Raw genomic sequence first — 63,559 nt, forward strand, 5'->3', positions numbered from 1 at the left:
GCCTGTAGGTGCTACTGTCATTCGGGAAGGCCAAATCCTGAGAGGCGCTGCGCTCCTTCCACACGTGTCGAAGCCAGGGAGAGCCCCGCTCTGTTGACAGTGGGGCCAGACTACAAATGGGTGCAACTCCACTGAAGTCAGCGGAAGCGATACAGACTTACACCAGCTGAGGATTCGGCCCCAAGTGCTTTAATGCTCCAGTGGTGAGCGCAGCAGGAGAACCTCGATAGATCTGAGATCTTCAGATGAAAGGAGCTATTCTTAATTAGCGATAAGGAGACTCCTTTGGGAGCCTCGCTAAGGAGCTGTCCTTCATGCTGAGGCAGACCTATTCCTCCAGGTCTCCAAGGAAGAGACCCCTGCGCCTTGTAGCGTGGTTGCCTCTCTCCATCTTCCCAGTTGCTTCCTATCAGCACGAACTAATTAAGTTCATAAGGCATCAGACAATCAGCCAGCAGCCCATAAGACGTTGTGTTTAATCATGTACTAATGGCATGTTCTTAGCAATAATTACAAGATAACAGTGTTTGCAGGCTGTAATCAGAACAATTCCAGTAATTAAATCAGCCTTTTGTCAGCACTATTCTTCCCCCTTTATCGTGTGACAGAGGAGCACATCAGGACCCCTTCAAAGGAGGAGTGTGCACACTCGAAAGAGCACTCACTATGTCCATGGCCCTGCGCCACCTCGCTGCAGTTGGTACTGCTAATTGAAATCCGAGAGAGACGCTGCTTGCAAAGAGCTGCTTCCTAGCTGCGTGGTGCGTTTCCTGGCTGCATGTGGCTTAGCGCTATCTCGCGCAATTAAAAAGCACCCAAGTCATACGACACGGCTTCACTTCGCAAGCATTGCATGCAGCACAGAGGCCTGGACCACGCCCGCTCCACTGCTGCACCCATGCAAAGTTGGATGGGCGACACCTGCCCCACACATGCAGAGTGCAAAGGTCAGCATGCAAGTCCGATGCTGCATGCAGAGGGGACTGCTGCATGTGCTAGACACATTCTCATTTTCTTTTAACATCACAAGCGTCGTGAGCGGGTCTAGCACCTACCTCTTTGTTTGGTGCAGAAGAGCTGTCATGCAGCTTTTGCATGCATTTTGGTGCTCCTCAATGCCTGTGATTTATTCCTGCAAAAAGCCAGACCTAAAGGTCTAATGGCTATCAAACTGGCCACTTCCACCCAGTCAGAAGGAACACGCTGCATCATATCACTCAGCAGAACTGCCATTCTTGTAATAGAGTGTGATTGTGGCTCCCCTTAGTGGCGGACACTAGATTAACAGCCGACTGCATTCTCACAGATAAAGAGGTTTTCCTTTAGTTCAAGGAGTGTTCAGCACTTGGGAGTCCTGCATTCAGTCCCTTTCATGGATCTGTCCATCTGCAAGCAGCTGTTTGTTACACACCCATGCTCTGTCTGGGAAGTTTATTCATATTCCAGTACTGCCTGCAGACCTCAACAGTGATCAGGGTCCTTTGGGTTGGTGCTGTAGGTAGAGCAATGGAGTGTCCCTGCCCCAAAGGGCAACACAGACCACCTCCAAGCAGAGGGTGGTGCCGAGAGATGAAGTGACTTGCCCAAGGTCACACGGCAAGTCATTGGCAAAGCCAGGAATTGAATCCCCTTTCCCCTGACTCCTCACCCAGTGCCTCACGCTTCCTTTGTTTAGAGTCAGGTTTTATAACAAGCTAGAAATGGTGCACGTCTCTTCTTTTTGCAACAGACGCCGAAAGCTCATATTCATCCCCCCCACACACATCCCTTCAATTCTGCCTCCAATAAGATTTCCCAGCATTATTATATCAGCCATATATGCTATTAGCAAAGGTGATTCTCTGAAGCCTCACATCATATCACCTGCCTTCTTCCATTTGGGAGGGTCTTTTCACTTTTTGGTCCGTTTCCATAACTAGATCCAAAACCTAGTCTTTTACATTTGAAAGTACATTCAAACTCTCACACCCATGCCAAGGGTGCTGTCTGTCCACCAGCCAGATGGGTGTGGGCTGCCCAACCAGATGAGCATGGTTTATAGCAGTTTTTATTGTTTAAAATGGGCAGGAGCCTGGAATCAATTGAGGGCACAGAACTGGGAATTGTCTGGGTAGGGTCAGTCAGTGTTCTGGGTGCTTTGCAGGAGAACAGCTTAGCAGACACAATTAACCAACTATCCCAGTTCTGAGTGCTCCAAATTAATGCTCAGAATGAAGTGATCAACTGCACACTCAAGGTGATGATATTTAGCTCCCAGTGTAGATAGGAATCTCCAGACTGGAATGCCGATTGCAGAAGGAGAACATAACAACCATACTGGGTCAGACCAAAGGTCCATCTAGCCCAGTATCCTGTCTTCCAACAGTGCCCAATGCCAGGTGCTTTAGAGGGAATGAACAGAACAGGTAATCAAGTGATCCATCCCCTGTTGCCCATTCCCAGCCTCTGGCAAACAGAGGCTAGGGACACCATCCCTGCCCATCCTGGCTAATAGCCAGCATGTGGTGATCATTAATATTAAGAGGGCACTTTATTGATCTGTCTAGCCCAGCTGCCTCCAACCCCCAAGACTACAGCAAAAGGTAAGCTCTCTTCACAATCCCCACCAACTCGACAATCACTTAGGGCCAGATTTTCAGAAATGCTGACCACCCTTCACTCCAATGACAGTCAGTCAATGGGGGATGGAAACAGCACCTTGGAAAACAGCTCCCCCTAGTCTATTGTGGAATGTCAGACATATAAAGGAAATTTTCCTTCCTGATCGTTATTAGCGCCAGGCCCTGAAGCATGAGCTTTAATTGCCTCCATTGCAGCCGGCACAGCTATGAATGTTGTTCATAGTCACAACCTGCAGGGAAAAAAAGCCATTTTTAAAATAAACCCTTTTTTAAAAAATTGTGAACAATAATCTGAGGATAAAAATAAGCCAGTTTTATGGCTTCTCGGGTAATTAACTTAGTTCTCAGTCATTAATTTACATACCCAGAGTCCTCTGTTTAATATTCTAATTTGTGGTTAATCATCTATCAAGAGAGAACAAATGGTGATTAGCTCATTTTTACCTCCTTGAGGGCTAGGGAGGCAATTTGGTCCAATCAATGCATTAGCTTGCACAAGGAAACTTTATCTGAGCCCCTTGAATTATTCATGTCGTGATGGTGCCCATCTCACCACCCAGACACATCCTCCATCCTTCTGCACCCTCATTTCCGGCTAGGTTTCCCCACCCAGAGCCAGAAACACTCATCTTTCTGTTCACTGCAACACGAGCTGGATCAGCCCCTCCCAGCGCCCTCTGCCCACACCCACCCGTATGCCCCTGGTCTGACAGGTTCTCACAGCCGGCCTTGTGCTGCTGTCAAAAGGGATCCGGAAGATCCTTGCGAGAAAGGAAATGTTCCCTGGGAGGAAAGGACGCCTTGTTGGGGGAGCTCAGCAGCTAGGCTTTGGCTAGGGTCTTGTGTAGCCTGAGCCTGGAAAATCTGGCCCTAAAGTCGTCCTAGAAACAGCAGCAGCATTGTGTCAAATCATAAACTCAAGAACAGTGCCTCAACGTATCAACTTCTCTAGTGCTTATCAGCGTATCAGCTCTCTGCCCTAGTGCTTATGCAGTTGTCTTCTTCCCTCTGAGGCAAAAGGCCCAGAAAATGCTCTCTGCCACACAAAGTAGGGTGACCAGATGTTTTGATTTTATAGGGACAGTCCCGATTTTGGGTTTTTTTTCTTATATAGGCTCCTTTTACCATCCCCCCCCCCCAACTCCTGTCCCAATTTTTCACACTTGCTATCTGGTCACCGTAACACAAAGTGATGCCAGACTCTCAGTACTGCCTCAGTCCCCTCTGTTGCTGTGCCTGGTGCCTTTGAGATGAGGTGTCAAGCCAAGATCCTGATTCACAATGAACTTTGTCTACTAAAGGCAATCATCATAAAAGCAAGGAGTGAACCCAGGTGTCCTGGTAAAATGTATTTATTCTGATTCAGTTCCCAGCGCAGGTTCAATCTGATATGATATTCTCTCTCCTCCCCCCCACCCCGCCTTCACGTCCCGTCCTAGCTGTTGGGTAGCATTGCTTTGTACTGTTTATAATAGGTGCCACACTCCACTCCAGAGGTGGCTGCATATTACTGGTTATTGGAGTACATATACATCTATACCTATTCTTTACCTATTGTACCTAATATGGGGACTTGGAAGGGTGAATTAACATTTGTACACCAGTTGGGGCTTGCCGTTCTAGGTCCAACAATTGTAATGTCCTGTCTCTGGCCAATAGTTGATGTTTCAAGGAAGGGAAAGACCCATAATGCACCTGGCTAGTTTAGTTCTTGCACGCTCGGATGCTATGGTGATGGTTCCGCTAGAAGACCAGACTGAAGTTAAGTTGGGAGCAAACGACTGTTCTACAGGGAAGGCAACAAAGCACGAGCCCCCTTCGACCTTTCCCCACATCTGCACTGAGCTGAGCAAAGTCTGGCCCTGTATATTTACAACATTGATCAGAAAGGCCAAAGTCCTGGGGTGGTTTGTTTTTTTAAAAGTTGTTCTAAAGCTCCCACTAAAACTTCAGTGACTGTTAGACCTTTAAACAACAACCCCCTCCCCCTCCAGGAAAGGCAGCAAAGGATGATTAGGGAAGGGAACCCACATGCAAAGTGCCAAAAGTTGCTCTTCAAACATGGAGCGGTCCCTCCTCCACCCGCGGTGATATCCGGAACATTGGGAGACGCTCCTGACCACAGACTGATGACGCCCGCAGATTTCTTGGCACCTTGAGAGCTCCGTTGATATCAGCATCTCGTCCCCACCGCCATGGCATTTGCAAACTAAACGATCCCAGTTTCTAAATCCTCACTTGGAATTGCAAATACCATGATTGGAGCTCGATTCTCCCCCACCCTAGACATCCCCAGCTGACTGACAAGGCGGTTCTGTAAACCCTCAACATGCCTTGTCTTTTAATGAGCGCGTCTTTGACTACAGTGGGAGATGCTGGTGGAGATTTAAAGGCCAAGATTGCTCAAGATCCCATGGTCCTTCCAGCAATATCACAGAACCCTTCCTTACTGCACAGGGCGAGAGATTCACAAAGAACGGCACACATCTCCTTAGTGTTACCGCTACAGCTGGTCCCATGTGTTCATCAAAGCTGTTCAACATGTAACACAGCTTTTACAAACAGCTTTGGGGGGTGGGGAGAGATTTCTGTACATAAAAAAAAAATTCAATTTTGGCAAAACCCAAAAAGCTTTAAGAAAAAAAAAATGTGTTTCCTACCCAGCCCTATTTGAGAGCCCACTTCTCCCACCCCAGCTTGTTCATTGTCTCTACCAGCAGAGCTGTCTTGGCTTTTAGATTGGGAGCTCTTTGGGGCAGGGGCTGTCCTGTACTGTCTATTTGTATAGTGCTGAATTCACTGGGAGGCAGTGTTGGCTAGAGCACTGCTCTGGGACTCAGGAAACCTGGGTTCTATTCCCAGCTCTGCCACTGGCCTGCTGGGTGACCTTGGGGAAGTCACTTCTCCTCTCTGTGCCTCAGGTTCCCCAAGTGTGAAACAGGGATAAGGACACTCTCCTTCTTTGTAAAGTGCTTTGAAATGTGCTATGGAATAGCTAGATCTTATTATTACTGCAATAACACGTTAAATAGGGCCAAAACAACTTAGGCTTCTGTTCTTGACCCGCAACGCCTTACTGAAGCCCCAGAGGTTTTCCCCACTGAAATAACCCTTTCCCCTCTTCCCTTTATGCTCGTTTGCTCTTATTATGCAGCCCTGTGCAGGAGGGAGCATGGTATTAATATGGATCCTGATGCCTCTCCTACGCAAGGGGCACCTTGCTGACAGCTAGTCATGTTACCAGGAAGGATGACACCTCACAGAGCGAACCCTCCAGCCCAGGAATCAGCCCTCGCATAGTTATTGAGCTGACAATTTAAGTCACTTCTGACGTGGCTCAGAATCGGAGAAGGGTTGATATTATTTTAAGAATTGCAGGGTTCACGTTTCTCAAAGTGAAGGCGGAAAACAGTTCTCCAGAGCGTGTGGAAAAAAAACCCCCAACAAGCGGAAAGAACGTTTCCCAGTTTAACTTTGGGGATGTCTGTCTCCACGCACCGCAGCATCCAGAGAATTGTCCAAGAAAAGCTTCCTCGCCACCCTACATCCCGACCTTTATTGTAACAAATCTGTGGCCAGAGGCTACAGCTGTTTGTCTCTACATAGCCCCTTGGGCCACGTGAGCTAATGGAGAAACTCCGTTAGCGGTTAAGAGACCCTGGGTCACATGCAAATCATGGCACACAGCCCAGTGGTTTTGATTTGTATCCAGTACAAGGCAGTGACATACTGTATCAGAGCCCCCTTGGCTCCTGCCTCTGCTAAGTCCACAGTTTATTCACAGGCTTGTTCCCACCAGTGTTTCATCATATACAGTTGGCCCTTCACCATCTGCAGGCAGGAGGGAGGGAAGAGCTACCTCCCTGCTTCCACTCCCTGCCTTTTCCCTTTCTTTCTGCTCCCCACTGGCTTCCTTCCCCTGAGCCCCACGCTAATTAGGGGGCAGCTCTCGCTGCCTCCCCAATTAGGGACAGGTTATCTCCAGCCAGCTCTAATCTATCCCCCTAAATGGGAGCTGGCGTGACAGAGGGCTGAATCAGCAACGCTTTGCCCAGCACCCTGTCCCACGTACACACACAAAAGCACTTACATGCCCTGCTTTCCCCCCAAAAAATCAAACCAACCAGCACCCTAGGCCTGAGGCTGTTGCCTGGTACCTTGTGGAGTCATTTACATTAGAGCAAAGAACGCAAGATGGACCAGTCTGATTTGGTAGCATTTTGGCACACCCAAAGTTGATGGGTGAATCCAGTCAAGTGGGTCTAGACACACCCAAAATCTAGGTCCCAACCTTGAGCCGTAACTCTCTAAACTTGGGCAACTCATCCATTGTCTCTCACCCATCATCCCCGCTGGGACACAAAGATTAATATTCCTAACAGTTTATTCTAACTGTCCATTTTTATTAAGGAGCAGGCTGAAAACATTAGGATAGATCTCTTTTGATTTGTCCAAAAGCCAAGACAACAAGCATTTGACAGGCCCATTTCTTAACCTCCTCATAACAATGATTTATTATTATTTGGGGCAAAGCTTGGACGCCATCCAACCCTTTCAACTCCACAGAAATATTCCGATTTCAATCTCTCTCCTCTCTTTAATGGCATCCAATCTTCTATTTGTTTGATGAATATTTATGAGGGCTCTGATGAAGAAGACAGATTTGATCTGATTTGCGACTCGGTGGAGGCTCACCGAGTCCAGACCCTAATTAGTATTCAGGCTGCTTAATTTCTTGATTAAATTTTGTCTTACAAATAAAATATTTAAAATTAACTTCCACCTTTCATATAAAAAGGGAGAGTCCTATTAAAGTTGGATGATTGGAAATAATACGGGCTGGGGAGGCAGTTTGTGAAAGGCTCTTGGAAGCGGGTCAGTGATTTGAAATGGAAACGTAATTAATTTAGTTGAGGAGAAGCCTTCGCAGAGCCTGGGGAAGATGGATCCAGGGTAAACTGAGATGAAGGAACTTGTGGGGGAGACACGCTGCTCTGATGCGCACATTGGGCAGGGGGCGGGAACCCCACTCTGTACTCCTCTGGGCATGGTATGCAATTGCAACAGGAGCGAGAGCTTTTGGGATGGCGTGTGCTGATGAGACGTGTTTTGATTATTCACTCCCACACCCTCTTCCTTCCTGTTCTGATCCATCAGCTGAGCTTATTAGTAACTCTTAGCATTCTCTCCAGCGACCTGCATCTGAGGATCTCAGAGCGCTTTGTGAGCCTTCATTCATCCCCTCACCACCTATGAACAGGAGGTGGGAGGAGTGTGAGCATTTAGTCACTATATAGAGGCCAAACACACCCCTTCTATACTCAACCCCACACACCTGGGTCTCTTTGCAAGCCTCCTATGCGCATTCTGACATGCGGAGTGGGAAGTAGCAGTTCTGAGTTTATGCCCCAGCCCATAATTAAACATGCAATTTGTCCTTCCCCTCCAAAACAGTCTGACACCCCTGCTCTGCGTGACTCACACGTTACATAATGACTTCCGGGGGGGGCACCAGATTCGGAAAGGAGAATTTCGTTGGACATGCTCATAGACTCATAGACTCATAGACTTTAAGGTCAGAAGGGACCAATATGGTCATCTAGTCTGACCTCCCGCATGATGCAGGCCACAAAAGCTGACCCACCCACAACAGAATCTTCCAGCCTGCGACCCCTGCCCTATGCTGCGGAGGAAGGCGAAAAACCTCCAGGGCCTCTGCCAATCTACCCTGGAGGAAAATTCCTTCCCGACCCCAAATATGGCGATCAGCAGTACCCCGAGCATACAGGCAAGATTCTACAGCCGGACCCTCATTTTACCCGCGATTGCACGTTAATGCCTAATTGACTGTAATCACGTTATCCCTTCAAACCATTCCCTCCATAAACTTATCAAGCCTAATCTTGAAGCCAGAAAGGTCTTTCGCCCCCACCGTTTCCCTCGGAAGGCTGTTCCAAAATTTCACCCCTCTGACGGTTAGAAACCTTCTTCTAATTTCAAGCCTAAACTTCCCCACGGCCAGTTTATATCCATTCGTTCTCGTGTCCACATTACTACTGAGCTGAAATAATTCCTCTCCCTCCTTGGTATTAATCCCTTTGATATATTTAAAGATAGCAATCATATCCCCCCTCAGCCTTCTTTTGGTTAGGCTAAACAAACCGAGCTCCTCGAGTCTCCTTTCATAGGAAAGGTTTTCCATTCCTCGGATCATCCTAGTGGCCCTTCTCTGTACCCGTTCCAGTTTGAGTTCATCCTTTTTAAACATAGGAGACCAGAACTGCACACAGTATTCCAAATGAGGTCTCACCAGCGCCTTGTATAACGGAAGGAGCACCTCCCTGTCCCTACTAGAAATACCTCGCCTAACGCATCCCAAAATCGCATTAGCTTTTTTCACAGCCACGTCACATTGCCGACTCATAGTCATCCTGCGATCAACCAGGACTCCTAGGTCCTTCTCCTCCTCCGTCACTTCCAACCTATGCGTCCCTAACTTATAACTAAAATTCTTATTAGTCATCCCTAAATGCATCACCTTACACTTCTCACTATTAAATCTCATCCTATTATTTTTACTCCAATTTACAAGGTCATCCAAGTCTCTCTGCAGAATATCCCGATCCTTCTCCGAATTGGCAATACCTCCCAACTTTGTGTCATCCGCAAACTTTATCAGCCCACTCCTACATTCGGTTCCGAGGTCAGTAACGAATAGATTAAATAAAATCGGACCCAAAACCGAACCTTGAGGAACCCCACTGGTGACCTCCGTCCAACCCGACAGTTCACCTTTCAGTACTACCCGCTGCAGTCTCCCCTTTAACCAGTTTTTTATCCACCTCTGGAATTTCATATCGATCCCCATCTTTTCCAATTTAACCAATAATTCCTCGTGCGGCACAGTATCAAACGCTTTACTAAAATCGAGGTAAATTAGATCCACCGCATTTCCTTTATCTAGAAGGTCTGTTACTTTCTCAAAGAAGGAGATCAAGTTGGTTTGGCACGATCTGCCTTTCGTAAACCCATGTTGTAATTTGTCCCAATTGCCATTCACCTCAAGGTCCTTAACTATTTTTTCCTTCAAAATTTTTTCCAAGACCTTGCATACTACAGAAGTTAAACTAACAGGTCTGTAGTTACCCGGGTCACTTTTTTTCCCCTTCTTAAAAATAGGAACCACATTAGCTATTTTCCAGTCCATCGGTACCACCCCCGAGTTTACAGATTTATTAAAAATTATCGCCAAGGGGCTTGCAATTTCTCGCGCCAGCTCCTTCAATATTCTAGGATGGAGATCATCCGGTCCGCCCGATTTAGTCCCATTTAGCTGGTCAAGTTTGGCTCTGTGGGGGGAGGGTCTAAGCTCCTGGGCAGCTCATGGATCAGAACGGTTTTAGCTGCCTTTCAAAGGGGACCGTGCATCTTTAAGCGTGACCTCTACAGCTTCTCTGGATTTGTAACCTTGACAAGTTTAACCACACTTTACGAATAAAAAAAAAATATTGATTTTTAGTTTCCTTGCAGCCCCAAACCTTCCATTGCAGAGTTTTCATTGGACCATGTCAATAGCGAGAGACAGCGGCAGGTCTGCTTAGAGTCATGGGTCCCTTTTTTAACTATTAAAAGATCAGCAGCTTTCTCCAGCATTGCCAAGAGTTTTCCAGCTCTCCTCACTGAAAGAGGGCTCAGCTGAACAGTACCCAGCGGCTTTCCCACAGCAATTCTACCCTGTTCAATCCAGCTGCTCCTTAGGGAGAGAAGCAGGGGCCTGCTGTTAAAAGGTCCACCAGACTCTGTTGCAAACCCCACTATCAGCCACTTGCAGGATTTGAACCCAGGCACTCCCCTCGCAGAAAACAGCCACACAAGCTACAGGAATAATTCTGTTGGATAGCAACACCAGAAGGTCTTTATCTTATAAGTGAGTGCACATACCTGCAAGCACTTACTCAAGATCATACAGTAGCTCAGTGGCCAAGTGTAAACTAGAACTCAGGTCTCTTAATACCCAATCTAGTGCCTCATCAACTAAGTCACCCAGTCGCTCTCAAGAGAGCTTTCAGCTTTAAAGCTCACCCTCGAAGGCTTCATTCCCTGAGGGGTGTCACGCCCCAACCAAGGCCCAGGCAACACTTACGTCCCACAGGGCTTGAATGGAACAGGGCCTCAGTTTGGCCCCTTTGCAGGGCCGAGGAAGCTATGTGGTGCTACAACAACAGAAGGGGAGTGTGTCTGGGGTGGGCTGGGGGCAGAGCCATAACTCCACCCTGCCCCTAAGGCTTCAGCTGTTGGGGAGCCCTGAGCACCCCTATAGAACAGGCATCTGCTAGGGGGCATGCACCTTCTCCCGCCCCAGAGATATTATGCCTGTTCCTGTCTTTCTCCCTGTCTCCCAGTGCAGTTCCCTAAGCAGGAGCCTAGATCTACATCTACTCAATGATCATCGCCAGGTTTGCCTTGGGTAACTGGCTGTCACCCTGGCTATCTGTAGTGTCCCCTCTATTCCTGCTAGGTAATAGCTCTGCCTGTGTGTGTAGCTAATCACTTAGCTGGAGACAGAGACTGTAGATATACGTGCAATGAAATTATAGCCTTTGCTGTCTCCTGACACTAGCACTGGCCTCCCACACACAGCCCCAGAGGCAAATTCTTCTCGCTCATATTTTTTTAACCAAAGACTGGTGCAGGGTGAGTCTCTGTAGAGTTCGGTCTACTGCCTTGCGACAGTTCACTGTCCCATCAGCATACCTCCTCCCTGCCCACCTCCTGCGTGGGGCGAGAGGGGAGTTCAGGGTCTCAGCTCACTCAGTCCCTGGCCTCTGCTCAGATTGCTGCAGCGTGGATGGGGGAAGGGGAAAGGAAAGCAGGTCTAGTGGGTGTTTTGTGCGACATGGGCACCCGTCCACAGGGGACTGGACTGAGACCTGACAACCTCCTCTCACTGAGCAGCTGTCACATAGCAAGAGACTTTCCATCACCATCAGCCTGTGCTGGATTTGGACCAGGGAACCTACAAAGGAAGAGCTCCATGTCACCACAGCAGCTTGCTGATCTCCCCTCTCTACACCCTGTTCTCCTTGCTTTACGCTTCCCCTCCAGGCTGAGCAATGAAGCAATTCAAGCCCCCCCTTCTCCCCTGCATTGGGCCAAGGCAGAGACAGCTACAAAAGGCCAGCACTGCCCCCTGGTGGCTGTGAGCTAGGCTAGCCAGGCCAAAGAAGTGCTGATGTCCCTCCCAGGAGCTCATTCAGGCCCTGAAGCTGAGGTCATTTTAACACCAGGATGCCCCGAGTGCGAGGAGGCAGATTGCAGGATGTGATGAGCTATGTTGTTCTGCGGCGGGTGTACTGCCAGCATCGGCTCTCCCATTGCCACCTGTCACCTACAATATTCCCCTGACAGGCTCACTTGCCCGCATCTGCCTGTCAGTCATTGGCAGCCTGATCCTTGAAGGGGCCTGGTTGATGGTTCTACCATAGACAGAACAGCTGATGGGAACCAGGGACACATGCAGCTACCCCCAAACTTCGGGAAAAGTCTGGATTCACGCTCTGTGCTTCAGGTTCGTGACTAATGAAAGTGGGGAGCCAGATGGACGTGCATACAAACGGTGTGTATAAAACACTCCCGGACTGTGCTGAGTGTAGCATCGCATGTACCAGCCACATCCCCCAGGGCTCTAGAGGGTTAAATAATGGAAGACACAGGCTTTGAGAGGGAGAATGTATGGCTGCTCCATGTGCCGGACATAACTTGTTTTTCTTTTAGTTTAGAGCCGTCATTGTCAAGTGCTGAAGGGATGGCTGGTCTGGTGCCTGCAGCACTGGCATGGGCTCTGAGAGACAGGGGGTTGAGCTTTCGCTCTGCTACAGGATCTTTGTGTGACCTTGGGCAAATCACTTAGTCTCTCAGTGCCCTGGTCCCCTATCTGTCCATTTAAGCTAACAATGCTTCCTGACCTCCCAGCGGGGTTGTGGGATTAAATCCATTGATGCTGAAGAGCTGCGAATGGGGGCCAGATAAACTCTTAGACAGGGTAAGAAGGAAGTGACCATTGATTTCAATGGGAGTTAGGTGCTTAAATACCTTGGCAGATCTGGGCCCTGCACCTTAATTATTTTTTTAAGGGAGCAAGACCAGTGATTGAATGGGTCATGGAGATTGCACGACCCTTTCTCTCCTAGAGATGATCCCTGCAGCTGAGGGACAGTGGTGGGGCAGTGTGAACGGAGCATGCCTGGCTGATGCCAAGACTCTGAAGTTGCTCTGGATGAAGGGAGGACTTTAGTCTCCAGGGGTCTGTCACCAGCCCAAGAATCAACTTGATAACGGGGAAAATTAGGACTAGAAACAAAAAAAAAATTAAAACTTCTGCCCATCTAAATCCAACAAAAAATAATTCCACCAGTTACCTTTATTTTGTGGACAGCTGTGCAAGTTTATTACAGTCTAACACACAGGGTATCAAATGTAAACAGTATTGCCACTTGGAATTTGAGACTCTTTTGGGTCAGCACCTTGGACAGCTCCTGAAACTCAACTCTCTCTCTCTCTCTCTCTCTCTCTCTCTCACACACACACACACACACACACACACACACACACACTTACTTTCCTTTGGCGAGATGCTGACAGGGCCACTCCAACCCCAAGAAGAGCCACACTTTCTCCCCCACACAAAATAAATAACTCTTGTTAATGAAGTTAATCAAGAGGCTGGAATAATTTCAACAGGGAGGGTATTTAACCCTGCAGGCACCCACCAAAAATAATAATAAAATAACAGCAATAACAATACAATTGCGTTTTGTTTTGTTTAAAAACCAAACCAACAAACCCCTATTTTGTTCAAAGAAATCAATGCATTGATTAAGTTCATTAACGTTCCATCTTGATTTTATTGTCCATTTGTTTTGGAAAAGTTGGTCTTTTTTATTCATTCTTATTTATAAAACAATCCTATTTTACAAAGATTTACAGCTCGGGGCGCGCCTGACACTGATCTGGTGATTCAGTTAAATATTAAACCACAATTATTTTGTCTCTTAAAAATAGCACCAAAAAAGGGCACACACAACAATAAACCCTCCTCCCCTCCAAATAGAACATCAAAGAATAAGAAAATATTAATAAAAGGCAATTTATTTACTTTAGAAGGGTGTGGAAAGTGGGGAAAATCAGAATGAGGTAATTAATCGACCCTAACACTAAGTACAAAATATTGGAGTAAACCACCCCTTCGCCCCCACTCCTTTGTTCCTCTGGATCTTTCCCCTGCCACAATCCAAGGTATCTGAGCATTTATATTATATATATATAATTAAATCCCCATTGGTGCCTTTTAGTCCCCTTGTTTGGGTTTTCTCAGGTTGGCCAAGTGCGGTCTTCATACCAGAAGAGCGTGGATGGTTTTGATACCCAAGCATATAGGCGTATCATCTATCTTGTTTTCATGTGTTTGGAGTTCCCCATTTCTTTGGTTCCTAGCCCCGGCCTGGCCATGTCTTGATGGTGCGTTGCCAGCTTGGTCTATAAAAGTTCCCGTTTTAATTTTCCCCAAGGATGCTGGCACATGTCACTCAGTACGAAGGTCCCTTGATGGTGCCTGGTTCGGTCAGGCGCCCTGAGGTGAATGCAGAGGCTCCTAAGCAGGCGGCCAGCTCACAGAATCCAGGAAGACCAGCAGGCCCAGGTAAACCAGGTCGGCCTGCTTCTCCAGGGACTCCAGGGGACCCTCGCTCTCCGTCTTTGCCATTGATGGCATGTCCAGGAATGCCAGGGAGACCTAGAATGAGAGGAAACACTCAGTGTCCAGTGGTGTATATTCCAGGACAGGTCCCTCTCATCTGACTTAAGAGCTCACTGAAGTCAATGGAAAGATTCTCACTGGGCTTTGGATTGGGCTGCACTTGTGGAAATTGCCCAGTTCTTCCCAGGCAGGGTACAATTAACTCCCACGGAAATCAATGAATTTCCTGCAGGGGGGAAAGTCAGGCCCTGGGACTCTCTCACTTGTCAGGGGATCGTTAGCCATAAACATCAAGTGACATTTTAAGCAACCAAGTATCTTGGCATCTTCCCATTGGAGGCCTCCCGGTTTCCTATATCTGAGCCCTGCCCTGAGCAAGAAGACAATGTCTGCTGAGCTGGGAGGACGGGCAGTTACTGGCTGGTGTCACTGGGCTGGTCAGGACCGGGGTTCATCCATAGAGTTGTGTGAGGGGGGCCTGAGGATGGGAATAGTAGAGGGGACTGTGGTACATTGGCAGAGTGTTGGGGGCCCAGGACTGGGATAACAGGAGGTCAGGATGGAGGGGCATTGGCAGAGAGGCATGAGGGGAGTCCAGGACCGGAACAGCTGGGGATGTCACCAATCAGGACTGAGAATGTGTTTATGCCACAGGGAGTAGCCTCTGTACTCTTAACCTTCCGCTCCCAAACATCAGAATAGGGGTGTCAGATTTCGGCAATGAGCCTACCTGGGATACCTGGTGGTCCCGGCATACCCTGATGTCCGCGCCCGATCTCGCCACGCTCTCCTTTCTCCCCTCGTTTCCCTGCGTGAAAAAAGGGGGAGATTTGTCGTGACTGCAGCATAAAAGTGATGCTTAATGCGTCCAAGGAGAGGACCTGGGGGGTGCCCTGGCAGGCAGCTTTGTGCAGGGCCAGAAGAGAACTCAGTGACGATGGGTTGCCAAGAAGGAAGAGGAGAAGGAGGAGAAATCAGCCCAGGAGTGTGTGTGTTTGTCCCAAGGGAGCCTGAGTCTACACAGAGACAGCAAAATAAGATCCAGGGTCCCGCTAGTAGAATATACAGGGGTCGTCTGGGGGAAAACATGGTTTTGAAAATCCCATTGTGTGACTAAGCTGACCAATCAAAAATGCCCATTGGGGATTATATAAACAAAATACAACCTGGGGGGGGGGGGGGGAGAATGAAAAGTGTTTTAGCAAAAAAAAAAAATCAGTTTTGGGGGGAAAATGGCCAAATGTTGTCAATGTTTTATTTGCAATGGCAGTTTCTAATCAGGAGAGGAGGGGGCATGAAGAGGGCAGCCCCTTCCCTCTGATCCCCCATGATTCCCCATCTCAAGGCAGCAGTGCCAGTGTCTCACTCACCTTTGGGTCCGGTATTGCCGATCTGCCCCGGGGCTCCTAAAATGCCCGGGATGCCGCGCGGTCCAGCGTGCCCATGCGGGCCTTGTTCACCAGGTGATCCAGGGAGCCCTGGGGGGCCGGGCGGCCCCATCACGCCTGCTCCTCCCAGGGCTGCTCTCTTGGCGCTCACTGCCAGCTCTGCCAGCTGCTCTGTAAGGCAGATGCAGGGAGCATTGTGGTGGGGGGCTCAGCTGGGGTTCCCCACATCAGGGTGAGAGGGGGTGGGGCCCATGCGTCTACTCACCTTGCAGCATCTTCAAGACCACGTCAACAATATGCTGGTCCCCAGCATCCCGGCCCTGAAAGCAGGAGAGAGGAGAGACGCTCAGAGATTCGGCTGCCTGCTAAACAGAGACTAACGCTCTTTCCAGCTGCTCGCTGCAGGGCCAACCCCACCCTCCCTGGTGATACGAGTTCAGTTGCACTGCCTGGGGCGCCCCATTGGCTAGGCTGCCCCCACGAACGCAGTCAAGAGGGGCCGCTGGAATCCAGCAGCCACTGGACGGATCATCTCACCTAGCAGGGCTATAGTATTCTAACGCAGGGCTTCTCCAACTGGGGCCTACAGGGACTTCCCAGGCCATCCCTGACCCCCATAGGTTCAGCTGTAGGGAACTTGTGTGTGTTCAGGGTCTGGGTGGGGTGCTGTAATGGCATGCCCAGAGATGCAGTAGCTGGCAAACCAGCCAAGTGTCCTACACACTAACATGCCATGTGCTGGCTACGGATAGAACCGAACACACCTATTGGTGGGGAATATTGCGCTGTGGAAACCTGGCCCCAGGCCACTATCACTGCCCCTTGAATGACCTGCTGCTAGCTAGGGAGGGGGAGGTCTCTACCTGGGGGTCACAAGCAGGTGTCGGGGACCATGACCACCCCGTCCATCTCATACTGCTGAATGGGAGGGAGATCCGATGGTGGAAATGCGGGACGTGATATGGAAAAGCCGGAGAAGCCCTAAGCTGAGGGGCAAGACTCGGATCCGCCAGCTCTGTCCGACCTGCAGGCTGAGGATTTGTTGTTGCTGATTTTTTTTTTTCTAAATCTGTGAATTTAGGCCAAAATTCACCCCTGTGCAGAGGATCCAGCACAAGGCTAAGGCATCGCTTAAGACGCACTTCAGCCCTATATTGAGGACTTAGGGAGTGCACAGATGTTGGGGTGAAACACCCAGAGCAACAATAAACAGCCATTTCGAAGGTGCTCTGAACATGTGCACGTGGCAGGGAGGGGGAAACGCATCCCTTGTTTAACCCTATTGACTAGGCCTGTGCACCAGAAAGCACCTTCCATCCTCTGTCCAAAGGGACCTATACTATCCATAACGGCTGCAAGTATACCAGCAGCAAGTTTTAACACGCTGCCGATGGAAAGAGGGCGCCTCAAGTCAAACAGCAGCTAAACCTTTGGCACAAGCTCACATTTTCAGATGGAAACACAACTCCCCAGCCCTCCCGCAGTCACTCCTTCCACATAAAACCCGCATTTGAAGCATTGGCTCAAGTGACATGATCGCTCTGCAGTAATCCAATGATTCAGCCAGCTGGGCCTATCTCTGCAGTGCTCAGTATTGGCCATAAGAGGGCACTGTTGCCCAAATCCTATTAAAGATACCTACCTGCCTGGCTCCTACTGATTAGGACTCTCCAGCCTGTACCTGGGGCCAAAGAGAAGCTGCTCCTGCTCCACTGATGTCCGTGAAGCTCTGGCTATTAATGTCAGTGGAGCGGGGTCAGGCCCAGATCCCCCCCACCCTGACATTTGTAGAGCTAAATGATGAGACAAAGCTCTGGCTGGTTTCATTTCATCTCCCCACCCACCACCACCAACCTCTTCAACCCCATCCCCACCAGGAGATCAGAGGGTTAATCTCAGTGATGTCCCTATGGATTTAAGGCACCTTTCACCCTGGGACAGGCAGGGGGCCCAGCCAGGGTATGGGAGAGGGAGTTACTCACCAACACGCCCTGTTGCCCGGGCATTCCTGGCACACCGCGCTCTCCGTTGAGCCCTCGAGGGCCTGGGGGTCCTGGGTAACCTCTCACGCCAGGTGACCCTGCGTCCCCAGTGGGGCCAGTAAAGCCAGGCTCACCGTGGACACCTTGCTGCGATGCACACAGAGAGAGAGGGTCAGCAACAGGATAATCTGAGGCCAATTGGTCTGGACTCTAACGATGGAGCCGATCCTAAATGTTAGCACTTTGGGGGAATCCAAATTTGATAGCTGGATGTACAACGGGCTGGCCCAAAAGCCTGGATCTGACCGTTGGGGGCATTTGGATCCTGTTCTGAATGTGGTGGCTGAGGTCTCTCTCTCGCTAGAGGAAACATATTCACGCTCCCACCAGAGAGCAAAACACACAGGACTTGGGTCCAGTCCTCAGCTGGTGTCAATCCCTGAAGCTTCATTGAGTTCCACAGAGTTATGCCCATTCACATCAGCTAAGGATTGGGCCTTATATTCTTTAAAACAGCTGGTTTCATGAAATCAGGTGTCTAGGCTTATTCTTCTCCTGTCCCTGTGAATCTACAGCTCCCACGAAGTGCTGGGATCCCTGGAGCATGTCTTCTGTGTGTCCACATGAGAGACACAGCGATAGACACGCTTCTCCCAAGCCAACCTCTGCTAACATGTTTCTCAACCCTGACCCAAAGGGACCCAACCTGGAGCTCAGACTCCATCGCCCCATTCAGCCCTTGGCCTCTCTGCAAGGAGGTTTATTGGTGGCAATGGTGCTTTATGCAACGCAGGCATCTCTCCAGTGGGATCTGGACATCAACTGCCCATGGCTCTTTCAGCTGCATAGGCTGGTGATGTGGGATGGCCCTGCACTGGGATCATCCACAGACCACTTAGAAGCTTGACCCATGGAACCGAAACAGGATCATGACATGCTGAGTCCATCCTGGTTCCTCGTAATTGTCCAGTTTTCTGAATCTCTTAGAACAATTACAGAGAGAGAAGAGTTCCTGCCTGACCCCCACCAACCCCCACAGACTCCATCCAGTGATCGAATGAGTCATGAAGGGCTATCCGGAGGGAAAGCTGAGAGCAGAGGGGCAGCAAGTTGTTAACTCCTAAATTCACAGTTACTCACCTGACCCTTTGGTCCTGGCTCGCCTGACTCCCCCTAGGAATAGAGGAGAAAGGGAATGTGATTGGTAGATACAGCCACGAGCCCTTGTGTTACCGCTCAGCACCCTCCCCTGGGAGATCACAGCATGAGAGTGTCGGGCTGAAAGGAACCTCGAGAAGTCATCAAGTCCAGACCCTGCATTGAGGCAGGACGAGGTAAACCTGGACCTTCCCGAACAGGTGTTTGCCTAAGCTGTTCTCAAAAACCTCCAATGACGGGGATTCCACAACCTCCCTTAGAAGCCTGTCCCAGAGCTTAGCTACCCTGAGAGTTGGAAAGTTTTTTCTCATATCTAACAAATTTCCTTTGCTGCAGATTCAGCCCATTACTTCTTGTCCTATCTCCAGTGGACAGGGAGAACAGTTGATCACCATCCTCTCTAGAGCGCTTAGCAGCTCCCCCCTCAGTCTTTTTTCCCCAAGACTCAACATGCCCAGTTTTTTAAACCTTTCCTCATAGGTCAGGTTTCCTAAACATTTTAGCACCTTTGTTGCCCTCCTCCGGACTCTCTCCAATTTGTCCACATCTTTCCTAAAGCCGGGCACCCAAAACTGGACACAGGACTCCAGCGGAGGCCTCACCAGTGCCAAGTGCAGTGGGACAATTGCTTCCTGTGACACTCCTGTTAATACACCCCAGAATGATATTCGCCTTTTTCGCAACAGCATCACACTCTTGGGTCATGTTCAGTTTGTGATATTCTATAGCCCCCAGATCATTTTCCGCAGTACTATCACCTAGCCAGCTAGCCTCCATTTTGTAGATGTGAATTTGATATTTCCTTCCTAAGTGAAGTACTTTGCACTTGTCTTCATTGAATTTCATCTTGTTGATTTCAGACCAATTCTCCACTTTGTCAAGGTCCTTTCAAATTCTAATCCTGTCCTCCAAAGTGCTAGCAACCCCTCCCAGCTTGCTGCCGTCTGCAGAGTTTATAAGCATACTTCCCCACTCCATTATCCCAGTTGTTAAGGAGAATATTGACTAGTACCAGGGCAGCAACAGGGTCAGCATCTGCCCTGATTGTTGATGGATCCTCTGGATTTCAAGAGGAAGCCTCCAGAAATGCTGTCATGCAGCCAATGGGGCCAATGTAACATCAGGAGGCTGCACTCTGGTGTAGCAATGTGTGCTGTGCCATGGCTCAGTAATGTTGGAGCAGCATGATGACATGACACACACACACACACATCCACAGGCCAGGAGGAAGCCTTGTCCAGAGGTTACCTTACCTTCTCACCCTTCTCCCCGGGAAGGCCTTCCACGCCAGGGTCTCCCTAGAGGGAAAGAAAACCGAGTCAGTCAATGCGATTCGTCCCCCTCTACCTCCCACCCTGGGGAGAACAATTTCAGTCATGCATCCAGGGCCATCTTTTCAGCTTAACCTAGTCTCCGGCGTGAGGCCTGCAATTTTGCCTTTCCAATCATTTGCAGATGCTCTAGGTTATTGAATTGGGCAAGTGCCTGATTTGTGGATACAATCAAGTCCCTGGAGATCTAAAATACCTACATTATATTTAATAATTTGCTGGGCCCATAAAATGAGCAACAAACCAGAGGCCAGTGTTTAAAAGCCCGGCCCTGCATGAAGATGATAAAGAAACGGGAACTATTCCATGGGTCTATCTCAAGGATTAGCCATGTCGTGATAGGTAACACCTCAGACAGTAGGGAGAAAGTCAAGCATCACAGTGGTCAGGAAGGAAAATGTCCACCCCCAGGTGCAGCACTGAATAATTGGCCAGATGCATCTTCTGAAGCATCTGGTACCAGGAGGAGAACCCCAGAAGTTGATGACCCAGTGTCAGTGTGGCCAGTCCTAAACCCCTGTGACCCTTCCTTTTCCTGACCAAGACTTTGAAATAACTCAGAGAGAGGATTTTACATGCGACTCAGTGCATGCTGGGATACAATCGGTGGGAATGGAGTGGCTTTCTGCTCGGTGCCCAGCAATGCCAAGTGCAGCCTACAAACTGGCGAGGCTCTGGGCTTTGCTGCTGAGTTTGCGTGTGCTGTATTAACGGCTCCAGGAAGCCCAGCACGATACACAGCTAAGAGCCACACTTCCAGGGTTTTAACAACCGCTTAGGATTTAACACACAATGATGGTGACACGGGACCCAAGCCACTGAGCCGTGGATTGCTCAGGTTGTTCTAGAAGGTCATTAGAAATGAGCTCCCCACCCGGGAAACACTGTGGCCAGTATCTCTCCAGCTCACAGTCCCCAACCCCAACTGGGTCAGCTTCCCAGAGCAGTGAGAAGGTCATTTACTTACGATGTCACCTTTGGCTCCAATTTTTCCTGGGGAGCCCTAGACAAGAGAGCAGAGAACAGTCAGGACCTGTCTGTGTGATGCCACGTCTGTTTCTTGGCCCGAGAAGACAAGGTGTGTTGCACCATCGGTGTTTTACATCAGAGGCAGAATGGGGGTGGGGGTAACACACTGAGCAGGGGGCAGAAAGATCCCTCAACATCTTTCTAACCAGGACTTTGGACAACCAAAATAGCCTCCCTAAAACCTCCCTCCCGGGTTACACCGGACCAAGTGCTTTGGCTGGCTCCCCCTAGCTATCCAGCCTGGCTGGATGCTGTGAATAAAGCCACTTACTCCTTCCATTAAAACTGGGCTTTGGGGCCAACTTTTCAGCCAGGCTTTCACTGGGTCTCCATGTTTGTGGGTTCAAAGAACTGCAGGCTCGGTGCTACCTCAGCATTCATTTGCGCTCCCATTTTAAGCCACTTGGGTGTGGATGGGCCTGAACCATCCCATGCCCATTGAAGCCAATGGGAAACTTTCCCGTGACTCCAACTGGGTTAGGATCAAGCTTCCATGTTCCTGACTGGGCTTGTAAATCAGGGATGGACGGAGATAAAATGTGACTGTAAAGAACTGCCTGGGCAAGTTCATTGCCACTCCATTGCATGAGGCAGGACAGCCGACCCAGCCCGTCAAACCACAGGAGGCAAAGCAAGGAAGATCTGCTGGTGCTGGGAGCTGGGCCCAGCCTTCACCTGCGCCGGGAAATCATATCCTCGAGCCACGCAGACATTCCCATTGCCACAGTATCCAGCCATTCATCCATCCACTGTCCCCATCCACAGATCTATCCGCTGCATCCACCCACTCACCACATCCACTGTCTCTATCTACAGTCCCCATCACTGTAATCTAAACTTTTGCAGACAGATTAAATCTTCATGGGGAGGTCCCTAGTGGACTTCATGGATCTCACCTCCCTTCTAATCATTGCTTTTAGCCTCACCCCGCATCACTGTCTTGCCCCCCGTCAGGAATTTCATGATGTTACCTTGTCTCCTTTGACACCTGGCAGGCCCTGTGGCCCCGGGATCCCTGGAGGACCTTGCTCGCCTTTTGATCCCTGGAAATCAAGGAAAGAAAGAAAGAAAGAAAGAAAGAATGTGCGGATGAAACCAGCAGTAGGAAAGACACAGACCTTCAGGGGCGGGGCGGGTGGCAGCTCTGGTGAGGAGAGCGGGGCCAAGAGTAATTTGCGGCTATTCATTTGAATCGAATGCAGCTATGTTCAAGGCTACAGCGAGGTAGATAGCGAACGAGTGAGTGCATACTAGACGAAGAACATAAGAATGGCTAGATTGGGTCAGACCAAAGGTCCATCCAGCCCAGTATCCTGTCTGCCGACAGTGGCCAATGCCAGGTGCCCCAGAGGGAGTGAACCTAACAGGTAATGATCAAGTGATCTCTCTCCTGCCATCTAGACTGCCGAGCCACTGGACCCATAACCTCAGCTTTCCCTCTTGCGCCAGTGGGAACAGTAAAGCGGGGCCTCCTGCGCCCGGTGCAGCGTGTCCCAGAGGGAGCCCAACGGTCTGTACCACGATGTGTTTGTGGAAACCTCAGGCACTTCAAGGGGACATGTAACTCCCATGAACACAGCACCACGCGCTGCAGTATCCAGGGGAGACTAATCCAGCCCTCCATGCGTGTGTTCACCCTCTAGTGACCACGGAGAGGAGGAGAGACCCCTCTGAGTGGCATGGGCTGTGTTTCCTTTGCATCCTGCATGCCAAGATCCTTCTGCCTCCCTCTTAGAGTCACCCAAGCTCCGGCCAGCTGGGCATTTACAGCACCATCCTGGGTCTTCCCGGATCAAGCAAGGTGATGAGGCCCAGACCCTCCCAGGCTTTTAGCACCTAACTCCCATTTCCAGGCCGTAGAGCTTAGCAGCTGCAGGACAGTGTGGTTTCCTGTCAATCATTTAACAGCCGTCGCTCCATTTAAACAGAGTTTCCTATTCAACTTGTTAAAGAAAGCAAAGGGGGGGTGTTTTTCTCTCAACCTCTTGTGTCTTTGAGATGAGCCCAGGAAATGGGAAGGTCTCTCCCAAACTAGCCTTTCTTTACAGTCTCCGTTAAACCCTGCAGGGAGAAGAGCAGGGATGGAGTTTGTCCTCCAGGAGGGGACGCTCTAGCTCCCAGATGATTTATCTCCAAAAAGGCGGGCGGGGGGGGGGGGGGGGGTGCTTCAGAGCCCGCCCTGCAGTCAGAAACTGCCCAAGAGCAGAAAAACACACTCCCTGCTGTGTGTCCTTCTCTCTCTGGGCTGGGGAGGAGACCCACTCCCCGCTTTGGTCAAAAACACCCAGCCGGCCATTAATCCCTGAGTGATTCTCTCCTGCTGCCTAATCCCCTCACCGTCTGGCCACTCGCAGCAGGGGCTGGGCTGGGCTGGCTCAGTCGCCCCTTCATGTTAAAGTTATGCCTCCGTCCCAATTAGTGCACGTGCTGGTTCTTTCAAACTGCACCCTGGTGTGCAAAGGCCAAACCTTCCCGGACGTGGGGCCTCTGTGTCACGTGCAAAACACGTGTGCGGCCGAGAGCCCAGTCTGTGTGCTGCCCTCCAGCACAACTACGAGCGCTACTTGGAGCCTACATGTACGCACAAGGGTGGATAACTGCAACGCGCAGCCCTCTGCACTGAGCCGTAGGAAGTTTCGAGTCCATTGCATGCCTGGCTTCCTTGCTCTCCAGTGCTGGGGGCATAAAATACTAGTCACGATCCCTAGCTCTTATACAGCACTTTTCATCAGAAGATCTCAAAAGACGTTATGTAGATCAGCAGCAGCATCCCCGTTTTACAGATGGGGAAACTGAGGCACGGAGAGGGGATGTGACTTGCTGAGGGTCATCCAGAAGGCCATGAATGGAACCCAGAGCTCCTGAGTCCCAGTCCAGTGCACTATCCCCTAGACCACACCACCTAGGGGTGTGGGTGCCTAGGGGCAAGGTGTGGGTAGATTATGAGAGGAGACACAGGATTAACCCCTTCCTGCTAATGCATTTCTCCCTTCCATAAGTAGCTTAACTGCCAGGCTGCAGCATCTGGGTCCCCATCCACCCTGTGCTCCTGCGTGCAGCACAGCGCACCTGTGCTGGGCAGGGTCAGCAGGATGTGTGTGGCACTGAGGGCGCAATCCTTGTAATGCACTTGGTAAACAGCCTCAGAAGGTAATTGCAGTGCAGGCCACCATCAGAGATGTGCCAGGGTCACACTACGGATTTCTTCTCCCTCCGAGCAATGCAAGTAAAACCTCTGCCGCTTCCAAACGACAGGGAGATACCGGAGTGCCCGGCCCAGCCTGGCAGCCGCAAACCGAGCAGGACTCTTCCTGCTCCGTTGATCCCCCTGGCACATGCTGATTCTGGACCCCAAATCCAGAGAGCGGCTTTGCTGGCCATTCACTTTGCAGGCCCGTCTGCTGCTACATTGGCCTTGCAGTGAGTGGTAACAAACCTCCGTTCCACTGGTGATCTCAGCAGACCTGACGGGGGATGCCCACTGTGTCCTCAGTTCTCTGCCCTACAGTGACCCTTCTCTGGCTACAAACCCGATCCAAGCAGTGCGATCCCCTGCACTGAGCTCTCCTGGGGGTTCAGAAAAGCGGCTCCCTGAGCTCGAGCCCTGGACACTAGGTTTTTGCTGGGGTCGGGGAGGAGGAAAGGGTAGAGGGCCGTTTCCTTCCCCAGGGACTGGCTCTGGATCGTCGCGCGCACACACATATGCCATCAAAGCCACACTCACCACTTTCCCCTGGAGGCCTTGGGGACCCACCGGGCCCCGCTCTCCCCGATCGCCCTGCAGAGAGGAAAGAAAACAGGACCGATTGGAATAGCCAGGGCTGTCGCTGCCCTTCTAGCACTAATCTCTCCACATCATTGCATCCCCGCCTTCCACGCTTTGCACACAACCCTCCTTTGCCTGCACCCCTGCTGCCTACACCCCCACCCCCACCACACCCTCCTTAATACCTGGCATCCCACGAACACGGGGTTCACTCCAGCTTGCCTTCCCCTTTCCCCAGGCCTGGGCACTCTGGGGAAAGGCTGGAGGAGGGGGAGATGGGGCGAGCTTGCATGAGCAGGCTGGGTTCCACACCTGTGCTTGCAATGCCCTCAGCTCTCGCCCTTTCCCCATTCCGGTCCCACTCTTCCCACAGGCAGATCCCAGATGCAGGGACTCCCCCGGGGGGCATGGCTGCCTTATGCTGTAATAACATTTGCCCTTCTAGAGTCCCTTTCACCCGCAGCTCTCAAAGCAAGTTACAAACATTAATGGATTAAGCCTCATTACCCCCAGGTGAAGGGGTATGGGTTAGACCCAGTTTACAGATGGGGAAACTGAGGCATGGATAGGGGCAGGGACTTGCCAAGGATCGAACCCAGGAGTCCCAACTTCCATTGTCTAAACACTCAAACACATTCCCACCCGGATCAAGGAATAGAACCCCGGAATCCTCGTTCCTGGTCTAATTACTGTTACGCAACACGACACTCCCTACCAAAGCCAGCGGAGAACCCAGGAACTCTGCCTCACATTCCCTTGCAACTTGCTAGACTTACCTTCAACCCGGGGACACCTTGTGGCCCTGGCTCACCTGGCGGTCCAAGTTCACCCTAAGAAAAGAATCCAGAGCAGGGCCTGACTATTGGGATGTGATGGAACAGCACTGCCTCCGGCCACTCAGCTAGAGATCTGCTGGAGTTACACAGGGGCAGCAGCTGCCTGTCACCTCTCTTGGTACTCAGATGCAATCATTCACCCTTGGTGCTTTCCACAGGCAAATCACACGGGGGCGGGGGGGTGGCATTCTGTGACTTCCCTGTGCCCCTCCTTGCCAGCCGCACCTGCCGTTTGCAGCAAAGCCAGATCTTTAATTCACACTATTTAATTCAGGGCATCAGGGAATGCTAAACTGGACCTATGACCAGGCCACAGGGGCTTCTGAGTCACAGAATATGGCACTGGGGCTGGGCAGGGCCCAGGGAGCTCTGGGTAACAGAGAACGTGGCACTGGACCCGGATCTGACATTCTTTTTATAAGTTGGTGTAGGATTTTCAAAAGCCACTGTACACCCTGCCTCCTCCATGGCTTTATTTCAGCCCTTGGGACCGACACACAGGGCTTGGAGATGCAGCCAAAGCCACACCCACAGCTCCAGATCTTTTGCAAATAGTGAAGAGGGGGCAGAAGGAGGGGTGGAAGCATCTGATTTTGTTGTCAACTTAATAGAGAGACAAAGAAAACCAAACACGAGAAAAGACGGACGAGTACGCCCTCGTGCGCTGATGGGATGGAAGCCAGAGAGTCACAGGGATAAACAGACGGAGTCTCTTTACTTACAATTTTCCCAGGGGTTCCGGTGATTCCTGGAAGGCCACGGGCACCTGGTTCACCCTGTCAATGAGCCAGAGACAAGATTCACTGCATGTATTATTATTTGTCTCTTGTTACTGGCTAGAAGCCCCAGTCATGGAGCAGGGCCCCATCGTGCTAGGAGCTGCACAGACATGGAACAGAAGGGTTTTCAGTCTAAGCAGAAGACAAGTGACAGACTGACAAAGAGGAGAACCGAAGGAAACAATGAGACAACCATGACAGGCTGTGGTCTCAGCACACCCGTGGCTTAATCATTGCAAAGATTTGGTAGGCATTAAGGCAAAGGAGAGTTTTAAGGAGGGATCCAAAGGAAGATAATGAGGTCATTTTGCAGATGTTCACGGGGGAGCTCTTCCCCGGTGGGAGGGGCAGCATGGGGGAAAGCACAAAGGGGCTTGGTTGGAAATGTAACAAGTGGCAGATGGAGGCTGGCAGCATGGGCCGGATTGGAGGTAGAAATTGACAGCTCAGTTGTATACGAGAGATGATAGGTAGGTAGGGATAGGCTGTGAGGCCAAATACAAGTAATGTTTGAGGCGATGGAGAAGGGGGAACCAATGGAGGGGTGACATGGTCCAAGTGATGAGCTAGGACAAGGATATTTGCCGCGTGGTTGTATTTATATTTACTGGTCCATTTGTTCCCGTGTGCATAAAGGATGCCATCACAACCTCTAGAGATGTACGGACGTAACTTCCAGAGACCATACAGATGGACATAATCATTTGAAGAGAGAGGCTGACAGTACCAGCACGCTGCATGGAGGCTCTTTTCACCCACCTTAACTCCTGGGCCGCCTTTGGCCCCAGGTTGGCCTGGCAAACCCTGGGGAAACAAAAATCAGGTTAGTGACTGCTTGTATGTTGTCAAGGTTCCTTCCCCACTCTGAACTTTAGGGTACAGATGTAGGGACCTGCATGAAAACCTCTAAGCTTCTCTACCAGCTTAGATCTGCTTTTGCTGCCACCACTCCCAATGTGCTAATTCCCTTCCCTGGGTAGCCTTGAGAGACTTCTTCACCAATTTCCTGGTGAACACTGATCCAAACCCTTGGATCTTAAAACAAGGAGAATTTAACCATCCCCCCTCCTTTCCCCCACCAGTTCCTGGTGAGTCCAGATCCAACCCCTTGGATCTTAAAACAAGGAAAAATCAATCAGGTTCTTAAAAAGAAGGCTTTTAATTAAAGAAAAGGTAAAAATCATCTCTGTAAAATCAGGATGGAAAATAACTTTACAGGGTAAGCAAATTCAAAGAGCCCAGAGGAACCCCCTGTAGCCTTAGGTTCAAAGTTACAGCAAACAGAGGTAAACACTCTAGCAAAAGGAACATTTACAAGTTGAGAAAACAAAGATAAAACTAACACGCCTTGCCTGGCTGTTACTTACAAGTTTGAAATATGAGAGACTTGTTCAGAAAGATTTGGAGAGCCTGGATTGATGTCTGGTCCCTCTTAGTCCCAAGAGCGAACAACCCCCAAAACAAAGAGCACAAACAAAAGCCTTCCCCCCACCAAGATTTGAAAGTATCTTGTCCCCTTATTGGTCCTTTGGGTCAGGTGTCAGCCAGGTTACCTGAGCTTCTTAACCCTTTACAGGTAAAAGGATTTTGGTGTCTCTGGCCAGGAGGGATTATAGTATTGTACACAGGAGGGCTGTTACCCTTCCCTTTTAGATATGACATATGTGACCGGACGTAATGTGCATTTTGGATTGGCAATTCCTGAGACACAGTCCTGGCAACTCTGAGGTCCCTGTTGAAGGAAGAGAAGTATCTGTTTTACAGGACCTCAGTGCTGGTCAATGGAATTTAGCCTGCAGGGCAGCAGGGTTATTACAGCCTCCAGGAATCACAGACTCACAGAAATGAGGGCTCAAGAGGTCACCTAGTCCAGCCCCCTGCAGGATTAAGGATTGGATTAATGTATAGAGTACACAGGGTGTAGAAGCCAAAAGCCGGCAAAAGATGTGAGAAGCCAAACTCAGGGACGGGCAAATCTCAGAAGGCTTGGGTTGAATAAGATCAAAAGTTCAGAGTCTTCTCTAAACCCCTTGAGCTGAAATCTCCTGAGACCAGCCTTCCTGTACAACGAATTCTGTCTTGGACAACCAGGGACCCAACAAAACCCAGGTGGCCTTTTGATAAAGGTGAAACAGAATGGGCTGCAGATGCCACGAGAAAGCTTTTCTCTCACAGCATCTTACCACTTCTGCTTCCAGTCTCCAACGCCATCCAGAAGTACCAAAGCAGTTGCAAAAATGGAGGATGAAAAAGTTAAATTGAACTTTTTTGGACTTCTAGAAACGTTTGGTTCGAGTTCTGGACAAAGATTTCAACCAGTTTACCCCTGATCAAAATTCAAGGCCAAATTTTGAGCTAGTCTCAACCTAGGGCTTGATTCTCCTTTCACAGGCATGTAAATCAGAAGTGACTCCACTGAGACCTGATTCTGCTCTCACTTGCACTGTGTGTGAATGAGGAGGGACTCCACTGAGGGCAGTGCCTTCTGATCTGACTTACACTAGTTTTGCACTGACTTTGGCCGAGTTAGTCTTCGTTTACACTGAGTGTAAGTGAGAGCGGACTCAGGATCAAAGTGCACAGACGTCTGAGGAAGGTGAAGCAGGAAGAATGATGGGGCTGAAATCTCAGGGCAGTGAAACAAGTGGAAATCCAACTATCGACTATGCCAACATCTGCACCAGAAGAGACGGAGGAACCATTCGGGTGGGAGTTCACTCTAGACGTGGGCTGTATTTGAGCACCGCTGGATTAGGGAGAGATCAGATCTGGGTCCAAAATTGGCAGCTTAGGCTGATTTGTAGTTAAAGGAGATTCCAGATTAACCATTTCACTGCCGATCCTCCAGTGCTGCTGCATCCAGTACAACACTAATGCCCAGGGCAGCACTGGAGATATGCATAACCTGGCGTACCAAGCGCATTCAGCCGCAGGGAAGCAGTTACGGGATGTCAGCCGCAGGTGAAATGAGATAACCCTGTCTGGTTAGGGGTGGCTCTTGTGCTCCGATACTTACGGCTAATCCTCGGTGGCCTGGTGACCCGGGGCGGCCGGGCTGCCCTGCGCTCCCCTGCAAGGGACATGACAAGTCGTTACTGGGAGGCAGCAAAGAACAAAGCAATTGGAGGCGATTGGGGGCTGGCAGAGCACAGCGCACAGGGGCTGATTTGGGAATAAGGCCCGAGAGCTTCTGCTGCTCCAAGCAGGATGAGGGGAGAGCGCCCCAAGGTGGGAGAGTTTGCAATGCAAAGGGGCAGGAGCATGCAGTGGCAGTTATAGGCGAGTGTCCCAGGCAGCCCCTCACTTCAAATGGCCCCACAGAGGAGGTGGTAGGGGCACTCCCAGCCCCCCAGAAAACTCCGGGTCCCTATAAACACCCAACCCCACCCGCAGTGACCCCAATCTGAGGTCACCAATGGGGGGGGACTGGGGGTGCTCTCCTGGGAACCATCCATGTGCAGCCTCAGCATCCATCCAGTGATGGCAAACCCCATGGCACCTGCCAAGGTCAAAGATGCAGAGATCCTGGCCCAGGGTGCTGGCCCCCTCTCTGCACCCAGGAGTAGCAGTGCCCTGTTGTGCTGGCCAAGCGCCCCTGGTTTCCAGCAAGCACTCGACTGACACAGGGTGCACGTTCATTCCCCACTGCCATGGCAAGAGACTCGGGGGGGCTGGGGCTGCCTGATCCCAGCCACAGGGAATCTAACAAGGAGCAGGGGAATTGACTGTCCGATCTGTACAGAGGCAAAGAGAGACACTGGGAAGTATGGAGGAGCGACTGGAGACATCCTGGTCCTACCCAATCTCTCCCCCCACCCCCCAACCCCTCCTGGCCTCTCACCTTCACGCCAGGGATGCCGGGGGTGCCGTCTTTACCGTCGATGCCAGGGAGTCCCTGCAAAGGAGGAGGAACGGTCGCTGTGAGAAAGTTGCCGGGGGGCGGGGACGGGTTAGGACCAATCTGCTCGGAAGCCCAGACGTGCCGACCTTCCAGTGGAGAAGCCCACGAAGAGGGGATCTGGGGACAGCTGCCTTTGCTGCAGGCGTGACCACACCACCTTATAGCAACGCCCTCTCTGCCCCCCTCGCTGGCAGCTCGCAGGGAGCGGGACAGGACAGAGGGCAGCCCCAAACAGAGAGATGCAAGTGGCTGCAGGTTGTGATGAAGGGGAGCAGAGGGGCAGGCGGGGAGAGGGGGAACCCCAAGCCCCTTGGGAGAGAAGCAAATCGGGTCCGACTGAGGAGCTTCACCCCTGAATCCAGAGCGGCTGGTGCAGCCATATGGGCAGGAGCATCTCTGCGAGGCCCTTGCCCAGCACGAAGCAGAGGACAAATGCAGGGGCTTCTGGGAGCGAGCCCTGTAAGTGGGTAGGAGCCGTGCAGAATGGGGCTCAGAGCAGCACCCAGTGAGTCTCTGCCGAGCAGCCAGAGGAGAGGGCTCTGATGGATGGATGGGTCCAGAGGAGAGGATAATAAAACGCTCCTTCCTCTGGATTCATTCCATCCCAGAGTCCCTGGCCCAGCTCCTTCTCTCCCCTCTGCTTCAGCGAGATGTTCGTGCTCAGGCTCTCCACCTGAGTCCAGAGACATGCTGTACTTACATTATCCCCTTTGGGGCCCATTGATCCCTGGGGACCCCGGAAGCCACGGGCACCCTAAAAAAGGAGAACAAGGATTATTTTACCATCCCTCTTGGCTCTGGAGTCCTGGGGACATCAGCAAAATCCTAGTGGATCAGGTGGTGGGTTCTGCACCCCGTCTTTAGGGGGAGTGTTAACTCATGCAGAATCAAGGGGAGGTATCACAGCACAGCTGGGTCGCAGGGGGTGAGAAAGGAGGGAAGACTGGACCTGATCTGGGGTTAGGTGGGTAATGATTCTCCCAGCCCTCCGCCACCCACCCACTCACTTTGGAGGCCTGGAGCCTCCATGACTGCAAGAATAGGAAACGGAACATCTGGGAGCTGCAGTTCATGGCGTTCCCAAGCTTCCCGCGCAGGCAGGGCTTAGGGTGGTAGTGAAGGAAGTCAGGTGACTTGGAGCAATTTCAAATGCACAAATCTTTATTTTGATTCTTCCGTTGTCTGGACTTTACCTCCGGGGGTCCTCTAATCCCCTAATCCTGTTTGCATGGGATCTGAGTTGATGGCATTTCTGATCATGCTGTGGCTGTGGCGAAGACCTTGAATCAGGTTGAGGGAATGGGCGGGTGGGGGCAGGGCAGGGGCACTGCAATCTGCAGGACCTCTCAGGTCCATTTCTGCCCCAGGGGTTGTAGGGGTATTAGGAAGGGCCAGAGGGGTTTGGAGCTGCTAGAGCCTCTCCATTCAGGGAAAGCACTCAGCAGCTTTTGGAAAGCTATGTGAAGCCACCAACTTCCTGACAGAGACAGTTTCCTTTCTTGTCCTGGAGCCAAGTCTGGCCACAGAGTTACATGTCGCCTGTATCCATGAGAGCAGGGCTGTGTTAGGTACATTAACTGACCCTCCACCCAGCAGAGCTGGAATCAGGACTCTATCCCCTGGCTTGTGAAATGAGCTGGGCTTAGGAACGGCAGAGGAGTCCCTACTGGATATTCGTCCATATCCTAAAACGATCCGCCACTCTGCTCGGGAGAGGCGCTTGATGGGAATAGCAGCTCGGGGTTGGGAGTGCATTGGTAGAGCTGTTTGGGGGAGCCCAGACTGTGATAGCAAGGGGGACCGGGGGTTAGGACAGAGGGGCATTTGGCAGAGCCATGTGTGAGGAGCAGGTCTGGAACACCAGGGCTGGGGGCACATGTGACCACAGGTGAAGCATGAAGCGCATTAAACTGCTTCCCTCTAGGACCTACCTTTCCACACATCAATGAAACAGTTTACTTACGATGTCTCCCTTCTCGCCGGCTCCACCAGGGGGCCCCTTAGGGCCTTCCTCGCCCTACGGGAGAAGGGAAATACACAAAGGCTTAACAGAACTGTTCCAGGCCACAGGCCTGCCCTGCCTCACAATCCATCGCAGAGTGTAGACAATGCCAGGTGATCAGCTAGAACAAGGGCTAATATTTAACAACAAGACCGAGGCGTTTTTCATCAGCCGATCTCCAAGGAAGTCAATATCATTGCCTCCATTTGATAGATGGGGAAACTGAGGCAGGGAGCAGTGAAGCAATTTGTCCAAGCTCACCCAACAGGCCAGAGGCAGAGCCAGGAAGAGAACCCCGGTGTCCTGAGTCCCCGGGCCGGTGCTCCATCCGCTAGGCCACACTGCATCCTGTTTATTTAAACCCATCCCCCTTGTAACAATGTACACAGACGGGGATGAATGTTGCTCCAATTTTGGCCAGTGGATTCAAAGGGTTTGCACAGGTGCAGCTGAGCGAAGGATTTGACTCACAGACGCTTCACTGGGACAGGGGCTGCGGCTACGCTGGATACTCTGGAAGGAATTGGCACTTCGGGGGCAGCCGATGGTGTCAGGAAATGCACCCGGCCTGGCTTTTCCAGGCTGGGGATCTTGGTTTTATTCTGCACGGGTGTCCCTGAGCTTTCACTCACCATGGTAGGACCTACCCTTTGGGAGGATAACAACGGGGCTCTCTGCGAGTCAGACAGGGCTGCACAGACGCTCCCCATGGATGCTGGGGGGGACGTGATCTGACACATCCATACAAGCATTGCAGCAGCCCAGGGAGAGAAGGGAAAGGACTTACCGGCCTGCCAGCAGCTCCGATAGCCCCAACCATTCCCTTATAGCCATGGGGACCCTGCAAAGCAGAGCACAAGTTTAGATTACTGACATGTTATGAACTGTCCTTCCCAGCACATAGGAGCCGGGTCGGCGTGTGAATTCCCTTCCCCCCGATGCTCTCAGACATGGATGTCAGTGACGCTCACAAGGGTATTGAAGGCTGGGAGTTCAGCAACAAGCAATGATGATGATGATAACACTCTGTGCCACACCCCCTGCTATGGGTCAGGGTCATTACCCCCATTTTACAGATGGGGAAACCGAGGCACAGAGCAGGGAAGGGACTCGACCAAGGCCACACAGCAGATCAGTGGCAGAGCCGGGAACAGACCCCCAACAGTCCTGACTCCACGTCCCCTCTTCTGACCACTAGATCACACGCCCCTCCCAGAGCTAGCAGAGTCCTGACTCCCAGACCCCATCACCCTGCTCTAATCACCAGACCCCATTCCATCCCTAGGGATCCATTCCTTACAGCAAAGCATGGGAGCTGTGTAACACCTCCCTGGAGTGCTTACCGTCTGGCCCTTTGGTCCTGCCATGCCAGGGTAACCTCTCAGGCCCTGGGGACCCTGTGAAAGCAAGAAAAGAAGCAAGATTAGTCAGGATTGGTCAGATCTTGCACCCAAAACAGGGTGTCTCTCTGCAGAACCCCCTCCGCCCAGGAATAAAGTGATTCTTTTTAGAAGTGTTATTGGAAAATACTATTTTTGTGCTAATTATGAAACACTGGCTGAGCCCTCCACGCCCCGCAAGTGTTGCCAATTTCCACCCATGCCCCTTCCTGGCTGTCAGTTTATTATTATTAATGGATCAGAGCTTGCAGTCCTTACTCCGGCAAAGCTCCCATTTGATTTCAGAGGGATTTTGCCTGCCTCAGGACTGAAGGATTTGGCCTATTAATTAATTTTCCTCTTCGAAGTGCTAATTAATCATGAATTAATTAATCCTCCCAACCCCGCTGAGAGTAGGTGTTATTATCCCCATTTTTAGCGGGGGGAAACTGAGGCACAGAGAGGATTTGCAACTTCCCCCAGCTCACAGAGGGAATCAGTGCCAGGATCAGAGGCAGAACGCAAGAGTTCCTGGCTCTCAGGTCTGTGCTCAGACCCAACCTCTATGGTGAATCACTGTTTCCAATCAATTTCATGGGAGATTAAAAGAACTTCCTACACTATAGCTGGAAAATTAAGCCTATTGATTTTCCATTTACTGGTCATATAAAATACAAGCTGTTAGTGCACATTTCTTCCCTGGTTGTAAACAACATAACCAGGATGATACATTCCTGTCTTCTCTACACAGGTAGTGAGAGGAACTTGCTTGCTAAAAAAAACCCCACAAGATTTAGGAAAGGAAGGGTCATATAAAGGATTTGCAAATTCTATTTTGTAAACTGAGTTGCTATGCTGCATTCTTTATAGAGCGAAGCATCAGAGATGACTGGATACAGGGAAACATTGCAATGCACTGGCTGCTGGCCATATGCACCACTGCCCTCTACTGGATGGAATTAGAACATCTCAGCTATGTGTCAGGGGGCCTACACTGCAGACAGAGATTCTCCTTGAGTGAAAGTGACAGGACCCTGTACATTTGGAGCAGGAGAATATGCTGTGGCGGTGGTGTGCGGCACAGTGACAAATGCAAATGCCGCGAATGTGTTACATTGGGAGCAATACGTTATCAGCTGGCTCTGAGACGCATTTCACTTCCATCCGCCTCACTGGTTAGAGGGGGAAGGCAGAGTCCTCTCAAGGCCAGATTCTGATCTCTGTTCCGCTGGCATAAATCCAGAGCACCTCCATTAACGTCAATGGACTTACAGCGGTGTATCTGAGATCAGAACTGGGCCCACCGTATTTCAGAGGAGTACAGATCACTCTATTTTTAATCAAGGAAAAGCAAACTAGATGGCTCCGGGGGGATGAATAGTTGGCTACAAAGCCTGTCACTGCCAAGACACTGGCTCAGATCTGTCCTGGACTGGCAGCGAACAGACGGCATTACTATTCAGCAGCCTGGATGAAACGAGTGGGAGATGAACTAATAAGAAAGGAATCTGGCTCCTTGTTGGACAGCGAAGCACTAATAGCACACAGCGTCTCTGCAGCACCGTTTAGCCACAGAGCTCAATGCATTTTACGCAGCAGAGTCAGTGCCATTTATCCCCATGTTAGAGTGGGGGACAATGAGCCCCAGAGGGAGGAAGAGACTTGCCCAGGGTAACCACTGCCTGTGAGTGGCAGAGCCAGGAATAAAACCCAGACGTCCTGACTCCCAGCCCAGTGCCTATCCCTTTGCCCCTTGGTCGTAGGCTCAGCAGAGAGACCAAGGACTGCAGGGACCTCAGAGCCCGACGTCCTTCCTCTCCCCAGGGCGGGGCTGGAGGTGTTTCGGTGACACACACTGTGTGCGGGAACCTCCCCTGTTCTCACTGTGCTGGGTGTAAATAGAAACTTCGGACTCCAGGGCTGCTCGAGACGTCTTCAGCCCCTCCTGGCCCTGGCCGGCATGGCCGCACGCCCATCCTGGAGGAGGAAGCTGGACGGGGGAGCTCTCTGTGGCTATGGGCTTTTTTCCAGTCCCTGGTTTGTAGAGTTCCTCTGGGCCCTACCCTGACTCCTTCAATTCCGTCTCATGGCAGTGGGCGCTGTGGTTACTGTCCTCTTGGGATCCCTTGCTCTGACCCCGTGACCTACATCCTCATTTTGTCATCCTTTGTCTCCTGTAATCAGCGAAGTTCTGGGTTCGGTGGCCCCGCCCTCTCCAGGGGGTGGAGCTTTTGTTGGCTCCACCCTGTGTCCCAGGACTTGAATGGGCTGCGGAATCCCTAAACACCGCCCCAGAGGGCCAAGGGAGACTGAGGCAGACTAACCCCCTAACAGCGAGATGGGTCAGACTGTGGGGAGCAGCAGGGCCGTGGGCAGCTGGGCCGGACTCAGAGGAGGGACTGGGGGGGGGGGGTGCTCCCTAAACACCTAGTGTGACAAATACATGAATCCCCCAGGCCGTGAGTCTAGGTCCAAAGCACCAAGCGATAAGAACGGTAAATAGAAGTAAATACGTTACTGGAGGGCCGGGGATGCCTTGTTCTCCGGAAATGCCCATGTCGCCCAGGGGGCCCTGTGGGGAGCAGGAGAGAGGAGAGACGTCAGTGCAGGGAAGGCTCTGTGAGCTGGCTCCAGACCCTGGCCGCTGAGGTATAAACCACCCAGAGCCCCTCTCTCCCCCCCAGCGGGACCCTGGGAGGGACGGTGGTGGGGGATGGGATTCGAATACCCTGGGGAGGATGGAGAGCCCTTCCCCAAGCAGCCACTCAGCGCTGGGAAGAGCAGGCAGCCTGGGAAACACTATGGGAAGCTCCAGCTCCATTTACTGGCCCTCCTGATGCAAGCCTGGGGGCAGGGACCCCTCTCTTTCCCCTATCCCTCGCTCTTATTCCTCCTAACTCCCAGTATCCCCTTCCCTCTCTCTCCTGGTGCTTTTCTCTCCTCACTGCCTCCTCTCTTCCCTCCCCACCCATCCTTACTTTCTCCATCCTTTGGTCTCTCTTTCCCTCCAGACCCCCATCTCATCTCCACACAGGGGAGAGCAGAGATTCCTCCTCCCCCCAACCCTTCTCCATCTGACTGGGACGCCCGGTAAGGGGAGCTCTACTCACCGGCCTGCCCTGTCTGCCAGATTCCCCGAGGGCACCGGGGCGGCCTTTGTGTCCCTAAAGGAGAAAAGAGACCACGATTAAGGCTCCCCCGAGTCCCACACTCAAAGCAGTTCCCCTGGCGGCGCGCTCAGCGTCTGCCCTGTAAATCCCCTGGGTGTGGGGTATCACGCACGCACGGGCAGGTACCGCAGGGCATTTGCACACAGGCAGACGCTGGGGGTGGGGGGCATTTTCCTGCTGCAGCCCACCGTGTCCTTCCATCCACAAGGACGACAGAGGGCAGCCAAGGACCACAGAGGGCAGCAGTAGACAGCTCACCCCCGGCAGACTCTTTTACCTAGCAACAATTTATATAGTGGGGGCACTGAAGGCGGAAACCATGTAATTTGGGTTGTTGTTACTACTTCGAGCCGGGGGGCACAGCAGCACCCCTAGCTCCAGCACCTATGCCAGGAGGGGGCTGTGCACAGCCAGCCGGGCTTGGGGAGCTGGGCAGAAGCACTGGACCCTTTGGAAGCCGCTCTTCGATTTGGAGGTGGGGGCTGGCAGGAGTGCGGAGGGGAGGGCCCCGAGCCTGTGTCCTCCGTGTAACACGCTAGCCGGTAGGGGCCGGATCCCGGATAGCAGGTCATGCATCCGCTACGGACTCCAAGCGGAGAGAGAAGCAGACCCGTTAGACCCTTTGTGTCCGTACAGCGCCCTAGCTCAGTGGGGTCCCGGTCCACAATGCGGGCACCTAGGTGCTGCAGTAATACAAATAACAGCTCAAGAACTAGAGGCTCCTGCGTTGAGGTCCCCAGTTCAACGCCTGGGGCAGGGGTGTTGTCACCTTACCTTCAGTCCCTGAAGTCCCTGGGGGCCTTTGGGCCCTGGCGGGCAGTTGGTTGGACACTAGTGGGTGGGAGAAAGAAAAGTGGCTCGTTTTAATCAGAAAACAATATTAGGCCGTAGAGAAGCGGCAGTTTGGGTGCAGCCAGGATTGAGTGGAGCTGGGCTGCGGAGCCGGCACTGAGCCCCCACGCTGGCCTGGCCCGATGAAGCCCTTGAGGGAAATTGTAGAGTCACTTGCCTCTTGGAGGCATTTAATTCCAGGCCTTCCTAGCTCCGTATTATTAGCACAGCACAGAGCAAATGCCCCGCACGACCTTCTGAGCCCGCCTGCAGCTCTGGAGAGAAGCTCCCTGCCTGTCTCCTTCCGGGGGGGGGGGCCTGTGCCGCTCCGTGAAATCACAAGCAGAATGCAGCGTAGGACGGGACCAGGGAGGTGGGGGCGATCCCAGGCAGGGGGGTAGGGGAAGGCTGAGCCCCAGATCCGCAGCCCTCACCCTCAGACTGGCAGACCTGCCATCGCCTCCCACTGAAATCAGCAAGTCCTGGCACTGACTTCACTGGCCATCGGACTGGGACCCTTGGAGAGATCTCGCCACAATTCAGTAACAGGGCTGGGGGAGTGCAGAGAGCCAGGCAGTCATCACGAGAAATACCCCCCAGGAAGTAAATATTTCCCCCCTGTGCATGGCATGGGTCTGCCTGTGGGTCGGAGGAGACCCACCCTAGTGAGGACAAGAAGGAAGGCAGGGAGACACTGCCTGGTTACAGCGGGCACACCCGAGCTGTATAACCAGCCACCTGCCAGCGACTAAGGGACTGGGGGCAGCCCATGCGGCTGGGGCAACTCAGAGCTGGCTCCGTAGGGACAGACGTGGCTTTCTGAGGGACTCAGCCCTGGCTCTGTAAACCCAGCCCAGGGGACCAGTCGCACTGTCAGCCCCCACAGCAGGGCCTGACCCGGTTCTATGAGCAGCCCAAAGGGGACCTGGCATCTCTAGGGTGCTGCCCTATGGGGACATGCCAGCCCCAAAGGGGAAGCTCGGCTCTGTACACCAGTCCAAAGGGCAAGCATCCGCATGCAGCACATGAAGGGAAAGGCAGGAGCAGGCAGATACAATTTGCTCCCAGAGGTCAGAGCAGGCTGCAAGCGCTGATGGCCCAGTGAGTGTCACCTTGGCTCCCAGCGGCACAGGCGTTTCAAAGAGTGGGGCAGCCAGTGCAGGGAACACTGCAGCTCTGAAGGGGTCTGAGCACTAGACGTTGCTGCAAAGCATCTCTTCCCTGCTACCAAATGACACTTGTTAAGGCATTTCCCAGCTGCTGTTACGCTGGGAGGGGCTGTTAAAAGCTTAATGTAACTGCAGTTCTTACCGAGAAATCAGCACTGCCTTCCCCCACTTGGATGTGTCCTGCGGGGCCCTGGAATGAAATAAAACCATCAGGTGCCCTAACGTAACAAGAACAATACACAGCTTACAGAGATGGATAAACCGCGCCCGCCTTTATAGATGGGGAAACTGAGGCACAGAGCAGGGAAGCGACATGCCCAGGGTCACACACTGAGTCTTTGGCAGAGCTGGGAATAGACGCTGGGAGTCCTGCCTGCCCGTCTTCTCCTGCTCTAACCATAAGACGCCCTCTGTTCTCAGAGCAGTAAATAGAACCCAGGAGTCCTGGCTGCCAGCTGCCCACCATTGGCCCATGGCACAGCCCTTGGAGCATTTGCATCTGCAAATAGTGCCTTGGGAAACCATGCAGCTCACATCTAGTCCAAAGCCCAAATATTAACCTTGATAGCTGACTGGTAAAACATAGACCTTGCTGTGATTTGTCCACAGTTTAAACGAAGAGGGTTTAATCAGACCAGACCCAACCACTGGCCCCATCTAACCCACTAACCCACCTCCCTTCGTACCAGCTAAAAGTCTAGCCAGGTATCCCGCTCCTCGCCATGCCACAAAGACTCTAGCAGCCTGCCTAAGGCAGTGCCCAATTCCTGAGGGGCTGCACACAGGAAGGTTTCCTTCCTGACCCTCACAGAGATCAGCTTTACACCTTGAAGCATGAGCCTGAATTAGCTCAGGTCATCTCCACCCCATGCAGGTGGCTGCTGAGCAGGGTTCAGCCGTGCATTACAGGCCTGATTGGGGTGCTGAGTGCCTCCCTGGATCAGGCCCTTAACCACCACTTGCAGTTCTGATTCGGACTTTCTGCTGCATATGGATTCTGTCCAATCCCGGGGCCTAGATCAAGGACTCTCCCTTAATCTACCCTTCATGCAAGGACCCCAGAGGAGAAATTCCAGGGGAGATGGGTTAATACTCACAGGTTTCCCAGGGGGACCTGGGGGGCCTCGTGGTCCATCAGGTCCAGGTTCACCCTGAAAAGAAGCAACCCCAAAATAAAGTTAACATGCAAAAGGCTGCCGTTACTAAGAGAGTCAGGTCAGGGGGAACAATGCGGTACCCCTGAGGAGGGCTGTACTAACTCGGTCATCCATGGGGCTTGAACCCATGACTTTCAGCAGCAAATGCAGGGGCCCCCACTTCTTGAACTGAAGCAGTAACTCACTTAGCGGCAAACAAGTAGCCCCCTGAGGCCAGCTATTTGAGAGGGCCATCACAGCAGGAGTCTTTCCATCAGGGGCTGAGCTCCCGCCGCCGGAACTGACCTTGACGGCAGCAGGGGCTCAACCAACCCCTTTGAAAATCTGGCTCATCCCTAGGTAGGGTCAGAGGAAACAAGCCGGGGCATGCGCCGATAGGTGCTTCCTCACCTTAGTTCCCAAGACTCCGATTTCCCCAGGAAGTCCAACCTGACCCGCTGGCCCCTTGGAAAAAGGAGACAGTCATTCATTAAACACGTTGGTGGATTTCAAAAGGGGCTGGTGATAGGAAACAATACCCATTGCCAGGGGATCTTTCAGAGACCAAAGTGCTTTTGCACAAGAAGATTTGAGCCCTTTGCCTAGGACTGAATGTATTAGGTTCACTCAGGCGCTTGCAGGGAGGTTGAGCCTTCTATGTGTATCAGGCACAGGCAGGTAGATAGCACCTGCTCTGCTACCGAGGGCAACAGGTACCTCCAGGTGGAACTTAGCTGCTGTGATGCTAAATGTATCTGTTACACCCAGGTAGAATGGGCATAACGGGGCCATCTCCTGCTGAATGCAACAGCCATATCCTTGCCCTGCTTTGATTTTAGTGGATAATGGGCCAGCAGCGAGAGGGTTAACGTGATTGTATTTACACTGTTCCTAGGACTCCTCTCTGATCCCTTAGATCCACTCCCGTTATTAATGTGCAGCCCCAGACTAGGATACCAGGGGTTAAATCTTTCCCAAGGGAAGGCAGGGGAGAGCCACAGGACTGGGATTGATGCTAATGGGAGTCGAGCAGATAAATTCCCCACTCACAAGCTGCTGAGGATTTTTTACTTAAAACTCAATCCTGCCCCCACCCCGGCCCAGCCAAAGACACAAACCGAGCCCCGGCAGCACGGCACTTACAGGAGGTCCTGACAGTCCAGGGCCCTGAAACAAAAAGAAAGTTACAATGGGCTGAAATTCTCTGACGTGGAGCCAACAGCTGAGAAAACACAACAGCTCCTTTGCCCACCTGGGGCTGGGGGAGACACGCGGTGACTCCACGGTGGGGTCAGACTCCGGTTCTCACTCTATAGGAGAGCAAAGGACATGGGCACACCCTGCTCTCCATTACAGAGCGATTCCACTGGCTTCAATTGACCTGCCCCTACGCAGGAAGTACAATCGCTATCTTCAGTACTCAGCTGACCCCATCATAACATCCGAGCACCTCACCCTCAATGTATTTACCCTCCCTACACCCCTGAGAAGTAGGGCAGGGCTATCGTCTCCACTGTACAGATGGCAAAGTGAGGCACAGAAGGACTAAGTGACTTGCTCAAGGTCACACAGAGAGTTGGTGGCAGAGCAGAGAATGGACGCCCGGTCTCCTGTGTCCTAGGCTAACACCCTAGCCACTGGGACATCCTTCCTCTCAGACCGAACAAAGCCCAGGACTGTGTTTATTTTCTGGGGGGAACTCTCTACAGGGCGAGAGTGGGAACAATATACATCTCTTCTGGCTTGCCTGCTCCTTGACCTTCCCTACAGCCCCCTATTCCTTGCTGGAGGGGGAGATCTGCATGCTGAGGGTCCCTCCAGGCATGGATCTCAGAGGTACCGGGGGGTCCAATGTTCTCGCCAAACTGGGGGCACTGCAGGGGACAGCTGCCGTGGGCCCCCCTGGGATCTCTGTCGAAAGATGTCTGACTGCTTATAAGGCACCAGCTCATGGAACGGCAGCAGGGTGGTAGCAGCAGTGGGATCTCCCTCAATGAAGGCCACATTAGTGATAGGGGAAGAGCGTTTAGTGGACAAATCCACAGAGGTCTGGACAGCGTGTGTGGCCAATACGACCTCCACAGAGCAACAGGGGCCAGCCTGCCGCCTCTGCTGCAAGAACCTGCTGGGGGTCTCAGCCTGATTTCCAGGAGACAAGTGCTCACAGCACATTAACCACCCCTCTGACTGGCACCAGCACTGGCCAGCCCTCTGTCTGGCCCTCTCAGCAGGCAGGCCAGAGACTGGAAGGTCCATGGACACTGAAACCCCCTCTCATTCTAAGCTCAGGGGTGAGGCACAGGGACAGCCTGTAGCAATCCTTCCTCTGGCAAGGTGGGTCCGTGTGAGCCTACCCGTGGGGGAAACTGAGGCACAGAGGGGTTTGTTGACTTGCCCACGTCTACAGAGTGAGCCTGGGATTAGAACCCAGGCGTTCCCCAGCTCCCAGTCCCAGGCTCAGGCCGTTAGGTGACAATAACAATAGACTTCTTTGACCAGCTGACGTGACAGAAGCGGATACTCACGGGGAGTCCCGGTGGCCCTGGCAGTCCAGGCTGGCCCTGGCAGTGCAGAAGAAGAGAGTCAATGTTAGATCAGGGTGGGAAATGGGACGTGGGCACAGGGGGAATTATCTGATTTCAAAAAAACTATTCATTAAAAAAATGTGCATCCAGCTCCACTCCGTGGGCGGAAATCAGCATCGCTCCATTGGCTTCAGCAGAGCTGTGCAGACGGTCGGCTCTTTGGGGTGGGGACTGTCTTTCTGATGTGCGTTTACACAGGGCCTAGTGCATGGGTCCTGCTCCATGGCTAGGCCTAGGGAACCTAGGTGCTATTGTAATAATAACAATTAACAGTGCACCGGAGCGGAGGACCAGTCTCACTCTGGATCGGATTCAGCTCCCGTTGAAATCAATGAGATTCTCTGTTCATTGGCCCACATCCCACTGGCGCAATCAAGCCCTTGCTCTTGGGAGCGCCAAAGCTGACCCCCATCATTCCTCACCCACCTGTCGACGGGCTCGTAGCTCACCCCCAGGGACGTCTCCTACTCTGGGCACGTACCGGGCCGGGCAATGGGGCCCGATCCTGAGTGGGGCCTCTCGGTGCAATGAGTAGGGTGGCTTCTTATCTCACCTTCGTGTTGGTCTCAGCCCAGGATCCTGGCCTGAGGCAAAGGTGGAATCCATGAGGCTGCGCCGTTTTACACCCGCTGAGGGCCTGGACACACCTGACTAGATCCCAAATATTCCCTGACCCCAGTACGTGGCTAAACTGGGCATCCATCCAACAGAACTCACCACCCCAATCACACCACCTTCCTATCACTCCCCCTTCCACGCCCATCTCCTCTCAAGGGAGGGACAAGGCAGCGCTGGAGTTGGAGCCCGAGAGACAAACACCAGTCACTTACTTTAGTTCCTGGCCTCCCGAGTGGCCCTGGTTCCCCCTTCGCGCCAGTCAGGCCCTGCGGGAGGAGAGATGGCAGACAGTGAATCTCAATATTAGATCCTTCCCTGTCACTTTCCATCCAGTTGGGCTCTCCACGCAATTGGAATCATGCTGGGGTTGTTTTAGCCACCTGGTTTGATGGGTTATTAACAAGCTATTAAGGGCTCGTCCATCTGTTCTGAAGACAAGAGGCAGCAAACGTTGAAATGCCACTTTTGCCCTACAGCTAAGTTGCGGTGCCATGAAACACAGGGAATAAACCATCGTCCCGCCTCTTAACAATGCCACTGCTGCTGCCCATCAAGACTTCCTTCTTTTCAAGCCAAAATTAGATGGACCTAGCTAGCCTCCCTCGTGCCGTAGTTAGGTTGACCGGACCCCCAGTGTAGACACAGCTAGGCAGACAGAAGGATTCTTCCATCGAGCCAGCTACCGCCTCTTGGAGAGGTAAATTAATGACAGCAACAATAACAAAAACCCCATCCATCGACACGTCTACGCTACACCAGTCTGGTGGCACAGCTGCAGTGCCACGTAATGTGGACATGGCCACAGATTTCAGCTGGTTTGGCATTTGCCCATGACAAGCTCAGCGGGCCAGGTCTCAGTGCAGGGACTTTGCCCTCGGGAGTGCTGGATTCACATCCCACGTGGGAGTTACTCTGCTGCATCCTGCACTGAGACCTTAGTGAATATTTATCCACGTCAAAGAAGGCACCAAACATGAGCAGGCTTGGCTTGCAGGTGTCAGTCATGTGAATAATCCCAGTGAAATCATTGGGCCAAATGTTAACCTCATTTATGTTGGGATAAATCAATGGAGTTACTCTGGATTTACACCACTTTATGAATGAGATTGGAGTCTTGCTCGCGGGAATTTGTTCCCCTGAGTGAGGGCTGCAGGATCAGGCAGAGAACACACAGCAAATGACTTGCCATCAACATAATTCCTGTATTGAAAATGAGGCTGCTAGTCTCCATGCTGAGACAGAATTCCTTATAACTCTGTGTGTGTGTGTGTGTGTGTGTGTGTGTGTGTGTGTGTGTGTGTGTGTGTGTGTGTGTGTGTGTGTGTGTGTGTATTTTTGGATGAGTGGGGAGCTCCTATTTATAAAGGGAGATGGGATATAACAGTCACTGAGACCAGAGAATTAAATTTCAGTGCCATCACCAGGACAGATGAGAGGAAGTTACAAACCAGAGGTCCCATCCTGCCACCCCTCCGGGAGCAAGGATTATTTGTGGGATTGAGGGTTTTAGGATCAGTCCTCAGAGTGAAGAAACCAGCCCAGCTCCAAAGGTCCCCTCTCCTCCACAGCACAGGGAACGAAAAGGATATAAAATAAACGTTAGAAAAATAATCAAATCAAGTGTCCGTTGTTATTGAGATAAACATTTACTTGGTGTTCAGATACTGCACTGAGATGGGCTAGATAGATTTGTGAGTATGGATGGATAACTAGACAGACAGATGTAATAATATGCATAGTTGCATATCCAGATTTACACCAGCATGGGCCACTGAAATCTGAATCTGTCTCACTCTAAGGAGGTTTTCATATCTACCCCTGACTGTTTGAGCCACGCTCTTTGCAAGGTTTAATTCCTAGCTCTTTGTAAAGCACCCTGACATAGCGAATATGAAAGACTCTGTATTCAGCCCAATTCTTTTCTACTTTATTCTAATAATTGAGATCCGTAGCGGGAAGATTAGTCTGGATGAATAAAACATTGTTGTAATAAGGTTTATTATTCTATTCATTTATTATTGAAGGCATGAATTGAAGTCAACAGGTTTAAGAAATCGCTTCCAATTGCAAAAAAATATATTAAAAAAATAGGACTGTATAGTTTCACTGTGTTTCTGCCTGTCTGTAATTGTCTGTGTAGCTCTGCCTCTCAGCCACAAATACAACTGCCCTCTGGAGATACACACCCACACTTCAAACTCAAACACCCCTCGACACTCCATGCTCAGACAACATGTCCCACATTCACACACACACCCCCTCTAGCTACTTATCCTGCCCCCCAATAACAAACTCCCCTCAGTACCCCTCCAAGCTGAATCAAACACCTCAATGCACATATTCGAACACCAGCCATCTCTCCACACACCCAGGCCGATGCCTTCTGCCCCAAACACCCTCAGCCCTGCTCACACCATAAAACATCAACATGCTCTCAGACACATAGATACACCCACCTCCCCAGCACATCCATCCCTGTATTTAGACACACTCTACACACAGACACCACACAAACCGGTGCACACCCTCCACACACACACTTTTCCTTCAGTCCTTAAAGCATTTTTAAAGCCACAAACCCCTGCAGTTCTTATGAACAGCCCCTGTGAGCCCCAAGACCCAGTGATAAAAATGTGGGTGCACCCCTGAGTCCTGTCTACACTACCACTCCTACTGATGCTACGTCTCAGGAGCTGTCCTGCTGGAGAATTACAGATCCCATTTTTGCCGGCGCAGACAAAGCCTCTGGGATGGCTTCTGATCTCATTTACACCAGTGGAAATTGGGAGTGACTCCAGTGGATTTACACTGGAGTAAACGAGATCCAAATCGGGGCCTATCACAGCAGCTGTGGTTAGAGAAATATGTGTTGTAGGCTGGCTTGGTACTTGGTGCCTCTATGTTCTGGGGGTTTCTGACCCTGATCCAATGCTCTCTGATGTCTGATTTCAGGGGGTACTAGACCAGGCCCTGTACGGGGAACTCATGAGACCATGTGCCCTTTTAGGGAGCAGCCGGGTTGCAGGTGGATTGGGGAGGGGAGGCTGGTAACCAGCAGCCGCCAGAGAAGCTTCCAGTCAGCCTGGATTTCTCATTGCAAATACGGGCACCCTGAGCTTCTGCACAAAGGCATTTGGGGGCAACAGAAATGGGTCCAAAGGGTTTTAGCAGTATGCAGGGCTGAGCCCCCAGCGCACTGTGGGAAGCGACTCTGCGTAAGAAGACGCCTCTCGGGTCTCTCAAGGGCCTTTCCGGCTCCAGACAGAGTTAATAACCAACAGCACTGAGTGCGATCATAGGCTCAGATTCAGTACAATGAGTCCCAGCCAAATGCCTCCTCATCCCGCTGCCAGAGCTCAGAGTTGGCCTAAGATCCCACTCAGATTAAAGACCTTCAGCTGGAGAATTCCCAGCCCTCTGATCGCCCACTAATGCTCTGGGGGCCTCATGTGGGGTGGCTGCATCACTTCAGAGCCGCCGGGCATCTACCCGATGGCCCCACGCAGGGTCTACCACAAAGGGACGAGCTGGCCCAGTGGGCGGATGCACCAGCCATTCCTCTCCGCTTTCACTGTGCTCTGCGGCTGCTTCAATTCCCCCAGCCCAACGCGTTCCCTGGGGTCAGCTGTAGCCTCCCCAGGCTGTAAACGCACTGCACAGTACAGCACAGCTCGCTGCCCCTGGTCGCTCTCAGAGGGGTTTGCAAGGCAGGACCGAGGGGCGTGGCAGAAATGAGAGGACAGGCCAGGAACGGAACCGTCGAGGGGACTGCAGGACAGGATCGAGGTGCATTGGCAGAGCTGGGGAGCGGGGAGCCCAGGGCTGCAATAGCAGGGGGCCGTCACGACAGGACCCAGGTGCCCGGGCAGAACTGAGGTGGGTGGGGAGGCAGGCGTGGACTAGCCGAGGTTCGTGCTGCTGCAGGTGGGAACTGAGCATTGGCAGAGCTGTGAGCGGGTGAATGACTGGAGCACCAGGGAGGCGTCAGGTGGGTGCTGAAGCACATGAGCGAAGCCTTGTGGACAAACAGCTGCCTTTGCATAAGCTGAGCAAGGCTGGAAACATAAAGCACCCTCTGGGCTATTTGTTTATTGAGCCGGCCCTCCCGCCTTCGGGACGAGCGCTGTTTCAGAGAGCGCTGACACCGCCCGTGTGATGGCCCCGGGGGCTCGCCGTCGGGCTCAGCCATTCTACTGCACGTTCCCCTCTCTGCAGGTCTCCCCTCCACAGGTCATACAGGTCTCTGCTCCCCAGTACAGTCTCCTCACTGGCCTATGGGTGGTGCTCCAGACACCAACAACTCCCCTCCGACAATGATCAACCCCCACCACTTTTTACACCCATCCCGTCTCCTCCTGCCCCACCACGTGAAGGAAGGATCATTTCCTCCTCTGAGATCAGCTGTTTCTTCCCACCTTAAAGACTACATTTCCCATCAGGACCCTCTTCCCTTTAGCCTTGCGGTTGGAATCCAGTTTGTGAATATTCATATATAAGCCAGGCGGATCTGTGACCCCAGCCCCTGCATCCCATGCACATGACAGGATCCCTGAGGATGGGATGGGATTAGAATGACCAGAAAGCAAGTGTGAAAAATCCGGACAGGGGTGGGGGGTAATAGATGCCTATATAAGAAAAAGACCCAAAAACCAGGACTGTCCCTATAAAATCGGGACATCTGGTCACCCTAGATGGGATCTGGAAGCTCAGGATGAGGGCTAGGTTCATGAAGCACAGCCATGAACAGGGGAGTCTGGAACAACGAGTCGAAGGCGCAGAACAAGAAGCAACTCTGTCATCTAGTAAGCAGCCGTGAGAAGAGAATGGGATTGTACTCACATCAATGCCTGCCTTCCCCAGGGGCCCGTCCGGACCTGGAACGCCTGGTTCCCCCTTGGAGCCCTTTAAAATAGGCATTGGGAAAAATTAAAGGCAACGTCCTGAAAAGGCGTGGAAATCAAAGCATGTCGGAAAGCTGGTGGCACACTCACCGGGGTCCCAGCAGCGCCTGGCGGGCCTTTGTCACCCTAGGGAAACAAGAGATCGTTATAAACAGGAACCATCCTGGGCTTCTGCAGAACCTTCCGTTCCTGAGCGCCGGATGGATGGTCCGCGAAGCACATCCAGGCGCCTTCTCCGCCACAGCAGAGAATCGTCAGCCCCCAAGACTGGAGGCAGATCTGCCCTGCTGGAGGATTTCTATCCAGGCAGGTGCCAGTCTCCAAACAGCTTCCTCTCCCCATCTGGGTTGTCACACAGGGACTCAAGTCTGCTGCCGAGCCACTTCTTTGGTGTAAAATTCAAACAGGATCCAGTGTAACAGTAATTCAAAAACTGACAGAGCAGGAGCAGTGAACACACAGGGAGGGGACGGAACTGAAGGGCAAAGTGAGCTGGAGAGGTTGGAGCAACGGGGGCTGCAGGCCAGGAGGAACTAAGCACATGCAAGCTAGGGGGTGTATCCCAGCTGCACCACCTGCCCATTGCAGAAAAGCAGGTTTGTCTCCAGGGTTTCTCCACATGCTGCTCTAATAGCCATCTGCTCTGCAACCAAGCTCTCTGGATGCCCCAGGGATTAGAACCAGGATTCGTGCTCAAGAGTATCTTAACTTTAAGAGGGGAGCCATACAGTGGGCTAGTTTGGGAACTGCTGACCTAAAGGGATCGCTCCACCCTGCCTTGAAGGGCAGCCACCTCTGGGATGGGATGCGGCAGCTGTGGAACAGAACACAATGCACCAGCTTAGGACCAGGTGAGAAGAAAGCTCTAGTCAGTTGAAACAAGAGGGAGGAATTTAGGGGGAGCAGAATGACCCGAGTTGGAATGTGACCTGTCTGATGGGGTAACAAGGCATCTCACAACCCAGGCTTCACTCATACTTCTCATCCAAGGGCCGGCGTGTTAAACACGAGGACACTGGGGCAAATGCGGGTTTGATCTGGGCTGGCTAGTTTAAGGGGGCTGCCTGCATTGGAACGAAGTGCAGTTTAGTGCTTCAGTCCTGCTTTAAGGAATAGGATAGCAGCAACAGGCACCAGGCCTCTGAATGTCTGAACCAGCCCCTCTCACCCACTGCTTCAGGGGCCCCAAAAAGAGAAACAGCCTTTCAGTTCTGCAAAGAGCCCTCAGGAGGCCTCAGGTTCCAGGTTCACATAGTGGAGCCACTGCCAATAAAGGTGCATCGTTAGCCCTCCGATGAGCTAGCCCTAAGCAGCGCTACAGGGTTACTTGGCTGCCTGAGATGAGAAGAATCCTTCATGGGCTGCACGTGACCACACCAGTCTGGAGGTGACGCTCACCACCCAAATCAGGCCGCGCTCACCCTGCGTACCTCTCCAGACTAGAGCAGGCTTTGTCCAAATGCTCCACAGGATTGTGCTCGTCAAAAGCCACTGCTCTCCTCCCCCACCCCGGCTTCCAGGGGGTGGATCCCAAGAAGAAGCCACAGCTACATTCAGTGTATAAATAGCACCAAAATCCCACACCGGGGACCGTGTGTCTCTCCAGAGGGGCTGGGCCCAGAGAACAGGTCAGTTCTTGATTACTCACAGGTCTGGCCTATCTTCCCGGCACTCTCCCTGAGCCTCGGGCGGAAAGGTGTCAGTGCTCTGCCCTTCAGAAACCTCACCACTGCATCCCCAGTGAGCAGGCAATCGCCCCATTGCTCCAAATGCTCCGATCCGTCCCCCTGCACTTCCAAACCCCAGTGAACCCCTTCTGGCTCCCCCAACGGCATTTTCGATCATGCTTCCTGCAGGAGCCATGTGTAGACCCTTTCCCTCCACCCCTTCTTCCTCCCCTAGGATCCCCTCTGCACGTCTCATCTTTGGGCCCAATCCCACAAACTCCTCCCTTTGAAATCGACGGGAGCCGCCTGAGTGGGGGAGCCTCAGGATCGGGCCCTTTGCTTGGCGCTTGATGCAGATGGCTTTACTCTAGGCTTGTTGCTTTTCGGTACATTTCAGAGACGCTTTACTCATTTCTGACAGCGCCCTGAGCGATTTGGCTGGGGCTCCAGGGAGCAGGGAAGAGGGGCTTTGCAAATACAGTTATTATAATTATTAACCATTCTGAGCCAGATTTGCAAAGGTATTTCGGAGCCTAAAGGTGCAGATAAGCACCTAATGGGATTGGGAAAATCCCTTAACTCCCATTGATTTCAAAGTGCTTTAGAAAAAAAATCTCACCAGGTGACTAGCTGCACTTTTAGGCATCTAAAGACCCTTGAAAATCTGGCCCTTGGAGACAAGTCTGCCCCTCCTGGCTATTGATTTGTATCCCAGAAAAAAAACAGGCTTTGCAGATTCACCCTCTAGTGACTTCAGAAGGGACAACCCTGGCCCAGCCGACTCTGAAACGGACAGAGAGGCCCATGCAACAGCGGTGGATGCCCTTATTTTCATCTGTATTGCAATAGAATTCAGAGGCCGCAATCAGGACCAGGGTCCTGCTGCACTGCTCACTGCACAAACACATAGAAAGAGGCAGCCGCGTGCTGGCGAATCTAGGAGGAATCTCTCCCCTGACCTGCCCCGCATTGTAGGAATGAAGGGGTTTAAGATTAAGCTTGATAAGTTTATGGAGGGGATGGTTTGATGGGATAACGTGATTTTAGTCAATAGGTCAATAACTTGCCATCGCTGGTAATTAGTATCAATGGTCAATGTGGGTCTGGCTGGAGAATCTTGCCCGCATGCTCGGGGTTCTGCTGATCGCCATATTGGGGTCGGGAAGTAATTTTCCTCCAGGGTAGATTGGCAGAGGCCCTGGAGGTTTTTCGCCTTCCTCCGCAGCATGGGGCAGGGGTCGCTTGCTGGAGGATTCTCTGCGACTTGAAGTCTTTAAATCATGATTTGGGGACTTCAACTGCTGAGTCAAGGGAGAGAATTATTCCAGGAGTGGGTGGGTCAGCTTTTGTGGCCTGCATCATGCGGGAGGTCAGACTAGATGATCATAATGGTCCCTTCTGACCTTAAAGTCTATGAGTCTATGAGTTTGGGTCCTCTGATTTTAAGAGGGTCTGTGCCTTTTATTTCCACCTCTAGGCAAAACAGCAGCTCCCTGCTAGTTGCAGAGACCCATAGATGTGAAGGTCACAAGGAAACTAACCTAGTTAGTTTCAGGACGAAGGTTGGTAATTTCATGAATAGACTGATGTGGCCGGAGGGGCCAGTGCTGGCAGAGGGCTGGGTGAGCCAGCAGGTCCCATCCACTCCTTTGTTCCCTATGATCCTGACCTCCTGCATAACACAAGTCAGAGAACTTCACCACCGCGGTGACTCCTGCAGCCAGCCCAGTGGCATGACAAAGGCCGACTCCGCGGAGGTTTGCATGTCAAGCCCGATCCTGCTGCTAGCTGGAGTTTTATCTGGACTTAGGGCCCCATTTGGCTCCAGTTTAAGTTAGGAGAGGAGGGGTCTTTGCAGAAGGAGCCCCATCCTACCGCACACAGAGAACAGAGGTTCAGCACACAGACTATGCACACCTCCGCCCTCTGCTGGCCACAGCTGGGAAGTGCAACTATGTACCCTGATACAATGCCCCTCTTTGTCCCTAACGCTCCCTGCCCCCCTCCTTCCCCCATCCCTTGCTCAGCTCCTGAGCTGTGTACTCACATCAGTGCCGTCAGATCCTGGCACTCCTGGCGGACCCGGGGGCCCCCGGGGGCCGGGCTCTCCTGGAGGACCTCGCTGAGGAAAAGGAAAGAGAAGCACACGTTCCCGGTCAGGAGAATGCCCCAAGTGGAGAGCTCACGGCCCTGCTAACCCAGAGAGACAGCTGGGCTCGGCGAGACTTTGGCTCGCAGTGCAGGCCGGCGGGGCGCTCAGAGCGACAGGGAGCCCTGGGGTGTAACGCTCCAGCCGTCGGCCATGAGGACAATTCCGTGCCATGGGGAACCCTTCCCCGAGAAGCTGGGAGTAGGCCACACACAGCATAGCAGACAGCCCAGGGCCCAGGAAGCGACAGCTGCTTCTCCCCGTCCCGAGCTTCCCTTGCAAAACAGCCCATCCGCGAGCAATTTTGTTCTGACTAGCGAAGGAAGCAGGCACGAGGCTTCTCCCCCGTAGCTGGGGTTTATAGAGGAATGAATGGGGCAGGCCAGGGAAAGCGTCTAAGCAAGCTGTTCCCTGAATCTGCTCCTTGTTCTCGAACACCCCAGCCGGGGTTTGCATTTTCTCCTCTACAGAGTGAAACCCAGAGCCTGACTCTGATCTCAGGCACATGGGGGTAAATCAGGAGTAGCTCCATGGAAACCGGTAGAATTACAGCCCTTGTGTGTGTGCGAGATCAGAATCATGCTTCCACCCACCCATCCCACCTCCAAAAGGCAACTTCCATCTTAAGGATGCGCTTTAAAGTAGCATCTGTTTTTGCAGCTCACCTTAGTTGATCCAGAGTTAAAGATCCAGGCTGAACTATCCGAAGTTGCTGAGGGGATTTAAATGCCCCAGGCCCAATAATTTTAAAGGGAATGGAGTATCCAAATCCCTTAGGCCATTTTGCAAATCTCACAGCCTTAAACCCTGCTAGGGGAGAATAGGCATCTTTGCAGAAGCAGCCTCGTCTGCAGCCTTGAGGCTTTTGTGGTAGGAATTCCACAAATGAATCCCTGCTCCCCTTTTGGGGCGTGAGAAGGAAAGAGACTAAAAGCAGAGATGGAATTCAGGGATTCTTGGAAATAAAAATCAGACGGGCTGGTTGCCTCTGTCATGGCCAGCGACAGCTTGGGGCTTTGTTCTTCACTCGTCAGTGCTTATTTATTCTAAAGGGAAGAGGCCAGTTGGTTCTGTACATTTGTTAGAAAGAAAAAGAAAAAAGCTCAGCATTGCTCCTTATCCATAAATAGCAGCCAGCCAGCAGGAGAGAGCGAGGTTTCCTGGAAGCACCCAATGAATAGGCACCTTTGTCCTTGCCAAATGCTTCTTTGTTTTTAGGGCTCCCAAGCCCTAGGCGCTGTTGTGGACTCAAGCCGGCTCCTTGCAGTGGATTCAGCTTGGTTCCAGGCTCCTACAAGCCACTATGCATCCACCGCAAGCCTCTTCTGTGCAAGCGACTGTGTGCTCCAGCTCTCTGTCAAGGGAGAGCTTCCTTCAGAGCGGCCCGGTTCAGCTCTGTCCCGTCTTCTTTCCCACTCGCTGCTTGGAACCTTTCTTTGGAAAATGACGCTTCCACTTAAAAAACATTGATTTTCATGTTTTGTTTTGTTGGCCAAAAAAAAAATAAAAAGCTATTCTTGGGGGTAATACTCAGTAGGGCTGTCCCTCTGTAGCACTCAAATTGTGGGCAGAGGGAGTATTTCCTTCTAGTACAAACCCGTCGCCTATCAGCACAAGCTTATCTCTGGCTCCTAAAGACACTTCCAAGGAGCACCTTTCCTTCTCGTTAGAATGCCCCAAGTTGCATGATGCTTCCAAAAATCGTCAAGGGGGACAAGGGTGGGAGAGAGAATACCCCCAACCTGGCTCCATCCCCGATAGGGCTTTATCCCCATTATCCCTCTTCGCAAAGATCCAGGGACCTACAAAGGCCTGCTGCCTCTCTGCAAATCCTTCCATTCAAACCCTTCCCTAGCAATCGCTAACCAACGCAGCCCTCCTCCCCGAGTCCGGCTGACCCCGAGCAGTTCTGCAGCGACTCGATTGCAGCAGGATTCCACCTAACCAGAAACACGCAGGCACGGCCCCGAGGGGACGGGAGGCAAAAGCCACGGACGGTGAATGAAAGAGAACCTTGTGAGTCTGAAAATCTCCAAAAGAACCGAGCCACTCAGGCGCTCCCTTTCTCCAGGGCCCCCGCAGTCTCCCAACAGAGATGAAGATGGTTTCAAGTATTTCAAGGTTATCTGGGGGCATGTGAGCTCTGGATTTTCCCTGGGCGAGGCACTGCTAGAATGGGAAACTCGCTGAAAGCTCATAGAAAAATAAGAGGAGGCAAAGACTCAGAAAGCTGCTCGGCATTGCAAGCAATTTGACAAAGAGCTCAACATTTTACAGTGGCGTGCAGACAGGGGACAGTTCCCCAGCCCCCCAGCCCAACCCTGATACATTCCCAGCATAAGGATATAAAGGAGAACACTTACAAGCTGAGCCAGACATAGGCAGATGGCTTGGAGGAGAAGGCAGAGTTTTAGGCTACCCAAGGAGTTAGCCATGGTGAGGGCTTCTGGCTAGCTCAGAAGCAGGGAAGTTTCCCCTTCTGCTAGCTGAAAGTCTAGGTAAAGCCAGCCAGCCAGCCCTCAAATGCACAAGCTTGCAAATCCAACAGCTGGACAGACTTTTGCAATAGCCTGGAGGAGGAGAGAAGGTGGGGCAGAGTCATTAATATGGAGCAGCCTCGGAGGTGAGGGCAGAGAGATTGGCTGGGAGTCCCCTTCACGCCCTCCTCTGTCACATGAGACCCCCGGGGAACTAGCTCCAGTTCATGGCTCAGGTGAAGGGGAAGTTCTTCCAGGCAGGGCAGGCAGGGGAAAGAGTCTAGCCAGAGATCCTGTGCTTTCGAACTGAATGAGAGTCACAGTCGCTGATATTAAAAAGGCTTTAAAATAGCACGAGGGCTGTGAAAGAAGCCTACAGCTTAGACAGAAAATTCACAGCTAAGGCTGCGGGTTAGGGTGGTGTTTGTATACATCACACTGACAGATACTGTATCTTAAGCAGGTTGGGCCCTGTGTGGTCCTTGAATGGGAGACCAGGGAGTGAGAAGAGTGACTCCTGTCTCGGAGTAAGTGGTGGCCTCAATGCTGTGGGGCTAGAGGAAGCAGTGTTGGGGGACTGGATAGGGGGTGATCTCTTGTGGGAATCAATGCTGAGCCCAGAGCTGTGCTGAGGAGGTGATTTCTCCTCATGATCAGGGGTGCTGTGGTGTGTGTGACTCCAGAAAAGGGGTGTTCTCCTCCACAAGTGCTGACCTTGATGCAGGACGTGCCAACTTTTGGCTGACATGTAAAACTGGGTCCTGAAGAGTCTGTCCAATCAACAAAAATCAATATTCGCTAGAAATGGGCCACAGTACAGATCCAAACCCCTTTGAATTTCAGAGGTGATCAAGTCCAAATCCCCAGATTTTAATCTACCCTGTTGGTTTCATTGTGGGTCGAACAGGGGAGCCCTATTTCCCTGGTTCTGGTTCAGGTGGGGCTGACACGTCCCAAGAACTGCAGTTCACACCCAAGATGTCATTCCCAGACAGTGAAAAGCCCACGAGGTCAGTGTATCTAGCAGGTTTCCGTCCCTCTGGGCTTCTGTACAATGTCTAATCTGAACCCAATCCCTAACTCCTGATCTCACTTCTAATCTAACACTCGCCCTCCGAGCCTGTTTCAGACCTGAATGCCGCCCCCTGGACCCATCTGCCACAGACACATCAAACCACTGACTGTCCAGATGGAATCAGTAGGAAAGCAGACTTCCTGGGGACTAAAACAACAGAGGTCTCTCCGTTGGGAAGGCTGCCAGAAAGTCACTGAGAAATTCCTCATTGGATTGTGAGTGATGTAGGGAAAGGAAGGAGAGAAGCTATGCTAGGAATTCACCCAGGGACCTTCTGCTTCTAGTAGGAAGGAGGAGATGGGCCAATTTCTGTAGGAAGAATGGGCTCATCACAGATCCCACATGGCGCCAGTGTAACCCACTGGTGAGTGTGTTACAAGTGCTGATCCATAGAGCACATGAGTTGTTACAGCCCCCATCTATGGAGCTTTGGCTTTTGCTGGAGTTGCCTCTGCTTTTTATTTTTTAAAGCTCTGAAGGTCCCTGGTTCAATCCTGTGTGTGTCAGCCAGGCAGCAGCCATCTCACCAGCAGGGGGGTTATCTAGCTGAGGTGCTCAGAGTAGCCCAGCGCTTGGCTACGCACTCTTGCTGTGCATGGAGACATGGAATTGGCCATCCTAGGGTCTGGCGAAAGATCCACCACAACCAGCAGCCTGCCCCAAATTCCCAGGTCCTAAGTGCAGTGGAACTCAGCGTTGTGAACTCTCATGATTTCATCCTAAGCCTCATGGTAGTCAGTGTTTTCCTTAAAGCCCCAGCTGCTGGAGTCCCAAGACCCTCAGATCTCTCCCTTTTTTTTTTTTTTTTTCTCCAAAAGGAGATTTCTACCTGGGGAAAAATGCACTTGAGTAACTTAAGGCTCAAAAACCAGAAAGTAAAGAAACAGAACCCAACACTTATTATTTTAAGAAAACAATCTCATGACTTTAAGACAATCTCATGATTTTGATGGGGCCAGACTCAGGATTTTGAATGCCTGGGGGCTGGCATAGTGAGAACTACTTCTGGCTTACCCAAGAGTAATTATACCTGCTAACATTAAAAACTGATCAACAGAATGTCTTTTTACACAGCACATAATTAGCTCCAACTATTAGGCCACATGTCGCGGTTCCAGGGGGAACTGTGTTTTAGACCTCTTTGCAGTCCCTCTTAAGTGCACCCTCGGATGGCAGATGTGGCTTCCTTCACCTTTCTCTGGTAGAACACCTCAATTCCACCACTCTTGGACTGGATCTCTGGGTTCCAACCCATTTCCTACATATGAGAACACGATAGGCCCAGCTGTATTTGGCCACTGCAAGAAAACTTCTCTCTGGGAGCCAAACACAACTTCTTCAAAACAAACATATTGTTTATTCACCAAAAGGTACATAGCAAGCAGAGGAAAGGGTTAAAACAACAAAAGTCTGGATGTGTCTGGTCTCACCTAACTTCTTCCTTTTGGTAAGTTTCACTTAACTCAGCTCCCTCCATCTCTGAGCTGGGAGAGACAGGCTGCGCTGCTGCATTCTCTCCGTGTCACTTCCAGCAGCTGCTCCCTACCTCCTTCCTCTGTAGGTAGAGGTTTTTAATGGTTTAGTGTCCTTTGATCCTAAATTCTGGTCTTGGGAAAATAAATCTGTTAACCTGACAGGAGCCATTTCCTGATTAATAGCGCCCCCACTGTCCTCTGAAGGACACTTGGTAATCTCTCTGGAGGTATCTTTGTCATTGTTTCATTTCCCTCTTGAGCTCTCTAACCAGCCTCCTTTGATTGAACACCATGCAGTCAGATGGAATAATATCAATCAGGTAAACTGAGGCACATATGCTAGTAATGCAAAAAGAGATCTCTCTCATTCTCCACTCTGCACCCCTCGCCAGAATCAGCAATAGAACCAAACAATCTCATTTCTCAGTCTCTCACTCTGACCACTAGATCACACTCCCCCTGATTACTCACCTGCCAAAATTCAGCCTGTTGCAGGTAAACAAAGGAGAACTGTTTTATTTTCAAGGGGGTTTTGTGATGTTTAGCTTTGCAGTCTGGGCACACACTCGACTAGTGATCCAGAATCTTAAGCCGTTTATGTGTGTTTCAGCACTTTGCTGTTCACCTTCAAAGGATGCACTGGTCATTGTAATTAGAATATATGTTGTTAGCAAGCCAGCTTTTGAAAGAGACTAGCATTGGGAAACAAAATATGCATGAACTGGTCAGTGCAGTGGGGAGATGGGGGCATAATCTTCTCTATCTACCTTAAATGTTATTATGGCCCCTTTCCCTTTAGGGTCTATACACAGAAACAAGGGGCGATTCCCCAAGAAATGCAGAAGTTTAATTCAAGCGCTCAACATCACAGATTTGGCCTCCGTTGGAAGTCAGTGGTGCATCTAATTACTAACCGCGGTGGGTAGCTAAAACTGTAGAAGTCACTTAATTAGGAGCCTCCAGTGGATGGCTTAGTGTCCCAATCAAAGGACGATGCTGGGATGGGGGAAGGTTGCAAGTCTCAAAATTAAATTATATTATTATGTATTAATTATTCAGAGACCTGAGTTCTATTCCTGGCTCTGCCACTGACCCTGGGCAAGTCACGTCACCTCTCAGTGCCTATATTTCCTTTCCTGCCATATTTATTTATATTGAAAGCTCTTTGGGGGCAGGAACAGACTCTTGCTATGTCTGTACAGCACCTAGCATAATGGGGCCATGATCTCATTTGGAGCCTCTAGGCCCTATTGGAATACAAACAACAGTTATTACCATTTTGTATTACAGTAATGCCACCAATCAAGTTCGGGGCCCGTTGTGCTAGGCGCTGTACAGATGCTGAGTAAAAAGACAGTCCTTGCCCCAAAAAGCTAGATGTCGATTATGACAAAGATGCACCAGGTGGGGAGACACGGAAAGTGGGGGAAGGGAGGAGACCTGGTAACAGCAAAGTAAGCAAGTTATTGTGCAACCTTCATGGAGTTCGATGGGAGCTGCAAGCGTGCAGCACCTCCTAAAATTCCAGCCCTCAGTGAAAATAGTTCCACCCTTGTTGCACTTCACCTTCTTTTGATGTTGCAGAGACGGACTGAGGAGTACTGTATCTCGATCGCTAGTTCCCCTTCCCAGAGTTTTCAACCACATTTTGGCATTCTCCATGGTCCTTTCCATGCTGCGTGACGGAGAGCATGCGCCCCTTCAGAGATTAAGGACCAGATGCTCAGGTGGTGGAAATCAAAACCAATGGAGGGATGTGGATTGACATCAACTCTGAATCTGGCCCTTAATAGCAGCATGCCAAGACAAGGACAGAACCATGCAGAGGGGAAAGGGAACAGTAGAGGGCAGCAGAAAGCAGAGCAACTGTCTCTGTATATGAATTGGGAGGGTTACCCCTGCTCTGCAGTTTCCCTGTCTGAGAAAAACTACCTGCTAGGCTCCAGGACAGGGGTCGGCAACCTTTCAGAAGTGGTGTGCCGAGTCTTCATTTATTCACTCTAATTTAAGTATTCGCGTGCCAGTCATACATTTTAACATTTTTAGAAGGTCTCTCTCTATAAGTCTATATTATATAACTAAACTATTGTTGTATGTAAAGTAAATAAGGTTTTTAAAATGTTTAAGAAGCTTCATTTAAAATTAAATTAAAATGCAGAGCCCCCCAGACCGGTGGCCAGGACCCGGGCAGTGTGAGTGCCACTGAAAATCAGCTCACGTGCCGCCTTTGGCACGCGTGCCATAGGTTCCCTACCCCTGCTCCAGGAGATCACTTGTGCTGTTAAATCTCTTGTCATATGGTCCCAACTGAAAAACTTGCACTGTGGGCAGCTAAAGAGTCTCCCACCTAGGATTTCCCATTGCAAAGCCCCTGATCCCATCTGACCAGCACTGTTTATTGGCATGCCAGAGTTGGGCCATTTAAACAAGCACCGCATTGTTTTAGAGACCCCGCTGATATCTGTGGCAATCAAAGGTGTGCAGCTAAAGGTTCGGCGCATGCTGAAATCAACTGATGAGATTATCCTGGAGACTGAGCTGTGTTTCCAATGAATTATTTACTTTGAGCAGCATGGAAAGTGGGGATCATCTTTTAACTGCTGTTTCCCAGAGAACATCTGAGATCAGCTGAAAAAGGCTGGACAGATGTGAGGTACAGGAACTGGGTGGAACTCAGGAGATCAATGTATGGCTCTGCCACAGACTCCTAGGTGACCTTGGGTGAGTCACTTAATGTCTCTGGGCCTCAGTTCTCCATTTGTAAAGAGGGGATAGTAATACTCCCCTACCTCATGGGGGTGCAGTGAGGATAAATGTTTGAAGGTTGCTTGCTTATTATGGAAGTGGGGGCCATATAAGTACGTAGTCAAAGAGCTAGAATAGGAGTCTGAGATCCATGTTATTAAACAGAGCGTGGGCTCATCTGTTCTGGGATCCTGAGAGCGAGCAATGCCAAATGTTTGCACCTAACTGCAACGCTGCCGTGGATATTTTCTTCCTGACCTCGGCTTACACCTTGAAGCCAGAAGATGCTTTTCCTACTAACTTATTCATAGATGTCTAGTCTTTTAGTTTCTGAAACAAGGCACTTCTGTCCAACCACACTGTCTCCACTCAGCACACCAGATATTCCCATGGTGAGTTCCTTTTGCAGTCTTCAGAGGCACCAATCACCATCTGGTGTTGGGAAGAAATTCCCCTTCATGGTGATGACTGTTGCACAATTCTCTGAGTGCATTTTGCAGGGAGAAGTCACCTATTTTGGAGGCATTATTTATTGTTGGCCAATATTGGGGAGAAAATACTGAGCTACATAGACCTGTTGGTCAACAGCAATATTCCTGTAGCACTCTAGAGCAGGGGTGGCCAACCTGTGGCTCCGGAGCCACATGCGGCGCTTCAGAAGTTAATACGTGGCTCCTTGTATAGACACTGACTCCGGGGCTGGAGCTACAGGGGATCACTTTCCAATGTGCCGGGGAGTGCTCACTGCTCAACCCCTGGCTCTGCCACAGGTCCTGCCCCCACTCCACCCCCTTCCTGTCCCCTCCCCTGAGCCGGCCGTGCCCTCGCTCCTCCCCCCCCCCCCAAGAGCCTCCTGCATGCCATGAAACAGCTGATCGGGAGGGTGGGGCAGGGGATCAGCTGCCGGTGGGTGGGAGGCACTGGGAGCAGTGGGGGAGCTGATTGGGGGCTGCTGACGTATTACTGTGGCTCTTTGGTAATGTACATTGTAAATTCTGGTTCCTTCTCAGGCTCAGGTTGGCCACCCCTGCTCTAGAAGGTGCTGTTCTTACCATTGGCTTTATGGTTGGTGCAGCATTGTTTGCACAGCAGAGAGCAGGGCACCTGAGTGCCGTTAGGAACCTTTGAGGATGGGCCATAGAACATAGGAACACGGGAGTGGAAGGGACCTCCTGGGTCATCAAGTCCAGTCGCCTGCTGTTGCTGGCAACCTTGTCAATTATTAAACCTCCCTTCTTCATTGCATTTTAATAGCATCTAAGACAATGGCTCTTTAAATGTCAGTGTTGCACAGCCAACAGCATCCTTATCTGCGATCCAGAGATCCTGGGCCTGACTACACTCATGCAGCATACCAGCAATTCCTACTGGCTTCAGTGAGAGAGTTTCTCATTTGCAAAGGCAGCACAATCGAGCCCCCTGTGTTCAAATCTCACACCAGGTCTTGGACTCATAGAAGCACTAAGTAGGTCAAAACTGTCAACCTCTTCCTTGTCTCGCTAGGCCATCTCCCACAAGAAAGAAGCCAAAGCAAGAGGAAAGTCCTGAGGATAATTAGATCTCACAAATCCAAACTAGCTAAAACCAGCTCTGACTCTCTAAGGCAAAACAAGAAAACCAAAAGAGCCGCAGACTAAATCTTCAGTGTCACTAAGTCCAGTACTGTCCATTCACTTCAAAGTGAGTTAATTTCATTGAATAAAGAAATACCTGTGACAGAATGGAGCCTATTTTCTCTGGTGTGCGTCTCTGTGTTCATTTAGCATCACAGTCCACATTTAAGGCCAGTTTCTCCTCTCACCTACACCATTGAGATTCTGTTGGCTGTTGTGGAGTTACTCCTGATTGATACCAGTGTAAGTGAGAGGAGAATCAGGCCCTTTGTTGCTTAAGAGAGCTGAGAAAGGGAGATGGGGGAATAAATGAAACTGAGCCCTCACCGTCTCCTCTAGCATAAAAAACGTCCTGCTTTAAGGGGATTAGTATCCTGTCTTCTAAAAGGAAAGAGTGTTGGCTAGTGATTAGAGCACTCAACTCTGAGAAGCAGGACTCCTGGGTCAGATGCCCAGCTCTACCTGTGACTCACTGTGTGACACTCAGCAAGTCACTGTCCCTCAGTTTATCCAGCTATAAAATGGGGATAACAATTCCTCAAATGAGTGCAATGGGCTTTTGCAAAATGCCATGAGTTCCTTGGATGAAAGGGACTGTCAATGGTTAACTGCCCTTTCCGTTTTTTATCCTTGCACGTTTTATGGCCAGCCTTCCTAGAGTCTAGGTCCCCCGGTATCTAAGTCTTGCTTGCTTTTTTTTTTTTTTTTTTTTAATATAACCAAACTCCCTTTAAATTCACTACCTAGACTGCACCATCTCATGTATCACATGCAGAGTGTGTTTTGGAAATTCATTAGCGATTCATCCTGGTGATTCCTTCCCAGCTCCCGCCTCTGTGAGGTTTTGTGTATTGGGGTAATATCAACAAAGCACTTCAACAAGCCTGGACCAAATTAACACTCATTAATGCTCTGAATCACATCCACTAATATCCCAGAAATCATTGGGCCTAATTCTCCTCTTCCTGACACTGGTGTAAATTAGGAGTAACTCCATGACAGTCAGTAGAGTGACATAGGGTATAAGACAGGTCTGAAGTCATTGGAGCTATGTTGATTTACATCATCTGAAAATCTGGCCCATCGTTCTTAGTAGCTCTCCTGTATTATTCAACGGCGTGGTTTAGGCTGTGGTTGAAGTGTCAGAAAGCCTATGATCTTTGCAGGGTTACACCTAGATACCTGGCGTGACTGGTTATGATAGTTCTGAGCAAATAACTCGCAAAGGTAATTAACCTCTGAGGGGAAGATTTTCAAAGGCAAAAAGGGCAGTCAGGAACCCAGCTCCCACTGAAAGTCAGGTATCTCATTCCCATTGTGCCCTTTAAAATCTATACCCTCTGGCCCCATGATTAACTGGAGAAACTATGGGCTCTTGCATGTCTCTATGTGAAATGGTTTGCCCAACTAGCTAGATTAATAAAAACTAACTTAAATGAAACTGGGGAGCGAGTTTAAAATTTCACTTTTCATTCTTGCTGTTTACTCTTTGCATTTCAGCAATGGAAAGGGACAAGTTAATTTCACTGTATTCGTTTCTAGTCAGTTTCACTCATGCACTAGTATAGCTACAATGTTTGGGTTGCATTGAAGTGTTTTCATTCATACAAACAAAAAAGCTGATGTTCTTTGGATTTACAAGGGGCATTTCTGGACTTTAGTATTAAGGATACCTTGTTTTCACAGCACTGAAAACTGAGGCCTAAAGCTCATCATCCAGTTGTGATTTTTATTTATTTTGTGCCAGTGCAAACAGAATTCCATAGATATTACTATGTACATGTAAGTGTTTGGGATTGGAGTGTCACTTTAGGAAGTGTCATGTAATTTGAAACGTCTCATAGACTGTTGCATGAGGCTTACATTTTTTTCCCCAACACCACTGCTCAGTTGATCACAACTTTTTACATAGCGTGGTTGCTTAATTACTTCACTTAGCACCTCAAGATGAGGCCTCTGGGATTTGGGAAGCGTGTGTTTATAATACACATGTCCTTGTTAAAAAGCCTCATCTAAGTCTT

The 63,559-nt window shown here is 51.1% G+C and overlaps 1 protein-coding gene across 1 annotated transcript; it reads right to left on the minus strand.

Annotated features, from left to right (window-relative positions):
• Positions 1-14,206: 14,206 nt before the first annotated feature.
• COL9A2 (collagen type IX alpha 2 chain) lies at positions 14,207-54,588 on the minus strand. Its single transcript, XM_065421770.1, has 32 exons — positions 54,517-54,588; positions 52,052-52,126; positions 48,428-48,463; positions 48,276-48,338; positions 43,649-43,702; positions 42,759-42,794; positions 41,377-41,400; positions 40,645-40,698; positions 40,195-40,248; positions 39,240-39,287; positions 37,872-37,928; positions 37,038-37,091; positions 36,446-36,499; positions 33,892-33,945; positions 33,336-33,389; positions 32,510-32,563; positions 31,247-31,300; positions 30,487-30,540; positions 29,662-29,715; positions 27,405-27,449; positions 26,589-26,642; positions 25,807-25,860; positions 24,989-25,042; positions 22,236-22,307; positions 21,203-21,238; positions 20,158-20,202; positions 18,887-18,919; positions 17,747-17,893; positions 16,030-16,084; positions 15,747-15,935; positions 15,107-15,184; positions 14,207-14,412 (listed from the first exon to the last, which is right to left on the minus strand). The coding sequence occupies exons 1-32, from the start codon at positions 54,586-54,588 to the stop codon at positions 14,207-14,209; spliced, it is 2,073 nt and encodes a 690-aa protein (XP_065277842.1).
• Positions 54,589-63,559: the final 8,971 nt, after the last annotated feature.

This window comes from Emys orbicularis, chromosome 23, assembly GCF_028017835.1.
Source record: "Emys orbicularis isolate rEmyOrb1 chromosome 23, rEmyOrb1.hap1, whole genome shotgun sequence".
NCBI classification, from domain to species: domain Eukaryota; kingdom Metazoa; phylum Chordata; order Testudines; family Emydidae; genus Emys; species Emys orbicularis.

Coding starts and splice junctions, on each gene's coding strand:
- COL9A2 (XM_065421770.1), bottom strand. CDS start 54,588: ATGGCTAACTCCTTGGGTAGCCTAAAACTCTGCCTTCTCCTCCAAGCC. Junction 52,127..54,516: donor GCCTATGTCTGGCTCAGCTT/GTAAGTGTTCTC, acceptor CCTTTTCCTCAG/CGAGGTCCTCCAGGAGAGCC. Junction 33,390..33,891: donor CAGGACCAAAGGGCCAGACG/GTAAGCACTCCA, acceptor TCTGCTTTGCAG/GGTCCCCATGGCTATAAGGG.